We start from the raw sequence: 72,089 nt of genomic DNA on the forward strand, positions 1-72,089 counted from the left end.
GCAGCAGGAAGAGGAGCGCTGGTGAACGCAGAGGGGGAGCGAGGAGGTGAGTGGGACGGCATCTCTGCCTGGCAGGGGGCAGAGACGCCGATGCTACAGCATTTGGAAGGTTTTGGTGTGAAGTAAACATGCGGTCAAAGGAGCTCTCCATGCAGGTGAAACAAGCCATCCTTAAGCTGCAAAAACAGAAAAAACCCACCCGAGAACTTGCTACAATATTAGGAGTGGCAAAATCTACAGTTTGGTACTTCCTGAGAAAGAAAGAAAGCACTGGTGAACTCATCAATGCAAAAAGACCTGGGCGCCCATGGAAGACAACAGTGGTGGATGATCGCAGAATAATCTCCATGGTGAAGAGAAACCCCTTCACAACAGCCAACCAAGTGAACAACACTCTTCAGGAGGTAGGCGTATCAATATCCAAATCTACCATAAAGAGAAGACTGCATGAAAGTAAATACAGAGGGTTCACTGCACGGTGCAAGCCACTCATAAGCATCAAGAATAAAAAGGCTAGACTGGACTTTGCTAAAAAACATCTAAAAAAGCCAGCACAGTTCTGGAAGAACATTCTTTGGACAGATGAAACCAAGATCAACCTCTACCAGAATGATGGAAAGAGAAAAGTATGGCGAAGGCGTGGTACAGCTCATGATCCAAAGCATACCACATCATCTGTAAAACACGGCGGAGGCAGTGTGATGGCTTAGGCATGCATGGCTGCCAGTGGCACAGGGTCACTAGTGTTTATTGATGATGTGACACAGGACAGAAGCAGCCGAATGAATTCTGATGTATTCAGAGCCATACTGTGTGCTCAGATCCAGCCAAATGCAGCCAAACTGATTGGTCGTCGTTTCATACTACAGATGGACAATGACCCAAAACATAAAGCCAAACAACCCAGGAGTTTATTAAAGCAAAGAAGTGGAATATTCTTGAATGGCCAAGTCAGTCACCTGATCTCAACCCAATTGAGCATGCATTTCACTTGTTAAAGACTAAACTTCAGACAGAAAGGCCCACAAACAAACAGCAACTGAAAACCACCGCAGTGAAGGCCTGGCAGAGCATTAAAAAGGAGGAAACACAGCGTCTGGTGATGTCCATGAGTTCAAGACTTCAGGCAGTCATTGCCAACAAAGGGTTTTCAACCAAGTACTAGAAATGAACATTTTATTTACAATTATTTAATCTGTCCAATTACTTTTGGTTCCTTTAAAAACAGGGTGGCACATGTTAAGGAGCTGAAACTCCTAAACCCTTCATCAAATTTTAATGTGGATACCCTCAAATGAAATCTGAAAGTCTGAACTTCAACTGCATCTGAATTATTTTGTTTAAAATTCATTGTGGTAATGTCTAGAACCAAAATTAGAAAAATGTTGTCTTTGTCCAAATATATATGGACTTAACTGTATGTGGAACCTCTTGAGCCCTCTCCTCTACCACCGTCTTCAGTAATGGTTGATGGTAATCTGGAGTTCCAGATTTCGAGGATTGTAGATTCTCCTCTCCAACATTGTTTTCTATAATACTTGGTGCACTGGAAGGGTTATGGTCCAGAGGAAAGGATTTGGGTTTCAGCATCAGAGGTGAACACTCCCAGGTTGGTTCGTTCATTCCAGACCTTTTATCCTGAGAAACCTGGTCCTGAGTGTCCAGATGCCACTCGTAGAGGAGAGGGTACTGTTACGGGTGTGTCACAAGTGACAGACAGTCGCCCTGCAGTTGGTTGCTGGAGATCTCTACGTTTGGCATTGCAGACACCTTCTTAGAGGCTGTCTCTTTAGGACCCAGTGGCTACCTTCCTCTGGCTAATTAACACCCTAGCCTAGGTGTATAAATACCTGCTGTCTGCAAGAGGGAGATGACGGCGATACTCACATTACCCTTTGTGAAGGCTCGGAGCAAGTCCATTACTTCATCCTCTCTGGAGCTATGACGATGGGTGTTCATCTCTCTGAAGTCGACTAAAAGCTAAGCTATCTTCCCTTGTTTGTTCCCCCTTGTTGTCTTTAGTGGTCACTGGGAATCGACTAGCGCTCATTCCCCTCCCTTCCCTAGCCAGGGGCCTACTCCAGGGAAAGACAGGGCGAGGTTCACATGCGGCGATTGGTGAAGAGCCAGCATAGGGTCGTTAGTGGAGACAGGGTGATATTAGATCAGCCTAGGTGATCTCCACTCCCCCCTTTCCATAGAGTCTGAGCTCCCATTATCTCTTCCCTTTGTGTTGCACTAAGTCTTTCCCATACCTTGTGTGGCGCCCCTGAGGGTTCGGTCGCCACAGAGGTATTGCATCTCACCCAGAGGTGTGGTATCTCACTCTCAGGTAAGGAAGGAGTATGGCTCAGGACCCTAACACTACATCCACTACACCACATTTCCGGGGGACAGGGCGAGATTGCTCCTACGGGAGAGCACAGTCCCTGATCCCTGGCTGGAGTGGGGAGGAACCACTTAGAGAGGGGGAACTATGTAGTGGATGGGAGGAGGATGTAGATCCTGGGAGCACATTAGTAGGAAGTATATTAGTAAGGAACCATCCTAGATTAGTTAGTCAGTGGGAGAGTTCCAGTCAGACAGACTGAGGTGCAGGCAGGGGGCAGAGGCTCTGTAGGAGCTCAGCTCCACAGGCAGGCCCTGCCAAGAGGCCTGAGCCTGGAAAGGAGAGGGAGCAGGATGGCTCCAGGATGAGGAGAGAAGGGACCCCAAGGGTACGGGCCATGCAGCAAGCCACCCGTACGCCCGCCGTTACTAGAAGAGTAAGGGGGTCAGGCCAGAGAAGGGGAACCGGGTCCCCCAACCAGTAGAGACTACAGGGCTCAACTGGGAACCGGAGGCTGCAGCACTTCAAGTACCGCAGGCCGTCCACACCAGCCACCAGGAAAGTAGCCACATAGGGCCAGGGGACGGAACACACGTCGCCCGCCAAGACCCGAGGACACTGGACAGAGGTGCCGCTAGGTGTGAGGTACAAGGAGAGAGGCCAGAGAGGACACACAGAAGGGGGTCCTGTTAAGTGCTTCAGAGCTCCCTGGGAGTCAACTGAGCCCCTCACTCGGTGAACACAGGACGACGCGGGAAGTTATAAACCTGCAGTGATAACTTGGAGTGAAAGAACTGTGAGTAATCACTACTGATTCCCTGCACCATCACCGCCATCATCCACTCACGCTGCCCTGAAGCTACACTCCACCTGTGGGGAGTTACATCACCCTGCTGCGCACACCACCGGCTTCAGCGGACTGCCCCGCAGCGGCGGTCACCAATGACCGCAATCCACAGGTGGCGTAGTCGGACTATTTAAACCAAATACACATAGACTACCCTGGTTTGACCGCCCTGGGTCACGGACCGGGTCACCGCCACGGTGACTACTACCCCCAATGTCTAGAAGGCCCGGCTCCAGGTATCCCCCACGGCCCAGGGGGCGCGTCACTTGCGTGACAGTTAATGGGGGATTACGGGGCTCAGTATCTCTTTAACCTCTTATTAATGACCGTATGAATGAAAATTTCATTATTTGATGATATTAAACCCTACAAAATACAGAAGGGGGTGATATGATCATACAGGAGTATTTGGAAAAACTGAAGGTTTGGGCAGAGAAATGGAAAGTAAGGGTTAATGTGGATACATTTAAGGTTATGCATTTGTTCAAGAAAACAACAATTTTCAACTATGTATTTTATGTTAAAACAACAAATAAAAGATATTGATGGAGAGTAAATTCAACTTGTGCAATTAGTGCCAGGCAGCTGCTGCCAAAGCACATAAAATAATCAGATGCCAAGGCAAATAAAGACATTGGGTGCATCAAAATGGGCATAAATGCACAAAGCAGAATGGAAGTTTTGCTTCTCTACAAATCACTAGTCAGATCGCACTTGGATACCATGTACAATTTCAGGCAACAATTTATAGGAAGGTAATAAAGGAGATGCGGAAGAGCCAAAGTTATTAAAGGAATCAGTGGATTGTGGGGCCAAGAAAGGTTAACAAACCTGGAGGTGTTCAGTTTGGAAAAAAAGATGACCTAGGAATGATCTAAAACATCATACTAATATTACAGTATAATTGGGCTGTTCAATAATATTTCTATTTTTTTTACACCTAAACAAGAAAAATTGACACCGGGCATCCTCTATGTCTAGGTTAAGAATGGTTTTACCATCATCACAGATGAGGATTCTTTACTGTAAGAACAGCATTTTCCAATTTTGTGCTTGGTAGGATTTGAGCTGAAGATCCCAGTGCTGCAAGACAACAGTAATGGCTACTGAGCTGCCCCCAAAAATGCTACAGAAGCTTCCAGGAAAGAACTAGCCATCTCTTTCACACTGATGGGGACAGCTGTGTATAGAGGTGTTACCTGACATTGTACAGGAGGAGGAGGCAAGCTGTGACATCACCTATTGTGAATGGTGGATCCTGTATTATCTACTGTATATAGAGGTGTTATCAGTCATTGTACAGGAGGAGGAGGAGGTGAGCTGTGACATCACCTATTGTGAATGGTGGATTCTGTGTTATCTACTGTATATAGAGAAGTTATCAGTCATTGTACAGGAGGAGGAGGAGGTGAGCTGTGATATCACCTATTGTGAATGGTGGATCCTGTGTTATCTACTGTATATAGAGGTGTTATCAGTCATTGTACAGGAGGAGGAGGCAAGCTGTGACATCACCTATTGTGAATGGTGGATCCTGTGTTATCTACTGTATATAGAGGAGTTATCAGTCATTGTACAGGAGGAGGAGGTGAGCTGTGACATCACCAATTGAGAATGCTGGATCCTATGTTATCTACTGTATATAGAGGTGTTATCAGTCATTGTACAGGAGGAGGAGGTGAACTGTGATATCACCTATTGAGAATGGTGGATCCTGTGTTATCAGCTGTATATAGAGGTGTTATCAGTCATTGTACAGGAGGGGGAGGTGAGCTGTGACATCACCTATTGTGAATGGTAGATCCTGTGTTATCTACTGTATATAGAGGTGTTATCAGTCATTGCACAGGAGGGGGAGGAGAGCTGTGACATCACCTGTTGTGAATGGTGGATCCTGTGTTATCTACTGTATATAGAGGTGTTATCAGTCATTGTACAGGAGGAGGAGGTGAGCTGTGATATCACCTATTGTGAATGGGGGATCCTTTGTTATCTATGGTAGATAGGGGTGTTATCAGTCATTGTACAAGAGGAGAAGGTGAACTGTGATATCACCTATTGAGAATGGTGGATCCTGTGTTACCTACTGTATATAGAGGCGTTATCAGTCATTATACAGGAGGAGGAGGCGAGTTGTGACATCACATGTTGTGAATGGTGGATCCTGTGTTATCTACTGTATATAGAGGTGTTATCAGTCATTGTACAGGAGGAGGTGAGCTGTGACATCACCTATTGTGAATATTGGATCCTGTGTTATCTACTGTATATAGAGGTGTTATCAGTCATTGCACAGGAGGAGGAGGTGAGCTGTGACTTCCCCTATTGTGAATGGTGGATCCTGTATTATCTACTGTATATAGAGGTGTTATCAGTCATTGTACAGGAGGAGGAGGTGAGCTGTGACATCACCTATTGAGAATGGTGGATCCTGTGTTATCTACTGTATATAGAGGTGTTATCAGTCATTGTACAGGAGGAGGTGAACTATTACATCACCGATTGCAAATGTTGGATCCTGTGTTACCTACTGTATATAGCTGTGTTATCAGTCATTGTACAGGAGGAGGAGGAGGTTAACTGTGATATCACCTATTGAGAATGGTGGATCCTATGTTATCTACTCTATATAGAGGTGTTATCAGTCATTGTACAGGAGGAGGAGGAGGTGAGCTGTGATATCACCTATTGTGAATGGGGGATCCTTTGTTATCTACGGTATATAGGGGTGTTATCAGTCATTGTACAAGAGGAGGAGGTGAACTGTGATATCACCTATTGAGAATGGTGGATCCTGTGTTACCTACTGTATATAGAGGCGTTATCAGTCATTGTACAGGAGGAGGAGGAGGTGAGCTGTGACATCACCTATTGTGAATGGTGGATCCTGTGTTATCTACTGTATATAGAGGTGTTATCAGTCATTGTACAGGAGGAGGAGGTGAGCTGTGACATCACATATTGTGAATGCAGGATCCTGTGTTATCTACTGTATATAGAGGTGTTATCAGTCATTGTACAGGAGGAGGTGAGCTGTGACATCACCTATTGTGAATATTGGATCCTGTGTTATCTACTGTATATAGAGGTGTTATCAGTCATTGTACAGGAGGAGGAGGTGAACTGTGATATCAGCTATTGAGAATGATGGATCCTGTGTTATCTACTGTATATAGAGGTGTTATCAGTCATTGTACAGAAGGAGGTGAGCTGTGACATCACCTATTGTGAATGGTGAATCCTGTGTTATCTGATATATATAGAGGTATTGTCAGTCATTGTACTGGAGGAGGAGGTGAGCTGTGACATCACCTATTGGAAATGGTGGATCCTGTGTTATCTACTGTATATAGAGGTGTTATTAGTCATTGTACAGGAAGAGGTGAACTATGACATCACCTATTGCAAATGGTGGATCCTGTGTTACCTACTGTATATAGCTGTGTTATCAGTCATTGTACAGGAGGAGGAGGAGGTGAACTGTGATATCACCTATTGAGAATGGTGGATCCTATGCTATCTACTGTATATAGAGGTGATATCAGTAATTGTACAGGAGGAGGAGGAGGTGAGCTGTGATATCACCTATTGTGAATGGGGGATCCTTTGTTATCTACGGTATATAGGGGTGTTATCAGTCATTGTACAAGAGGAGGAGGTGAACTGTGATATCACCTATTGTGAATGGTGGATCCTTTGTTACCTACTGTATATAGAGGTGTTATCAGTCATTGTACAGGAGGAGGAGGAGGTGAGCTGTGACATCACCTATTGTGAATGGTTAATCCTGTGTTATCTACGGTATATGGAGGTTTTATCAGTCATTGTACAGGAGGAGGAGGAGATGAGCTGTGCCATCACCTATTGTAAATGGTGGATCCTGTGTTATCTACTGTATATAGAGGTGTTATCAGTCATTGTACAGGAGGAGGTGAACTGTGACATCACCTATTGAGAATGGTGGATTCTGTGTTACCTACTGTATATAGAGGTGTTATCAGTCATTGTACAGGAGGAGGAGGAGGTGAGCTGTGCCATCACCTATTGTGAATGGGGGATCCTTTGTTATCTACTCTATACAGAGGTGTTTTCAGTCATTGTAAAGGAGGAGGAGGTGCACTGTGATATCACCTATTGAGAATGGTAGATCCTGTGTTATCTACTGTATATAAAGGTGTTATCAGTTATTGTACAGGAGGGGGAGGAGGTGAACTGTGACATCACCTATTGTGAATGGTGGATCCTGTGTTATCTACTGTATATAGAGGTGTTATCAGTTATTGTGCAGGAGGGGGAGGAGGTGAGCTGTGACATCACCTATTGTGAATGGTGGAGCCTGTGTTATCTACTGTATATAGAGGTGTTATCAGTCATTGTACAGGAGGAGAAGGAGGTGAGCTGTGACATCACCTATTGTGAATGGTGGATCCTGTGTTATCTACTGTATATAGAGGTGTTATCAGTCTTTGTACAGGAGGAGGAGGTGAGCTGTGACATCACCTATTGTGAATGGTGAATCCTGTGTTATCTACGGTATATGGAGGTTTTATCAGTCATTGTACAGGAGGAGGAGGAGATGAGCTGTGACATCACCTATTGTGAATGGTGGATCCTGTGTTGTCTACTGTATATAGAGGTGTTATCAGTCATTGTACAGGAGGAGGAGGTGAGCTGTGACATCACCTATGATGAATGGTGGATCATGTGTTATCTACGGTATATGGAGGTTTTATCAGTCATTGTACAGGAGGAGGTGAGCTGTGACATCACCTATTGTGAATGGTGGATCCTGTGTTATCTATTGTATATGGAGGTGTTATCAGTTATTGTACAGGAGGGAGAGGAGGTAAATTGTGACATCACCTCTTGTGAATGGTGGATCCTGTGTTATCTACTGTATATAGAGGTGTTATCAGTTATTGTACAGGAGGAGGAGGAGGTGAGCTGTGACATCACCTATTTTGAATGGTGGATCCTGTGTTATCAGCTGTATATAGAGGTGTTATCAGTCATTGTACAGGAGAAGGAGGTGAGCTGTGACATCACCTATTGTGAATGGTGGACCCTGTGTTATCAGCTGTATATAGAGGTGCTATCAGTCATTGTACAGGAGGTGGAGGTGAGCTGTGACATCACCTATGGTGAATGGTGGATCATGTGTCATCCACTGTATATAGAGGTGTTATCAGTGATTGTGCAGGAGGGGGAGGAGGTGAGCTGTGACATCACCTATTGTGAATGGTGGAGCCTGTGTTATCTACTGTATATAGAGGTGTTATCAGTCATTGTACAGGAGGAGAAGGAGGTGAGCTGTGACATCACCTATTGTGAATGGTGGATCCTGTGTTATCTACTGTATATAGAGGTGTTATCAGTCTTTGTACAGGAGGAGGAGGTGAGCTGTGACATCACCTATTGTGAATGGTGAATCCTGTGTTATCTACGGTATATGGAGGTTTTATCAGTCATTGTACAGGAGGAGGAGGAGATGAGCTGTGACATCACCTATTGTGAATGGTGGATCCTGTGTTGTCTACTGTATATAGAGGTGTTATCAGTCATTGTACAGGAGGAGGAGGTGAGCTGTGACATCACCTATGATGAATGGTGGATCATGTGTTATCTACGGTATATGGAGGTTTTATCAGTCATTGTACAGGAGGAGGTGAGCTGTGACATCACCTATTGTGAATGGTGGATCCTGTGTTATCTATTGTATATGGAGGTGTTATCAGTTATTGTACAGGAGGGAGAGGAGGTAAATTGTGACATCACCTCTTGTGAATGGTGGATCCTGTGTTATCTACTGTATATAGAGGTGTTATCAGTTATTGTACAGGAGGAGGAGGAGGTGAGCTGTGACATCACCTATTTTGAATGGTGGATCCTGTGTTATCAGCTGTATATAGAGGTGTTATCAGTCATTGTACAGGAGAAGGAGGTGAGCTGTGACATCACCTATTGTGAATGGTGGACCCTGTGTTATCAGCTGTATATAGAGGTGCTATCAGTCATTGTACAGGAGGTGGAGGTGAGCTGTGACATCACCTATGGTGAATGGTGGATCATGTGTCATCCACTGTATATAGAGGTGTTATCAGTGATTGTGATCCTGCCTCTGATGATAATGAAACTGTTGAAAACTCTTCCTGTAAGGACAGGTAGTATGAGTCTATAATTCCCCTAGCGGCTAATGTGAGTATTGCAAGATTTCAAATTTTTATTTACAATGTAATTGAAAATAAAATAGATATAACACAAAAACCTGATTTAAATATAATCAGTCATTTTCCTATGACACATACTTGTACCATTTAAATATTCCCATTCCTTGTTCTGGAAGCACTAAATTCAAAGCAAGAATGGAAACATTATTCAACTCTGTAGAGGTTTTTAACTGAGCACTTTGGAATATTACAAGAGCAGCATTAAATGAAGAAAAATTCCAATTCCAATTTCTGGGGGAAGATTCAAGGCGAGTTCGAACCAATTTGCTCATTTCCAAGAAATGGCAAAAAAAATAAAAAGTTTGGAGTATAAAAATATTTACAGAAGCAAAGTCACTCACTTTTGCATTGGAAGGTGAGCGGCGCTGCTGCTGTAAGTAATGGGCCCATCATGAGTTATTTCCATCTTCCGTATGTACAATGCAGAATATTTTGGGAGCCTCCTTAGTGTAATATATTTATATAACAAAAAAATTGACAGTTTATGTGATAATTATGCAAACCTTTGAAATTATATTTTTTCATTCATGTAAATATAAAAAAAAAGAAATACGGCAAACGTCTGTCTCCAAATGCTTGATTACAACACGGGAGTATAGAAAAGGCATGATCGCCATCTTGTGAGGGATTGGGATACTAGCGCTGAGCACTTTTTTTGTTATTTAATAGTGGAGATTCACTGACATCAAGTGGTAAATCTGAAAACTTCAATGACAACTAAAACTAGGCGGTGTAGGAATGCTCAAAATAAACTAATAGTCTGTGTTATGCCTAGTGGAGGGTGAACAAATTATCTATATAGTGTTTATAAATCCTTAAATTATGTACCATAACCTTATGGCTGTGTTCACATTAAGTTTTGTTTTTTTTCGGTGTTTAAAAACATCAAGTTTTGCAAAGCAAAAACCGCTTCAGGAAATGTTCCTTTCTTGGAAAGTTTTTGGAGGAGTTTTTCTTTTCCTTAAAAGTGTTGGAAAAGTTTTTTTTTTTTTTTCAAATTTGGTGAAGTTTTCTTCAAAAAAAGTGGCATAAACTTTTTTTTCACCAGGTGTTATACAAAACCTCTTATAAATAAACAACTATAAAAAAAATTCCTCATATAAACAGCAAAGTGGGGTTTGCCATAGACTGAATAGGAAGGGTTTTCCCAAGCGTTTTAAAAGCAGGTTTTGGAGGAGGATTTTAGAAAGGATCTGGTTCAAAAAATCCTGGAAAAAAAAATTCAAGCACGTCAGGGAGATTGTAAAAAGTGAGCAAAATATTTCACCTTATGCCCAACTCATTTTAACTCGGTACACCTTCAAATTTCAGAATTTCACAAAAGTATTAAGTTCACCTTTATTGCACCCCAAAATAAATAAAGTCGCAGCCAGATTGTATATAGCCCATAATACCATTAAGTTATGAGAAAATCCAGCCCTTTTATAAATACTGATACAGTATCTGTCTCTTGTGGTCGGCATTCCGCAGTCTGACTGCTCGAACTGTAAAGAACCCTTTCCTATTTAGATGCGGGAATGACCCCTGATGCTTTGTAAGGTCTTTGGAAAGAATAAGTCATGTTCCAGTGCTTTGTATTGACACATAATGTATTTATTCATATACATGAGTGTCAGGAATCCCACCGCTGCCACCAATTTGTCAGGAACTCCCAACCACACACAGTCATGAACAACACCGGGGAGATCGCGCAATATCTCACCGTGCCGTCACGCTGTCCGTATTTTGTCCGGAGTCGCGAGCACGCGATCCAGACTACTCTCTACATAGGTATCGGAAAGTGACCAGTGAGAGTATGGCGTAACACCCTGGGTTCCACAGCCTGGAATCCGTGTTTAACACCCTCCGTACGGTCACTGTCAGCTTCACGATAGCCCAATTATTAATACTCTCTGCCACCACCGGCCGAGTTTGAAATATAATACAGGCCTGGCCGGACGCCTGCGTTTTGGTAGCATATATGGCTTCGGGGAAGGGAACGATTACAGAGCAAAAGAAACAGAACTATTAAATTTGATATTTAATCTAAAAGGGAGGCAGTGTTTAGGAAAAATATATACAAGGATGTTACAAGGGAGACATTAAAATACATAGGCAGTTACATTAAATAAAACAGGATAAAAAAGTGAAACTCACACTATAAAGTTCGCTGCGACGACTCAATATAGGTGGAGGAGGGGCGCCCCGGTTGGAATATGCTGTTATTGAACAGGACCCGTTGCTTATAATTATTATTCCTCCCTGGCAATGAGTGCTCCTGTCTTCTCCATAGATTCTCTTATACCTAAGGGGAGATCTGGCCACACGCCCCTTGTGGTGACATGATGTGGGCTGGTCTCCAGCCTGTACATTTTTATTAAAAACGCTGACTTCTGCGATAACTCATCGCTCGTTGATCGCAGAAACGTGCAAGCTACGCCATTTTTTCCCTTAGGATTTTATCTTTATTTAGATATCACACATCACATAACTGCAGTCTGCTATTCTGGTGTTTTTGCGCTACAGCTCCCTGATTTTGGTTACAGCCCTGGAAAACTACCTATATATTCCTGGGCTGATTTGGTCACTACACATATGGGTCCCGTTACTGTCGGACCTATGGAACTCACAAGATTTCATATTTCATATCGGAGTCAGTGCGTCTAGAAATTTTCCTTTGAGGCTTGGGAAGCAGCTTCAACAGTTACACGCAAATTAGTGCAAGCCTGCGTTTTAATTACCTCCTGTGTCTTTCAGAGACAAGATGCTTGCTTCCTAACAAAGTTATAACACTCCTTGGCTGGCCTGGTTTGCGTAAACTATTTCCCAGGCGTGTGCTAATTGGGGCTTTTGTGCTGAGCAGAAGGGAAATAAGGGAGGGGGGTGAACATCTATGTCAGGCAGATATGGACGAACATTTCCCTGATATTAATATTTTATAATATTCCTGACAATGAGGTCATCTCTGTAGCCAACTACATTATTGTATCAATCTGAAAAGACGGACACTGCCGGTAAGGAGTTGAAATGGAGACCAAAGTTACCATAAAATAATTCAAGTGTTGTAATATTAATAAGCTCCAAAATAATTGAGGATGTCCAAATCTGGCTATTTGTGAAGACTTGTGAAAACATGACTGGAGATAAACGGCGACGTGCGACAGCAATTCTCAGACAAGTCACACAATCAAAGGTCGCAATGAGACACCATAGGAAATCATTAGATGCAATGTTGCAATGTGACACTGCAATTTTAGTGTCACGCGACACATCGTCATGTCGCCCTAGCACTAGGGCTAACAGGCCGCGTCGCCGAGGTCCTCTTTGTGCCGCTGCTTCATCGCAGTGTAATGCAGGTCAACGATGTCACATTGAGACCCCTAGGGTACCATGACTATGACAAGTAAGTCACAAAGAGTCAGTTTATTTGCAACTCACTTGTTGCATTGGGATACCCTACGGGTCTGCATTGCACTTTGATTTAGCAGCAGCATATAGCGATTTTTGGACATGCGCCATATGTTCCACCTAAAGTCTCAGCGGTGCAGCCTCAGCATTAAAGAAGAGTCACACGGCCGTATAACTCGGACGAGGATCATAACGCAAAGCTTGGACTGGCCGTCGGCTCTCCAAACCCAAGCGTAATGGCTGCATAGAAATACATGCTGTCGAGAGAGTTGGCGGCCAGTCCCAGCATTGCGTTGCGATCCTCGTCCGAGTTATACAGCCATCTGACTCTTCCCTTATACTTACAATTTGATTAGGTCACTTAGGCAATAAGAAGTACCGAGAGAGCTCATGTGACTCATCCAGCAAGATAAAGGTCAGTCGGGAAATGCTTCTATTGACACATATAATAATATACATAAAATAATAAAAATATACAAATAAAAAAATCTGGATGTTCCATTTATTTTATTCTTTTTGGACCTAACAAAGGAAAAGACCACATTGTACAATGTTTATCACAGCGGAAATGTCCATCATTGCACTAACATTTCTACCACCTGAGCATTCACCATGGAATGTTTCAGTTCCAGACAGCGCACCGTGAGGTTAGACCTGGTATTACAACGCTTGATGGATTTAATAGGTTTCATGAAAAGGGACCGCAAACACATTAGGACGTCAGGGATTCAGTGCGGGGATAAGAAGATGCGATGAGAATTGGACAGTTGAGAGCGAAGGGGCAGGAGACATAAGAGGCAAGGTGAGTATAAGTATTTTTTTAACATTTTTATTATGATCTGAGAATGGAGCAGCAGTGAGGAGCCATTCTGTTTGTTATTTTAGGTACTTTGTAGCATTTGGGGTCCACTTTCCAGAAAGTTGAAACCCTTTTTTAAGTTGTGACATTATCGAGATTAATGTCTACGACATAATCCCAACCAGCTGAGAAATTGAAGTTTTCTCTATCTATATATAAATAAACATAACTGTAAAGGGTTGTTCCCAACAAAAAAATTATCACCAATGTAAAGGATGGGTAATAACTAGGGATGAGTGGACCCGTGGAAGTTCAGGTTCTGGTACCCGACCCAAACTTTATTCAAAAGTTCAATTCGGGCATCCAAACTTGAACCAGAACCTGAACCTCATTGAAAACAATGGGGACCCGCATTTTTGAACCGGAAAATCTCTCTCTCTCTCTTCTCCCGGAACTCTGAACATTTCAACGGAATTCCGGGGAAAGTCCATGTTCGGCGTTTAGCACTGGACACCTGTCTGGTACAAGCTCCGAACTTTTAAGTTTGGGTCCGTTCATCCTTAGTAATAACTTACAGTTCAGGAGGGATCGGCAGGGGACCTGCACCAATCTAAATTGCCCCATTGGAATGCAATGGGGGCTGCACATGTGCACCACTGCTCTATTCACTGTTTTGGAGACTGCCGGAAAAAAAGTTTCCGGTAGTCTCAAAGACAATGAATGAGTTGTGCCTCTAATCCGATGGGGCATTTTGGAGCCCCATTCTTGGGATTTTCTATCCTCTGGACTTTTAATGTTGGGAATAACCCTTTAAATTCCTAAATGTGTTTTAAGCAATTTAGCTTTCCTAGGTGCATATGGTAATTGATCACCAAATTTCTGCCTCAATTCTTCCAGATGCCCTAAACTTTTTGGGCAAGCAGGCAGAATACACTTTTGCATTCAAACAGCTCCTTCGGAATGGCTATATCTTTAAATATTTGAAACTCTTCAATTTTGCAGCCGCTCTCAGTCACCGCTTCTCGGACAAAGTCTTCATCAATTGACAAAAGTGAAAACCTTTCCTCTCCAAGCAAGTAATGTGACGCTCCTAAGTAATCAGTCATGACCAGATGTCCTCCTGGTTTGACTAGAGATACAATGTTCTTAAGCCCAATTTTGAAGTCTACTAAAGTTTTGCAAGCGCATATAAGGCAGCTCGCATTTAACACGCAGTCTGACAATGGAAGGGAATTGGGTTGCAGTGGGTTACTCAAGGTGACATCAGACTTCATTAGAGAGACAGTACGTCGTATCTTTTCTTCCTTTCTTTCGGGGGTTGACCTAGAATGGAAAGTTGGAGAATACGTTAGCAGTTGGGTGAATAAACTGTGTATTAATTTATCTAATACAACTTCATCAATAAAAAGTTTATGTTTATTCATTGTACATGGGTTTTTGTCTGGAATTCCAGTCCAATGTGTGCTTATTTTATTGGGGAAAGGGAAACCTGGGCCAATAAGTGGGAAGGAATCTTCATAGTAGTGCTTGTTCTCCATCATTGCCTGTGGAAACATGGCCAGTGATCATCTGATAAATAAGGAATAATTGATTGTCAGGGGATTGTTGTACTGATTGCTTGTCCATATGTCCGGCCCCATTGCCCCCGGTGAATAACATCCAGCTTCAATTCCACCCCACCCAGTATATAACATCCAGACCCTTGGCCCCAGCATATAACGTCTGGCCCTATTGACCCCCAGTGTATGACATCCGGCCCCATTGCCACCAGTGTATAACATCTGGCTCCCCGCCGCCAGTGTATAACATCCGGCCCCATTGCCCCAGCATATAATATCTGGCCCCATTGACCCCTAGTGTATAGCATCTGGCCCTATTACCCCCAGTGTATAACATCTGGCCCCATTGACCCCCAGTGTACAACATTCGGCCCCATTGACCCCAAATGTATAACATCCGGCCCTATTGCCCCCAGTATATAACATCCGGCCCCATTGACCCCCAGTGTATAACATCCGGCCCTATTGCCCCCAGTATATAACATCCGGCCCCATTGACCCCCAGTGTATAACATCTGACCCCATTGACCTCCAGTGTATGACATCCGGCCCTATTGCCCCCGGTGTATAACATTCCGCTTCAATTCCACCCCACCCAGTATATAACATCAAGACCCTTGGCCCCAGCATATAACGTCTGGCCCCATTGACCCCCAGTGTATGACATCCGGCCCCATTGCCGCCAGTGTATAACATCCAGCCCCATTGCCCCAGCGTATAATATCTGGCCCCATTGACCCCCAGTGTATAACATCTGGCCCTATTACCCCCAGTGTATAACATCTGGCCCCATTGACCCCCAATGTATAACTTCCGGTCCCATTGACCCCAAATGTATAACATCTGGCCCTATTGCCCCCAGTATATAACATCTGGCCCCATTGACCCCCAGTGTATAACATCCGGCCCTATTGCCCCCAGTATATAACATCCGGCCCCATTGACCCCCAGTGTATAACATCTGGCCCCATTGACCTCCAGTGTATGACAACTGGCCCTATTGCCCCCAGTGTATAACATCTGGCTCCCTGCCCCCAGTGTATAACATCCGGCCCCATTGCCCCCAGTGTATAATATCTGGCCCCATTGACCCCCAGTGTATAACATCCGGCCCTACTGCCCCCAGTGTATATCATCTGGCCCCATTGACCCCCAGTGTATAACATCTGGCCCCATTGACCCCCAGTGTATGACATTTGGCCCTATTGCCCCCAGTGTATAACATCTGGCTCCCCGCCCCCAGTGTATAACATCCGGCCCCATTGCCCCCAGTGTATAACATCCGGCCCTATTGCCCCCAGTGTATAATATCCAGCCCCATTGACCCCCAGTGTATAACATCCGACCCTATTGCCCCCATTGTAAAATTTCCGGTCCCAGTGTATAACATCCGGCCCTATTGCCCCCAGTGTATAACATCTGGCCCCATCGACCCCCAGTGTATAAAATCTGGCCCCATTGACTCCCAGTGTATATTATCTGGCCTCATTGACCCCCAGTGTATACCATCCGGCCCCATTGACCCCCAGTGTATAACATCCGGCCCTATTACCCCCAGTGTATAACATCTGGCCCCATTGACCCCCAGTGTATAACATCCGGCCCCATTGACGCCAAATGTATAACATCTGGCCCTATTACCCCCAGTATATAATATCCGGCCCCATTGACCCCCAGTGTATAACATCCGGCCCTATTGCCCCCAGTATATAACATCCGGCCCCATTGACCCCCAGTGTATAACATCTGGCCCCATTGACCTCCAGTGTATGACATCCGGCCCTATTGCCCCCAGTGTATAACATCTGGCTCCCAGCCCCCAGTGTATAACATCCGGCCCCATTGCCCCAGTGTATAATATCTGGCCCCATTGACCCCCAGTGTATAACATCCAGCCCTATTGCCCCCAGTGTATAACATCCAGCCCCATTGACCCCCAGTGTATAACATCCGGCCCTACTGCCCCCAGTTTATATCATCTGGCCCCATTGACCCCCAGTGTATAACATCTGGCCCCATTGACCCCCAGTGTATGACATTGGGCCCTATTGCCCCCAGTGTATAACATCCGGCCCTATTGCCCCCAGTGTATAATATCCAGCCCCATTGACCCCCAGTGTATAACATCTGGCCCTATTGCCCCCAGTGTATAATTTCCGGCCCCATTGACCCCCAGTGTATAACAGCCGGCCCTATTGCCCCCAGTGTATAACATCTGGCCCCATCGACCCCCAGTGTATAACATCTGGCCCCATTGACTCCCAGTGTATATTATCTGGCCTCATTGACCCCCAGTGTATACCATCCGGCCCCATTGACCCCCAGTGTATAACATCCGGCCCCCCGACTCCACAACTGCAGAGTCCAGACCTCCTCTGGTATTAACATCAGCACCAACACTGCACCTCCATCAGGAGCTTCATGGCTGTGCAAGAGTGGTGGACTATGTTGCTGTGTTCCTGTGGCACCCGTGAGGGTTTAGTCGCCACAGAGGTACTGCATCTCACCCAGAGGTGTGGTATCTCACTCTCAGGTAAGGATAGAGTGCTGCCCAGGACCCTAACACCTGCATCCAACACGACCTCTTCAGTAGGGCAGGGCGAGATTGCTCCTAAGGGAGAGCACAGTCCCTGGTCCCTGGCTGGAGTGGAGGGGAACAAAGTGAGGAGGAACCATGTAGTGGGTGTGGGTGGAGGACGTAGATTAGGGGAGCACTTGTTAGGAAGATATAAATGGGGAAGCCATCTTAGAAAGACCAGCCAGTCAGAGAGTGCAGTCTGAGAGGAGGAGTGGAGGGAGCAGGGGCTCTGCAGGAGCTCTGTTCTGGGGGCGGGCCTAGCAGAGAGGCCCAAGACGGAGAGAGGAGCAGCAAGGAAGGCTCCAGGAGGAATGAGGGGATCCTAGGAGTACGGGCAGTGCTGGAGGCCACCCGTACGCCCGAATCTACCTGGTGTGGAAGGATCAAGCCACAGAGGGGACAGGCCCCTAAACTAGTGGAGAACTACAAAGCTCAGCTAGAAACCGGAGGCTGCTGTACTTGCAAGGTGCGGTGGCCACAGCCACAATTACATCACCGAAAAGGTGGCCACAGAGGGTCCATGGGACTGCAGGTCGCCCGACAAGACCCGAGGCTACCGGATTGGGACACTGATTGTGAGGCGCAGGGCAGGAGGGCGAGAGCCAGCGCAGGAAGACGACTGAGGATGGCACATAGAAAGGGGTCCTGTCAGGCACTCTTGAACTACCTGAGGGATTGCTGAACCCCTGCCTGGTGAACGCAGCGCGACGTGGGAATTTACACCGGTACCTGTAACTTGGATTGCAACAACTGTGAGTAAACTCTGAAGACTGCACCCCACTGCCTCTGTGAATTACTGCTGCACCATCACTCCCTGCACTACACTGCACTACAATGCCCAGCATCATCTACAACATCTCTATACTGCCATGGAGCTAAGCTCTACCTGTGGAGAGCTAAACCAACTCTGCTGCGTCAACAACAGCTCCAGCGGATCTGCACCGCAGCGGCGGCTCCACATAGCCGCATACCACAGGTGGCTTCACGAACATTTCATAAAAACTATAAATCCCCTGTAAATATTCCCCTTTTTATTGACCATCCTGGGTCACGGACCGAGTCACCGCCACTGTGACATCTCCCCAAGCAACGACCGGCCCGGCACCGAGTACCCCACGGCCTAGGTGGCGCGTCATCGCGTCATTCCCACCCCTGAAGACACCAATCGTATCAATATTGTGTAATGTGAACAGTGTCATGCGTTTCTATGCATCTAGTGTGTAATGTGATATAAGTACTGCTAAAATAGTAATGTGCATAGTGTGTGAAAATGTTATAGGAAATGTTGGTAATGTATAATGTTGATAGTGTACAGTATAAAGATAAGGACAATAGGCTTAGTACAGACTGTTATAGGATAGTAACTGTACTTAGCTGAAGGCACAAGGTAAGATACAGTTAATGTTTGGGGCTAGCCCACAGTGGATGTGGGTTAATGCTAGTTAAAAATAGGCACTTCATGGTAGCCAAAAAGAAGGGGGTATCCAGCTCCAGCAAGATTAAAATACAACTTTATTTCTTTCCAAAAAGATTCATTAAAATGTATCCAGGAATGGAAAACATGATCAATTCATGTGCAATGTTAGTCCATGTAGAAAAAACTAGGACATCCAGCGACTCGCTTCAAATGCTACAAAGGCGTTCTTTGTCAAAGATGCTGTGGCGATGTTAAACCAACATTTAAATACCATCCTGATGAATAGCAGGTGAGAAGCAAACTCCATGTGACCAATATTAAAATCGCCGTAATTACAATGAAGATATGCCAAAACGTGAACAAATTCATCATTAAAAACAAAATACAAAAGTATAAAGGCATACTTATTAATAACAGCATGGAAAACTAGTAGAAATTCAGCAGTAATGATACATGATCTCCTCCTATAATTGGAAATGAAACATCTAGACGCATGTGAAACGCTGCGATTGTCTGAATTGGAGCTGATGATATCAGTAATATTCTCACATATGCGTTCTTTCAATTTTCTTGTTGTAAGCAGTGCAGGTAATAGCATATACTACATTTTTAGTGTTGCCGTTTATAAAGTGTTTAATAGGATAACTGCAGGATTGATCATAATTAAAAAAATCTTTAGTAGGCAATGCATGTGTGCATGTACTCCAGTTTCTACCTCCACATCTATAGAACCCCTTGCACGATAACCATGTATCCGTAAGTTTTTTGGGACTAAAAAAACTTGGAGATACTATATAGTAGCAACTTTTTAGCCACTACCGCACATCCCGATTCCAGAATGGAGGCCAATGTTGGGTCCTCATATAGAATAGTGATACATTTAAGAGTTATATTCTTCATGGAGTTAAATTGTAACTACAGCTCTGGCAAAAATTAAGAGACCACTGCAACATTTATTTTCATTTTCTCAGATTTTTCTCTTTATAGGTATATTTTTGAGTAAAATGTACATTGTTGTTTTATTCTATAAACTACTGACAACATGTCTCCGAAATTCAAAGCTAAACATGTTGTATTTATTTGCAGCAAATGGGAAATCGTCAAAATAATAAAAAAGAAACAGTGCTTTCAGACCTCAAATAATGCAAAGAAAACAAGTTCTTATCCATTTACAAACAACAATACTTATGTCTTAACTCAGGAATAGTGATGAGTGAGAACTAAAATGCTCGGGTGCTCGTTGCTCGGGTCGAGCAAATTGGAATACTCGGGTGCTCGACCCGAGCAATGAGCCCAATGTAAGTCTATGGGAAACTCGAGCATTTTTCAGGCAGCTCCCCCCAGCTGTCTGCAGAGGGCCTAAAAATTGCCCAAATCGATGGGAACAGTGCTCAAATGACATGGGAACAGCATGGGGAAGACCCCTGGAAGCATTTCTGACTCCCAGGTCACTGCTGTCAACAACTTTGTCAGAGTATTACGCCACTTTTACGGACTCACAATAAAACATACAAAAACGAAACCAAAATGGATTTTTCTGGGAAATATACTAAGGAACATCCTTTCCAGGGTAATGACTTGTATAGAAGGCAAAATAAATAACCAAAAACAAAAATACTCCTCCACACCTTGGGCTATGTTCAAATGTCACGTTTTTGCACTTTTGCATTGCTTTCAACAAAGACAAATGCATTCACTGGGAAATGTCATTTTAACATTTTACAACCTTATCTGGCCATGTGGTGTGTGACACATCATCAGACACAGGCATACAGTGCTGAAAAGACATGGGAACAGCATGGGGAAGACCTCTGGAAGCATCTCTGACTCCCAGGTCACTGCCTAAAAGTGTGCCCATCATAAGTGATCCTTGGCGCATGCGAAGATGCCTCCCGCCATGAACCTGTCATTGCAGACTTGCAACAATCACCGTCCATGTCCTTGTCCCAGTGCAGCATTCAGTTTTCCCTACCCCATTCCTTGGAGTGCAAGCGTAAGTATGCAGTCAGCCACCCACCAACCCACAGGCCGCAACACTAAACTGCCAGATTTCTGGGCAGCTGCTTGCACTTGAAATATGGCCTTTTAGGCTCGTGGAGGCGGAAGCTTTTCACAACCTCATGCCGGCGGCGGCCGGGTGTCCATACTCGGTCCCCAGCCGCCACTATTTCTCCCGGTATCGTCTCCGCCTCCCACAAGCACGGGTCCCACAACATTACCCGTGCCCTTCTCAGTGCACTTACTGGGAAGGACCACCTAACCACAAACACGTGGACAGGTGAATGTGGCCAGGGATGGTACGGAGCCAGTCCACAGCTCGGTGAAAGGACTGGCATAGAGGGAAACCGTATCTACCCTGGGTGTCATTTCTCCCAGGAAGTCCTCTAATGTAGCTTGTTGCAGTAGCAATGGTAGCCCGTCCAACATCAACTCGCACTTGTCGGTGGTGCTGTGACACACAAACATCTTTCTTTGTGCATTTAATTTTATGAATACAGAGTTGGACAATGGCCTGATCTGCAATGCAGTTTAAGAAATAACATGCATATGCATGTCCGATTCACATTAAAAAAGGAGCCATAGAGTGTCCGGGAACCTTCCCCCACACTTTTCTTAGCCAGGGCTGCTTCTCGGCAGTTTTTTGTTACTTGGAATGCAAGTGCAAGTATGCAGCCAGCCACACACCCACAGGCAGCAACACTAAACTGCCAGATTTCTGGGCAGCTGCTTACACTTGAAATATGGCCTTTTAGGCTCGTGGAGGCAGAAGCTGTCCACAATCTTATGGCGGTGGCGATCGGGTATCCATACTCGGTCCCCAGCCGCCATTATTTTTCCCATGCCCTCCCCAGTGCACTTACTGTGAAGGACCGCCTATCCACAAACACGTGGACAGGTGAATGTGGCCAGAGACGGTACGGAGCTAGTCCACAGCTTTTTTTTCTGAGAGCTGTATTTAGCTCGGCACTGGCATAGAGGGAAACCGTATCTACTCCGGCTATCATTTCTCCGTCACCAGGTTCCGCCCATTGTCACACACGACCATGCCTGGCTGTATGTTCAGCGGTGAGAGCCACAGATCAGGCTGCTGTGTTACAGCTTTCAACAACTTTGCAGCACTGGGCGGTTTGTCAATTAAGCATTAAGCATGTTATTTTCAGCACAGTCTGTTGCCGCTTGGCCAAGGCAGTGCTACAGTGCTGTCAGCTTGTGACTGATGTGGTCATTTCGGAGATGGAGGAGGAGGTGCATGAGCTGAAAAATGTGATTACATTGAGGTTAAATTGGTGACGCTGTTTTTTATACTAAAGAAAGATCCTATTGTTTTGTTTTTTTTACATTATTTTTTTTAAGACAAATGCATTCACCGGGAAATGTCATTTTAACATTTTACAATCTTATCTGGCAATGTGCTGTGTGACACATCATTAGACACATCCTGTTTTATTTATGATGGAAAGACTCTGAAAGTCATAAAGCCTATTTTTATAGGGACATCAGACGGCCCTTACTATTCTTAAAAGGCCAGCAGTCGGCCCTCGCTATTGTTAGAGAGCCATCAGCCGGCTATGATTTGTTGTTCCCATTATTAACAAGTGAGTCTCCTATACTGTTATTGCGTATCCAGTGACTGCAAGGGCTGCCAAAAATTTGGACCCAACCCAATACCCCCTTGAGGAGACATAGAGGAGGGTCTCAGTAAAAAAAATGTTCCCATTATAAAGGAGCGGGTCTCTTATAGTGGTAATCCCCATGCTGTAAGTGCAAGGGCTGCCAAAATTTGGGAAAAACCCCACTAAGAAATTAAAGACATATAGAGCAGGGCCACAGTAACGACAAATTCCATTTAGAAAGGAGAGAGTCTGCTATACAGTTATAGGGTATGCAGTGAGTCCAACGGCTGACCAGTTTTAGGAAAAACCCCACTAAGAATTTAAAGACACACAGGGCCACAGTAACAAGTACGACATGTTCCCATTAGAAAGGAGAAGGTGTAGCGTCGGCGTCCCTGCCTCCTGCTAGGCAGGGACGCTGTTCCCCTCACCTCTCCGCTCCGTGCCCGGCGTCTTCCTCCCGCTCTGCTGGCAGCGTGCGCTGCTTCCCGGCCACTGTGCTTTGGGCGCACGCGCTCCCCCTCTCTTAAAGGGGCCACGCGCGCCGTCCTAAGGAGTCCCCGGCCAATGGCCGGAGGACCTCACCATATATAAGGCACCTCCTCCCAAATGGAGGTGCCCGAGCAATGTTGTTGCATAGCCTATCACTCTGCTTCAGCCCTCAGGTCCCGTTACCAGATACCTGCCAGTTACCTGCCAGAATCCTGCCAGAATCCTGCTTGATACCTGCCTGTTACTTGTCTATCTACTTGCATTCCTGCGGTCCGACAGTCTGCCTACCAGCCCTGCCAGTCTGTCTATGGATCTGATTGCCCGCTCACCTGGGAGCGCTCATCTTCTACCTGCCTGCTAGCCTACCTGGAGGCTCTGCCGTCACGTGCTGTGACCACCTGCCTGTCCAGAGACTCTTACCCGCTCACCTGGGAGCACTCATCTGCTACCTGCCTGCTAGCCTACCTGGAGGCTCTGCCGTCACGTGCTGTGACCACCTGCCTGTCCAGAGACTCTTACTCGCTCGCCTGGGAGCGTCCGCCTGCTACCTGCCTGCTAGCCTACCTGGAGGCCCTGCTGTCACCTGCTGTGACCACCTGCCTGTCCAGAGACTCTTGCCCGCTCACCTGGGAGCGTCCACCTGCTACCTGCCTGCTAGTCTACCTGGAGGCTTAGCCATCACTTGCTGTGACCACCTGCCTGTCCAGAGACTCTTGCCCGCTCACCTGGGAGCGTCCACCTGCTACCCGCCTGCTAGCCTATCTGGAGGCTTAGTCGTCACTTGCCGTGACCACCCGCCTGTCAGAGACTGTCCCCGACACTTGCCGTGACCTCCTGCCCTTCTACCCAGAGACTGTCCCCGTCACTTGCCGTGACTACCTGCCCACCTACCCTGGGAGCCACCTGCTTCCTTACAAGGACTGCCCCTTTGTATGGTTGCTCAGAGGTTCCACCTCCCAGACCCGTTACAGAGGGTCTGCTATACAGTTATAGGGTATGCAGTGAGTCCAACGGTTGACCAATTTTAGGAAAAACCCCACTAAGAATTTAAAGACACATAGAGCAGGGCCACAGTAACGACAAATTCCCATTAGAAAGGAGAGAGTCTCCTATATTATTGGACTATGCAGTGAATGCAAGGGCTGCCCAAAATTTGGAGGCACTTCAATGCCCCTTGGGCCTCATAAAAAAGGAGGGCCTCATAAAAAAATGTTCCCATTATAAAGGAGCGGGCCTCCTATACTTGTAATGCCCATGCACTAAACATTTACCCCTGGGGGGCATACATGAACATACTGTATAAAAATTTTTTTTTTACGGGCATCATAAACACCCTTTAAAAAATTATGTGGGTGTTGCATCACGGACCACAGTCACCCTGGTGATATGTTGGTGGAGGATGAGGAGAAGGAGGAGGACAAGAGCAAATAGCCAAAATCAGGAAGCGTATACCCATGTGTGGGTGTGAAAAGGTGCATGGGAATACACCTCCCAAGAAAAGACACTGGATTTGAGTTTATGTTACGCTGCTATCATTCGGTGGTGTTGAGAAGTCTGACCCAATCCAGCCCTTGTTCATTTTTATAAGAGTCAGCCTGTCAGTATTTTCAGTTGACAGGCGGATGCGCTTATCAGTCATAATTCCACCAGTGGCGCTAAAAACCTGCTCTGATAAAACGCTGGCGGCAGGGCAGGCCAGGACCTCCAAGGCATAGAGAGCCAGTTCATTCCACGCATCCAGCTTGGATACCCAATAATTATAAAGCACACAGGAATAATGGAGGACGTTGGTACAGTCGACAAGGTACTCCCTCAGCATCTTCCAAAACTTTTCACTCCTTGTGAGAGTACCCCGCGTCTCAGGGCCTGTGCGATGGGAGGGTCTGAGAAAACTCTCCCAGAACTTTGACAGTGTTCCCCTGCCTCTGCTGGATTGAAGTTGTGTCTCTCTCCTGTACTCCTTGGTTGTCCAACGAAGTGTGCCCTCTGCCGCCAGCGTTTTCAGATGGGAATTTTTTTATTAGTTCTGCAACATGGGCCCCATTTTTGTAGACCTGTCCGCCTCAGGAATAAGAGATATAAAGTTCTCCTTGTAGCATGGATCTAGAAGTGTAACCAACCAGTAATGACTGTCACCTAAAATTTTGAGAACGCGAGGGTCATGGGATAGGCAGCGTAACATAAACTCAGCCATGCATGTCAGACTACTAACAGGCAAGACTTCCGTGTCCTCACCAAGAGGATGACTGACCATACTCTCCTCCTTCTCCTCCTCTCTGTCCTCTGGCCATCCACGCTGAACAGACGGTATGACAGCTGTGCAGGTATTACCGTCTATAGTGCATAAAACTAGCTCCTGTCCTTCCTCCTCCTCCTCTTCCTCATTGTCACCCAATCCAAGTTGGGATGAGATGAGGCTTGGCTGTGTATAATCACCCTGTATGGTTCCTTGCTCCATCTCATCGTGCTCCGCCTGCAATGCATCCTCTTTGATTGTGAGCAGAGAGCGTTTAAGAAGACAGAGAAGCAGGATGGTGACGCTAATTATGGCATCATCGCCGCTCACCATCTTGGTGGAGTACTCAAAGTTTTGGAGGATGGTACATATGTCTGACATCCATGTCCACTCCTGAGGTCTTATGTGTGGAGTCTGAACTGAATACCGACGGCCTTGTTGATGCTGGTACTTAACAACTAACCTCTTCTGTTCACAAATCCTTCCCAACATCTGCAGTGTAGAGTTCCAACGCAAGGGGACATCACACACCAGTCTGTGAGCCGGAAGCTGCAAACGCTGCTGAAACACGGCAAAGGCGGCGGAAGCTGTAGCTGACTTGCTAAAATGGGCACACAGGTGGCGTACTTTAACAAGCAGATCCGGAAACTCTGGGTAGGATTTGAGAAACCGCTGAACCACGAGGTTAAGCACATGGGCCAGGCATGGTACGCGTTTGAGCTCGCCTCGCCTCAGAGCTGCCACCAGGTTCCGGCCATTGTCACACACGACCATGCCTGGCTGTAGGTTCAGTGGTGTGAGCCACAGATCTGCCTGTTCTTTCAGAGCTGTCTTCAACTCTTCAGCATTGTGCGGTTAGTCACATAAGCATATTAGCCTCAGCACAGCCTGTTGCCGCTTGGCCGAGGTAGTGCTGCAGTGCTTCCAGCTTGTGACTGATGTGGTCATTTCGGAGATGGAGGCTGAAAAAGAGGCTGAGGAGGATGAGGCGCAGAAGCTGTAGACCGTGGGGGCAATCCTTGGCATCGGGAGGACGTGTTCAGTCCCAAGGTTGGACTGGGTCCCGGCTTCCACTATGTTAACTCAGTGTGCCGTCAGCGAGATGTACCATCCCTGCCCACAAGCACTTGTCCACGTGTCCGTGGTTAGGTGGACTTTCCTGGTAACTGCGTTGTTGAGGGCACGGCTAATGTTTTGGGACACGTGCTTGTGTAATGCGAGGACGGCACATCAGAAATAATGGCGGCTGGGGACCGAGTGCCAAGGGATGGCCGCCGCCATCAGGTTGCGCAATGCTTCCATCTCCACGAGCCTAAAAGGCAACATTTCGAGCGCAAGCAGTCGTGAAATGTGTGAATTTAGTACTGTGGCCTGTGGGGCGTTGGCTGCATATTTGCACTTGCGTTCCATGGACTGGGGTATGGACAACTGAACACTGCGCTGGGACAAGGACATGGAAGTGCTTTCTGATGCTGCTACTTGAGAGTGCGCAACGACAGGTGCAGGGCAGGAGGCATCTTTGCATGCACCATGGACAGGGGATTGGCTTGCATGCACAACAGCGGAAGAAGCAATGGTGCCACCTGCAGACACTGTTCCTGGACCCTGGGGTTCGGCCCACAAAGTCAGGTACTTTGCTACCATGTGCCTGATCATGCTGGTCGTTTTACCACCCCTGCTGATGCTGGCCTGGCAGGTGGTACAAATGGCCTTTTTGAGGTTATCGGCACAGTCTTTAAAAAACAGCCAGACTCAGGAAGACCTAACAGTTGTACTGGCAACTTCCTTCGTGTTGGTGTTACGGGGAACGGTTGCCTGTTGGGGTGCTCTGCCTCCCTCCCCCTGTGTGCTGCTGTCCTCACTCTGCATGTCCTCCATCCAGGTTGGGTCAATTACTATATCATCCACTACCTCGTCTTCCACTTCCGCACCCTGGTCCTCCTCCTGACTTTCTGGCAATTGTTTCTCATCATCGTCCACCTCTTATGACACTTTCCCACCTTCGCCTTCGTGTGACCGTGGCTGCTCAAATATTTGGGCATCGCTACACGTGATCTCCTCTTGCCCCGCTTCTAATGGACCGGGCGAGAGGCCCGAATCTATAAATGGAAGAGTGAACAGCTCTTCAAAGTGTCCAAGTGTGGGATCAGTTGTCTCTGGTGGGAGTAAGGAGGATCAGGGTGAGGAATATGCGGTCCAGACTCACGGCTACTGAGACTTGACCGTGTGGAAGACAGGGTGGTGGTGGCTAAGTGACTGGAAGCATTATCCGCTATCCAACCAACAACCTTTTGACACTGCTCTGGGTTCAATAGTGGTGTGCTGCGGTCCCCTAGAAATTGGGACAGGAAGGTCAGGCGAGAAGATGTGGGTGTTTATTGTGGCACAATTTCAGCTTGCCCACGGCCTTGTCCTCTGCATCTGCATGCACCATTACCATCACATCCAGTTCCCCGTCCCTTGCCACGTGCCTTGCCCATTTTAAATGGAGGACAGTATCTTCCACGCTCACTACAAATGACTGAGTTTGGAGCGAACTTATATGTGATCCGTGTAACAGAGAAAACAGAGTTTTAAATACCTGGCCTGTAGGTAAGTAGTTTGAACAGCAAACTGCTATGAATTGCTTCACTGACACACTGAAAGAAATTTTTAATGGAGGCCAGAAATGTCAGTATTTTCTGACAACGTATATGTGGTCAGTGTGACGGAGAAAACACAGTTTTAAATAGCTGGATTTCTAGCGCTGTAATATGGAAAGGACCTGGCTGTATTCTGCAGTGGCAACAAGCAAATGGCGCAGAAAAACGGTGTTCTCTGGATTGCTTTCTAAGCAAATAATGAGGATTAAGATCCAAAGAAAAGTATTCCTGGCCCCTGAGACCTGGGCCTTTGTCTAGAAATGTCTAAAGGCAGCAGATGGCAGAATTGGAATTGAGCCTCTTGTGCTATATGCACTGCAGTATACCCTGCCTGCCTGCCTTTATACACTGCCTGCCTGATATCTCTGCACATTGATTAGTTAGTCCTCAGAAGGACTGTTTGTTAAGATGGATATGTGTAATGTACGGTTTTTCTCCCTATACTACTTAATACACAAGCAAATCTCTCCCTGACGCAGCAGCACCTCTCCCTACACTGTCTGATTCCGGAGTGACTGTGACGAACATGGCGGCGCCAGGTCTGATATAGACCTGATGACGCTGTGCGGCCAGCCAATCACTGTAATGCCACAACCAACATGGCTACAGCATTACAGTGAGTGGCAGGTAATCCCTGCATGTTCATTGGCTCTCTAAAGAGCGCCAAACATGCAGGGTGTAGCATCGGTGTCTCTGCCTCCTGCCCGGCAGAGACGCCGTCCCCCTTACCGCCGCGGTCCTGCTCCGGCGTCTTCTGGCCTCCCTGCAGCTGCTGCTGGTGCACGCAGCTTCCCTGGCCCTGTGCTTAGGGCGCGCGCTCTCCCGACCTCTTAAAGGGGCCGCACGCGCCGTCCTAAAAAGTCCCCGGCCAATGGCCGGAGGACTTCCCTATAAAAGGCACCTCCTCCAATATGGAGGTGCCCGTGCATGGTTGAAGATTTGTGTGTGATACTCTGCTTCAACCCTCAGATCCCGCTGCTAGCATGACTACCAGTCCAGCCCGCCAGCCAGACTACAAGTCCAGTCCGCCAGCCAGACTACAAGTCCAGCCCGTCAGCCAGACTACAAGTCCAGCCCGCCAGCCAGACTACAAGTCCAGCCCGCCAGCCAGACTACAAGTCCAGCCCGGCAGCCAGACTACAAGTCCAGTCCGCCACCGGACTACTAGTCCAGTCCGTCTGCTTGTCTACTCTCCAGCCCGACAGTCTGCCTACTGCCAGTCCGCTAGTCTGTCTATGGGCTCTGCCCACCTGCTTACCTGAAAGCACCTGCCTGTTACCTGCCGTGCCTGCCAGCCAGCCTACCTGGAGGCTCCTGCCTGTTACCTGCCGTGCCTGCCAGCCAGCCTACCTGGAGGCTCCTGCCTGTTACCTGCCGTGCCTGCCAGCCTGCTTACCTAGAAGCACCTGCCTGTTACCTGCTGTGCCTACCAGCCAGCCTACCTGGAGGCTCCTGCCTGTTACCTGCCTTGCCTGCCAGTCCGTCTGCCCGGATCACCCGTCAGCCTGCCTGCCATGCTCATCTTCTATACCGGTCAGTCCCTGCCTTCTGACCCGTGGGAGTCACCTGCTCTCATACAAGGTTGGTCCCCAGAGTAGCACCTGGTCCCTCTGCTCGGTCCCTCCCTGGTCACGGAGTCGATTGAGCTGCCGTATGACCTTGGTCGGTCCGAGTTGATACCTAGTTACGCCCCTCTGGTCCCTCCTTGCACCACTGCACAGAGGTTCCACCACCCGGATCCGTAACACAGGGAGGGGACCCGAGCTCCCGCCGAGCAGCCCCGGAAATACTCGGCAAGCGCTGAGCATCTCGAGCAGTGAGATGCTCGGGCGAGCACCGAGCAGTAGCGAGCATGCTCGCTCATCACTACTCAGGAAGAATTCAGAAATCAATATTTGGTGGAATAACCATGATTTTTAATCACAGCTTTCATGCACCTTGGCATTCTTTCCACCAGTCTTCCACACTGCTTTTCGGTGACCTTATGCCTCTCCTGGCACAAAAATGTAAGCAGTTCTTCTTTGTTTGATGGCTTGTGACTCTCCATCTTCCTCTTGATTACATTCCAGAGGTTTTCAATGGGGTTCAGGTCTGGAGATTGGGCTGGCCATGACAGGGTCTTGATGTGGTGCTCCTTCATCCACACATTGATTGACCTAGCTGTGTGGCATGGGGCATTGTCCTGCTGGAAAAAAACAGTCCTCAGAGTTGGGGAACATTGCCTGAGCAGAAGGAAGCAAGTGTTTTTCAAGGATAACCTTGTATGCGGCTTGATTCATACGTCCTTCGCAAACATTAACCTGCCCAATTCCAGCCTTGCTGAAGCATCCCCAGATCATCACCGATCCTCTACCAAATTTCACAGTGGGTTCAAGACACTGTGGCTTGTATGCCTCTCCAGGTTTCCATCTAACCATTAGACGACCAGGTGTTGGGCAAAGCTGAAAATTAGACTCATCAGAGAAGATTACTTTACTCCAGTCCTCTATGGTCCAATCCTTATGGTCTTTGGCAAACTTCAGCCTGGCTCTCCTTTGCTTCTCATTGATGAAAGGCTTTTTTCTAGCTTTACATGACTTGAGGCCTGCCTCTAGGAGCTTGTTAGCAACTGTTCTTGCCGTGCACTTCACCCCAGCTGCCATTTGCCATTCCTTTTGTAGGTAATTTGATGTCATCCTGCGGTTGCTGAGTGACATTCGAATAAGATGACGGTCATCCCGGTCAGTGGAGAGTCGCTTTCATCCTCTGCCGGTCTGTAGCTTTGTTGTTTCCAATGTCTGCTGCTTGACCTTGTTGTAATGGACTGCCATCTTCGAAATTTTAAGGATGGAGGCAACATGACGCTCACTGTATCCCTCTGCTAGTAAAGCCAGAATTGAGCCCTTCTTTTCCTCACTCAAGACTTTTCTTTTCTACTCCTTTGGCGTGGCTAAAAGTTTTTTTTTCATTCAAATTACTTTTGGGGTATTCCTAGCACTTGTTTTGCCATCCAGTTTGTCCTATTGGAAGAGGATTGTGAAGACCTCAGCAGTGTTTTTTTATACTTTCTGTCAGGCAAAATGTATTTTTGTCCTAGTTTGAAAAATGAGAGATGTCTTAAATCTCCACCCCCTGCTCATTTGGAAGAGGCTACATAGAACTCACTCTTGCTTTCCCCAAACAAGGAATTTTTATTACTGCCATAAAACCTCAGCCAGAGCAAGCATACTGGTGTAAACTGGAAATTCCCTCCAAAATCCTATTGTCTAACTGTACAAACTTTTAATGTTGATTTTAATAATGCCCATGACTGTCACAAACACAGGGACCACATTTTTGGAATGTTCACCTTTTTCCGATTATAATAGTATATCTTGCAGAATGGAGAAACCACCGGAAACCCGGGAAATGGGTTCTGAGCTTCTGAGCGTCATAGAGATATCATATTTGATATCCATCTTCATAAATATTGGTGACGGCAAACATGATGTCTCCATCTTGGATGTGGGACCCCCCCCATTCCAAGATATGAAATCTGAAGGATTTTTATGTCTTATGCAGCTGGGTGGGTTCACAAAACCGAGCCCCCGTGTGAGGCAAACAACATGGGTGTCGCTTAGTGTTTTGGCCCCTTACTAAAAACCAGAATGGCCATTTTACTTCATTCTTACCCCGGGACGTCAGACGCATGCTCTCCTCGCTGCGTGGAGGAATCACACCTTATTTCCGGGGGGGCCGTACCCCCACAGAATCTGAGACCATCACCTCGTGGCGCAGGTTTTGCTATTATTTACCCCTTTTATTTTAATAACTGTTTTATGCATATATGTAAATTGTCTCTCTTATAATATCTTGTATATCTTTTGTAAACACTGCCCACTTTCGGGAGTAAATCATTATTATTTACCAGCTTCGTTCTTCTTGTCATATGTCGAGCAAACACGTTCCTCACCCGCTAATTCACGTTACCTAATGGGTACCTGATCCACCTGCTAAGCGATCGGTGGTGGCAGTATACCAGTATTTATGTGATATTGTGGTTTGAGGGTGGCTGGACGGAGGTATATATACGTTCCTGGAAGGAACTGGTGGTATATATATGTACTGTCACATCACGTGCCACAATAGTCGACATAAATTAGAGCAGCTGCGCCCTGTTGCTTATCCTCGGTCAATACTGTGTTTGACCAGCAGGATAAGGGGGGCGCCAGAGGGCTGCAAGGTCTGACCAAGTGTGTTTTCGTGACAATTGGTGGCAAGCGGTGGGATTATAGGACATTAGTGATCTGGTTTGAGCAATCATTCCTCTCACTAAAAACTTGCACGGTTCTTACCTGGACCCTGCACAAAAGTTTTGAAGATCGAACTCAGTGTTTATTAGATCTGAGACAATACTGTATGTGTAGCAGTTACCCCTACCCTTCTTCGTTTTTTCTTTTCTATTTTTATTTTGGTGATCATGGTCATAGTTGGGGAGCTCTGGTACAGCCAGCAGAAAAAGGACACTCTTACTGGAATATGTATAACCAAAGGCATTGACCTCCTCGGCAAAAACAAAGAACAAATGGTTGCTACACTGGCGCAACTGGAGGCAGAGCAAGCCCTTCTCCAGACCTCAGCAGGGCCAGGGTCAGCCGAGATATGGACAGTACTACTGCTGCGGTCCCACCTGTAGACGCACGCCGTGTCAGCGACCAGGGCAGCGTGGACCCCTATCTGCAGATGGCTCTACTGCAACTTCCTGCAGAGAATCATGAAGGACGGCTGAAAGTCATTCAGCAGCACCAGGAGGCCGAGAGGGCCGAGAGAGCCGAGCGAGCCGAGCGAGAGGCCCAAGCCCAGAGGGCCCATGAACTGCAGATGGCCCAACTCGGGATCCCAGCATCCATCTCACGGAACGGTGAGACCAACAATGCGACCCTGTTTAAGCCCCATCCAGAGCATTTTCCTGTGATGGAAAAGGACGGCGACCTCGACACCTTTCTGAGGGGTTTTGAAAAGACTTGCAGACAATACCAGCTGCCTGAGGGCCAGTGGGCCCGATACTTAACTGCAGGGCTGCGAGGCAAAGCTCTGGATGTGTTTGTAGCTTTTCCTCCGAGCCTCGATGGGAACTATGATGCCATTAAGCAGGCCCTAATCCAGAGGTTCCAACTGACTCCTGAGGTGTACCGTAAAAAGTTCCGGAACCTCCAACGTGGACCGCACGACAGTTACAGCGATGTGGTGCATGGGCTCAGAACCAACTTTGAGCAGTGGATCCAAGGACTGTCAGTAACCACCTTTGAGCAGCTAAAGCAGGGGTCTCAAACACGCGGCCTGCGGGCCGCATGCAGCCCCTCCGGCTGCTTCTTGCGGCCAGCAGGCACAGACCCTGTAACTATCGCGGCTCTCTCCAGCAGCTGCCGACATCAGCGCTGTAATGCAGTGTATTGACGCGCAGATACCGGCTCTCTGCACAGCAATACCAGCGTCAGCCGCCGGCCTATCAGAGGCCAGCAGCTGACATTGGCATCCCAGCGCAGCAGAGTATGACGTCACTGATATGCGCAGATGTCAGCTGCTGGCCTCTGATAGGCCGGCGGGTGACGCTGGTATTGCTGTGCAGAGAGACGGTCTCTGCACGGCAATGCACTGAATTACAGCATTGATGTCAGCGGCTGCTGGAGAGAGCCGCGATCGTTATGGGGTCTGTGCCTGCGGGCCACAGGTGCAGAGAGGATGCAGAGGGAACGGAGAACAGGTGAGAATCTTTTTTTTTTTTCTCTGTGATGTGAAATACATCACAGGGGACCTGTGCGCAGTATGGGGGGACGGGGACCCTGAGCGCTGCATGGGGGGGCGGGGACCATGAGCGCTGTATGGGGGGACGGGGACCCTGAGCGCAGTATGGGGGGACAGGGACCCTGAGCGCTGTATGGGGGGGACGGGGACCCTGAGCGCTGTATGGGGGGGCGGGGACCATGAGCGCTGTATGGGGGGACGGGGACCATGAGCGCAGTATGGGGGGACGGGGACCCTGAGCGCAGTATGGGGGGGAAGGGGACCCTGAGCGCAGTATGGGGGGAGACGGGGACCCTGAGCGCAGTATGGGGGGATGGGGACCCTGAGCGCAGTATGGGGGGACGGGGACCCTGAGCGCAGTATGGGGGGACAGAGACCCTGAGCGCAGTATGGGTGGGCGACGGGGACCCTGAGCGCAGTATGGGGGGACGGGGACCATGAGCGCAGTATGGGGGGGGACCCTGAGCACAGTATGGGGGGGTGGTGACCCTGAGCGCAGTATGGGGGGGGACGGGGACCCTGAGCAGTGTATGGGGGGGGCGGGGACCCTGAGCATTGTATGGGGGGGGACGGCGACCCTGAGCGCTGAATGGGGGGGACGGGGACCCTGAGCGCAGTATGGGGGGGATGGGGACCCTGAGCGCAGTATGGGGGGGACAGGGACCCTGAGTGCAGTATGGGGGGGACGGGGACCCTGAGCGCAGTATGGGGGGGACGGGGACCCTGAGTGCAGTATGGGGGGACGGGGACCCTGAGCGCAGTATGGGGGGGATGGGGACCCTGAGTGCAGTATGGGGGGATGGGGACCCTGAGTGCAGTATGGGGGGACGGGGACCCTGAGCGCAGTATGGGGGGGGACGGGGACCCTGAGCGCAGTATGGGGGGCGACGGGGACCCTGAGCGCAGTATGGGGGGGACAGGGACCATGAGCGCAGTATGGGGGGGACCCTGAGCACAGTATGGGGGGGGACGGGGACCCTGAGTGCAGTATGGGGGGGGTGGCGGTGACCCTGAGCGCAGTATGGGGGGGGACGGGGACCCTGAGTGCAGTATGGGGGGGACGGGGACCCTGAGCGCAGTATGGGGGGGACGGGGACCCTGAGTGCAGTATGGAGGGGACGGGGACCCTGAGCGCAGTATGGGGGGGATGGGGACCCTGAGTGCAGTATGGGGGGATGGGGACCCTGAGTGCAGTATGGGGGGACGGGGACCCTGAGCGCAGTATGGGGGGACGGGGACCCTGAGCGCAGTATGGGGGGCGACGGGGACCCTGAGCGCAGTAAGGGGGGGACAGGGACCATGAGCGCAGTATGGGGGGGACCCTGAGCACAGTATGGGGGGGACGGGGACCCTGAGTGCAGTATGGGGGGGGGCGGTGACCCTGAGCACAGTATCGGGGGGATGGGGACCCTGAGCGCTGTATGGACCATGTCTGCAATATGGGGATCATGTCTGCAATATGGGGGACCTGGATGGGAGACCATGTCTGCAATATGGGGGACCTGGATGGGAGACCATGTCTGCAATATGGGGGACCTGGATGGGAGACCATTTCTGCAATATGGGGGACCTGGATGGGAGACCATGCCTGCAAGATGAGGACCAGTTCAAAAGGTGTATAGAAAATAAAATGGTATCACTAAAAATGTCACTTTGTCATGCAAATAATGCGGCCCCCCAAATTAAATGTTTTTCCGTGTGTGGCCCATATGCCCAGCTGAGTTTGAGACCCCTGAGCTAAGGGATCTGATGGTGAAAGACCTGTTTCTGCATCTGTGTCCGACTGAGGTACGGCAGTTCATGATGGATCGGGAGCCACCAGATGCCAATAAAGCAACGCAGATCGCAGACACCTACGAGGCCAACCGGAGACTGGAGGTGCGGAAGCCAGTCATCGCCAGCTGGAAAGGGGATAAGCCATCAACCACCATCCCTGCCCCTGCCAGCCGACCTTCCGGAGGCCTTTTTCCCGTTACCAATGCCCGGCCTGCATCTGATGCCAGCAGGTGTTATTTCTGCAAGCAGACTGGTCATCTCAGCGCAACTTGCCCAGAGAAGCAGAGGAAGAACCCCCCATCCAAGGCCCCAGGGCCTAATGCCTCAGTTCTTTTGGTGGGTGGGCCGGTTGGGAGGGCCTGTGAAAACTTGCAGTCTGTCATGGTGGGGGACATTGTCACTGTAGGCCTCAAGGACACTGGGGCCGAACGAACCCTCATCCGACTCGAACTGGTGTCCGCTGAAGAGCTTATTCCGGGAAAGACCCTGACTGTCACCGAGATTGGGAGCGTCCGATGCCCCTTGCCCATGGCCCAGGTTTTTATTGATTGGGGTGCGGGGAGTGGGGTGAAGGCAGTGGGAGTATCGGAAAATCTGCCTGCAAATGTTTTGTTGGCAACTGATTTGGGGAGGATATTTGCTTATTATGTCCCTGACACCCCTCCCCGATCTGATACGGTTGGTAAGGTTAATGCTGATAATGTGAATGTCAATGCTTTACCTGCTGATAATGATGATGATAATGATGATGTATTGGAAGGTACAGGAGAACTCAGCCATGTCACGCTGCGGGGTGATATTGCTGAGGATCCCCTAGCAGGAGCAAGTGTCAGTGCTAAGGGTAATGGGGAGAGGCACGGGGACCATGAAGCAGGTGATGCTGTGCAAGCGACCAGTGTCACAACAGATGGTGACCTGGCTGAAGGTAGCTGCCCCATACGTAGCACTGTGCCTGAGGTAATGGAGGAGGATGGGGAAGTAGTACTCATATCCGCGCAGGCTGATGGGACGGTGTTATTCCCCGGGGAGACGGCCTATATAGCCGCTGTTACCCGCAGTCAGAGTGCCCAGAACGCAAGTAACGCCCTGCCTTCTGGACCCTCCTCGGACAGAGGAATAACAGAGTCAGGTATGGACCCAGAGCCGGTCCCAGAGGGTCCCAGTGAGGACGTGGCCTTAACCTCACTTCTGGCTTCCTCCAGCCAGGAGTTTCAGGCAGCTCTGGACTCAGATGCTAGCCTAGAGACGTTAAGGAGCCTCACTGAGAAACCCACCTCCGAGTCGGGTAAGGAGAGGGTATTCTGGGACCAAGGGAGGTTGTACCGGGAGACAGTTCCCTGTACACCCCAACAGGAGTGGCTGAGGGAAAGACAGCTGGTCATCCCCTACCAATTCAGGGATGAGTTGCTGCGGATCGCCCATGAGATTCCACTCGCTGGACACTTGGGGGTCAGCAAAACCAAGGACCGGCTGTCTCACCACTTTTATTGGCCCAAAATGGGGACGGATGTGGTGAACTACTGTCGCTCCTGTACCACGTGTCAAAGAGTGGGAAAGTCAGGGCTGGCTCCCAAAGCCCCCCTGATCTCTTTGCCAGTGATAGAGGAGCCTTTCCAGAGCATTGCTGTGGACATTGTGGGACCACTGGCCATACCCAGCAGCTCTGGAAAATGTTTCATCCTTACCGTGGTAGACTATGCTACCCAGTATCCGGAGGCAGTAGCCCTGTCCTCAATTAGGGCGGATAAGGTGGCAGACGCCCTCTTGGCCATCTTTTCGCGAGTAGGCTTTCCCAGGGAGATGCTTACCGACCAGGGGACCCAGTTCATGTCTCGCTTAATGGAGGCCCTATGTAAGAAAATGCAGGTACAGCATCTGTTATCGAGGGCGTATCATCCCCAAACCAATGGTTTGTGTGAGCGATTCAACGGTACCCTCAAACAGATGTTAAAAATGCTGGTTGAGACCCAGGGACGCGACTGGGAGCTTTACCTCCCACACCTGTTATTTGCTTACAGAGAGGTTCCACAGGCCTCGACGGGGTTCTCCCCCTTTGAGCTACTGTGAGGCAAGGGGAATTCTGGGAGGAAGAGCCGAGCTCCCAGGAGTGTCCATCGTGGAGTATGTCATGCGCTTCCGTGACAAGATACAGACCTTGACGCAGTTGGTGCATGACAACATGGCGCAAGCCAAGGCTGACCAGAAGCATTGGTACGACCAGAACGCCCGAGAGCGGACCTATCAGGTGGGTCAGAAGGTGTGGGTGCTAGTCCCCGTACCAAAGGACAAGCTTCAGGCGGCCTGGGAAGGCCCGTACGTCATTCACCAACAGCTCAACCCGGTCACCTACGTGATCACTCTTGACCACGCGCGGGGTAGGCGGAAGGCTTTTCACGTTAATATGATGAAGGCTCATCAAGAACGTGGACCCTGCGTCCTACTGGTCTGCAGCCTGCCCGAGGATGGGGAGGACGACCCCCTCTTGGACATGCTGGCCCAAGCGAAGGCCAGCGGGTCCCTAGAGGATGTAGAGATAAGCATCTTGCTATCTGAAGACCAGAGGTCTCAGATGCGAGCAGTGCTGAAACCCTTCCAAGCAGTGTTCACCAACCTGCCTGGCAGGACTGAAGTGGCGGTCCATGAAGTGGACACCGGGAATCATGCCCCACTCCGGCGGACAGCCTATCGAATCTCCGACGAGGTGCAGCATGTCATGCGCCAGGAGGTCGAGGAGATGCTGAAGTTGGGGGTGATTAAGCGGTCCAAGAGCGCGTGGGCCTCACCTGTAGTCCTGGTGCCAAAGAAGGACCGGACCACCCGGTTCTGTGGGGACTACAGGGGGCTCAACGCTATCACAGCCTCTGACGCACAACCAATGCCACGCATTGAGGAGCTGCTGGAGCGGTTAGCCAGCGCGAGCTATCACTCCATTATGGATCTGAGTCGGGAATATTGGCAGATTCCCTTGAGCCCCGGGGCCCAGGAAAAGTCCGCCTTTATCACCCCCTTCGGATTGTATGAATCCACGGTCATGTCTTTTGGCATTAAAAATTCCCCTGCCACTTTCCAGCGAATGGTCAACAATCTGCTCCAGGGACTGAAGAGGTATGCAGTAGCGTACCTGGATGACAGTGCCGTCTTCAGTCCCACCTGAGAGGATCACCTCGAGCATCTGCAGCAGGTGTTCGGGCGCATTCACCAGGCGGGCTTGACCATCAAGCCAGAAAAGTGCCAGATGGGCATGAACGAGGTCCACTACCTGGGGCACCGGGTAGGTGGGGGTACTCTGAAGCCAGAGCCTGGGAAGGTGGACGCTATCGTGTCCTGGCCCACCCCCAAGACCAAGAAGCAGGTGCAGTCCTTCTTGGGCACCGCAGGGTACTATAGACGCTTTGTACAAGACTATAGTAGCCTTGCGAAGCCCTTGACAGACCTCACCAGGAGGAGCCTACCCCATTCAGTCAAATGGACAGAGGAATGCGAGGTGGCCTTTCGTGCTTTGAAGACTGCCCTGAGCAGCTCTCCTGTACTAAAGGCGGTCGACGGCACACAGCCACTCTTCGTACAGACCGACGCCAGTGAGTTTGGCCTCGGTGCTGTCCTCAGCCAGGTCGACTCGGGGAACCAAGAACACCCCGCGTTGTACCTAAGCCGGAAACTGCTGACGAGGGAAGTGGCCTATTCCACCATAGAGAAGGAGTGCCTGGCCATTGTATGGGCCCTGCACCGCTTACAGCCTTACTTGTACGGGCACCCCTTCACTGTCGTGACTGACCACAACCCCCTGAGTTGGCTGCACACCATGTCCGGTGCCAACGGAAGGTTGTTACGCTGGAGCCTCACCCTCCAGCAGTACGACTTTACCGTTCAACACCGCAAAGGCAGCGAGCATGGCAATGCCGATGGGTTGTCCTGGCGAGGGGAGCCTCCAGAGATACGCCTAGAGGAGTACCAGAAGGTCTTACCTCCATAGCGCAGTCTAAAAAGGGGGAGGTGTCAGGCAAAATGTATTTTTGTCCTAGTTTTAAAAATGAGAGATGTCTTAAATCTCCACCCCCTGCTCATTTGGAAGAGGCATTATAGAACTCACTCTTGCTTTCCCCAAACAAGGAATTTTTATTACTGCCATAAAACCTCAGCCAGAACAACCATACTGGTGTAAACTGGAAATTCCCTCCAAAATCCTATTGTCTAACTGTACAAACTATTAATGTCGATTTAAATAATGCCCATGACTGTCACAAACACAGGGACCACATTTTTGGAATGTTCACCTTTTTCCGATTATAATAGTATATCTTGCATAATGGAGAAACCACCGTAAACCCGGGAAATGGGTTCTGATCTTCTGAGCGTCATAGAGATATCATATTTGATATCCATCTTCATGAATATTGGTGACGGCAAACATGATGTCTCCATCTTGGATGTGAGACCGCCCCCCATACCAAGATATGAAATCTGAAGGATTTTTATGTCTTATGCAGCTGGGTGGGTTCACAAAACCGAGCCCCCGTGTGAGGTAAACAACATGGGTGTCTCTTAGTGTTTTGGCCCCTTACTAAAAACCAGAACGGCCATTTTACTTCATTCTTACCCCGGGACGTCAGACGCATGCACTCCTCGCTGTGTGGAGGAATCACACCTTATTTCCGGGGAGCCGTACCCCCACAGAATCTGAGACCATCACCTCGTGGCGCAGGTTTTGCTATTATTTACCCCTTTTATTTTAATAACTGTTTTATGCATATATGTAAATTGTCTCTCTTATAATATCTTGTATATCTTTTGTAAACACTGCCCACTTTCGGGAGTAAATTATTATTATTTACCAGCTTCGTTCTTCTTGTCCTATGTCGAGCAAGCACGTTCCTCACCCACTAATTCACGTTACCTAACGGGTACCCGATCCACCTGTTAAGCGATCGGTGGTGGCAGTATACCAGTATTTATGTGATATTGTGGTTTGAGGGTGGCTGGACGGAGGTATATATACGTTCCTGGAAGGAACTGGTGGTATATATACATCCTGTCACATCACGTGCCACAATAGTCGACATAAATTAGAGCATCTGCGCCCTGTTGCTTATCCTCGGTCAATACCGTGTTTGACCAGCAGGATAAGGGGGGCGCCAGAGGGCTGCAAGGTCTGACCAAGTGTGTTTTCGTGACACTTTCCCTCGTTACATATGAGTTGGTTCAGGTGATCACCTAATCAGAAGCACATTAAGTAGAATGAGGTGTACTTTGGTTGGAATTCAACTGACACCGGAATGGAATGGCTGTTAGACATGTAGAGATGGTGATTTTTAGAAAACTGTGCAGTGGTCTCTTAATTTTTGCCAGAACTGTATAATTAATTGAAAGAACAGGTTTGGAGAACTGTGGAGGAGATAACTATTAGATTAGATCCATTCTTGTGATGTACAATCTTTGCAGCTCTGTCAAGTAACTGGGGGGAATAACCTCTTCTGGATAGTCTGACTCTGGATTTCTCAATTTCATTTTTCAAAATATGAACTTTGCTGCAATTGCATTTGATTCTATTGAATTCCTCAACCGGAATGGAACTAATGGTATGTGATGGGTGGCTGCTTTTGGCGTGTAGAATTATGTTACCTGTGATTGGTCTAACAAAAGTTGAAGTGGAAATAGTTTCCCCTGGAGTACCTGACAACAATAGATCCAGGAATGGTATCTCGTTATATTGCGAACTGAGCGTGAACCTCAAATTAAAATCAATTTTGTTGATATAATCCATAAACAGTGGTATGGCAGATACACCCCCCCCCCAAATGAAAAGGAGGTCGTCTATGTATCTGCCATACCACTGGACACAGGGTTTAATAAAGAATACAAATACTCTGACTCTTAGAAGGACATAACGAGATTTGCAAGGAAGGGAGAATATTTAGCGCCCATCGGGATTCCCTTACATTGTAGGTAATAAGACTGATCAAAAAAAATTGTGAAAAAATTGCTAGTCATGAGAAAATATGTAACTTGAAGGATATAATTATACAAGTCAGATGAAAAAGTACTGTGTCGGGTCATGTGAAATTCTAAAGCTCTGATAGCAATATGGTGAGGTATGGATGTATATGTGGCACCCCAGGGGTCTGGTTGCCACAGTAATAGAAATATTATGTCTGAGAGCAAGTGGGAGGTTTCTCTGGTCAGGAGCCCTAAGCATGCAACACTGCCCGCCCAGACCTGGGAGGGGAGGAATCTGCCCTTATAAACTTGGTCTGGGGCGGGATTAGGAGAGTCAGAGCTTGGAGAGGGAAAGATACAGCAGGAGCTCTGTAGGAGCAGGAGTGAGAGCCAGACGCTGGAAGCTAGATAGCTCGCCTTGGCTGAAGACACTAAACCCGGACACGGAATCCGAGGCTGTGGGGACATCCAGGTCCAGCAGCAGAATCCAACCGGCAGGGGATTCCAGGTCCTCTGGCCTTAGAAGCCCGGAGGCATGGTCACAAGCAAGGGACCAGCACCGCCGTCGTGGAGCGGAGGCTAACAGAAGGCCCCAAGTCACCGGCCATACGGGTGAGCACCACACGGTATACTCAGGGACGTGGGCTACTTCTACCCGCATAGAGCAAGGTAGCCAGGAAAGAGTGCAGATAGACGGGGAGGCCTACAACTCCACCTGGCCAGGGGGAGATCCTGCTTGCTCACAGACTGACCAGGCCTCTACTGCTAACCGGTACTCCCGGGAGGGTCTGCTTTATACCATCAGTAAAGACCCTGAACTGCACCACACGTCTCTGTGTTTCATCGCCGCACCGGCACCATTGGTACTGTGACGCTCACACCATCACTCCCATCATCCACACTAGCTGCCCTGAGGCAATACTTCTCCCATGGGGAGTTATCCCATACTCGGCTGCGCAAACATCATCAGCCTCAGCCGTCTGCAGCGCAGCGGCGGTCCCCACTGACCGCAATCCACGGGTGGCGTAGTTGGACATTTGTTATTACACTAAGACTGCCACTGGTTTGACCACCCTGAGCCACGGACCGGGTCGCCGCCACACTGAGACTACCACCCCCAGCATCCCACCAGAGGCCCGGTTCCGGGTTCCCCACGCGGCCCAGGGGGCGAGTCATATATAAGGAGGTTACATCGCAGGTAAGCCACGAGAAATGTGAATTCCATATTTTGTTTGAGAAATGTCTGAGAATGTCGCATGAATCTCTTAGAAACCCCAGAGCACATTGTGCCAAAGGTTGTAATATGGCATCGAGCCACTCACTAAGATGTTCTGTAGTGACAAGAAATATCTGGGGCTGACGGAGCCATTGGGCGTAGGGATAGTTCAGGAGGAACGGATGGTAGGGCTGTGTTGTGCTAAGGAAATAAGGAAGAAGAAGTGTTGTGCCCTATCCCACATGTTACAATCTGATAAACTTGAACTGTGCAGTAAACTTCTGTTTGTTGAAATGAACTTGGTGTCCCTGGAGTTGTGGTCTACAAGTGATTGTGATTCACCCCACAACTGACAGCACACCGGGACTGGGACATGGTTTTCCTGTAAAGTGCCAGGAGGCTAGGGAGCAACAGCTCGGCCATGGCTACTGCAGGCGGTCACTTTACAGCCAAGCAGCTGCATGCAGCCAAACATCACCAAGTACAATGCCGAGCGTCGGATGGAGTGGTGTAAAGCAGCCACCACTGGACTCTGGAGGAGACGTGTTCTGTGCAGTGATGGATCGCACTTCTCTATCTGCATCTGATGGAGGAGTCTGGGTTTGGGGATTCCTGGAGGACGTTACCCCCTGACTGCATTGTGCCGCTGTACAGATGGTGGAGGAGGATAATGCTATGGGCTGTTATCAGGGGGCGGCCTCGGCCTCTTAGTTCCAATGAAGGGAAATCTTAATCTTCAGCACAAGACATTGTGGACCATTGTAGCTTCTGCCTTGTGGGAACAGTTTGGGATTCGCCCTTTTCTGTTCCCCATGACTGTGACCAGTACACAAGCTCCATACAGACATGGAGGGGAGAACATGAGCGGCCGAGCAGAGCCCGGACCTCAGCCCTATCCTATAATGGAGATTGTGAGCCTGGCCTCCCCGCAACATCAGGGTCTGACCCCACAAATGTTCAGGATGAAGGGGCAAAAATTCCCACAGACTCCACCACAATCTTGTACAAATCCTTCCCAGAAGAGCGGGAGCTAATATATCTGCAGAAGGGGAACCAACTCATTATTAATAACTACAGATTTAGATAGGAATGTAATAAAAGCTGTAGGTATAATATGGAGGTGTCCTAATACATTGTACCAAAGTTAGAAGTAGGTACATACAGGCATGTGTTTGGACTCCATTATAGTTGGGATATCTCTACATGTCAGCAGAAAATACAGGGGGAAACAAGCTTTTCTTTTGACACTTTACCATTGTGCATTACTTACCCGTTGTTTTCAAGGTCACATACAAATCGTATGTAAGGAGACCAATCAAAAGCATCATTTTCACTATTCAGCCATTTCTTAGTTTCATCTAGGTTCCCTTGGAAATAATCAGTCAAATAGATCTTTTCAAAGATTTCACATGCAGAAATGGTGTAACATATACAGGGACCGGCACCGATCTCGATGAGGCTTTGTCCTTTAACAAGACCTGATGAAAAAATAAAGATTTAATTTATGAAAGAAAAATGTTTGAAAGCGCACCTTGCGCAGATCATACTAAAAACGACACAGATCTCAATATCAAAAGGTTCTCATCTGAATGTGTTGTGCAGAGAGGAATTCAGAGGAAAAAATGGTGGTTTAATTCAACGCTGCCACGGAGAAGAGGTAAAAAAAATGCTTGAATGCTGTGACGACACAGATTTTAGGGTATATGCACACGATGCGGATTTGAAGCAGATTTTTCCTGAGCGTTTTTGCCTCTCCCTGACAGAAAAAAATGCATGCGGATTTACATGCGTTTTTGACTCGTTTTTACATGCGTTTTTTGAAGCATTTTTTTAAGCGTTTTTTTTACATCAATGAATGCTTTTTTGAGCTAAATAAAGTTATTTGGTGGGACATTGCTTAAACACTTGGATTACCATAGAACTGGGGTGAGTATATTGGTTCATTTAAATTATTAAAGAATGTGTTTGCTGTAATTCAAATAAAGTGTTTACACTGTGTCTGTGTGTTTATTTAACTCTTTACTTTACTTTAATTAAGTTTGGTCATGAAAAAGTCTGATTGACACCTTGACACAACCAAACAAAAGAGCTGGGTGTCAGCTAGTCCCATTCACCCAATCTTCATTAGCACTTCTATTCATGTAATTCATATGACTACTGTGAGCTGTTAATTTTAGCCTGGGAAGGTGCCATTAAGCAAACATTTTCCCTGGCCATAATTAACATTTCACAGCTGGTTCATTAGCCACTACGTCCCCTGATCAGCACTCAGCAGTGCTTTGGACACAACGTATTTATGTTGCATCCAAAACGCGGTGTTCTAATGCTGCACTTTTGTTGTCAGTACATGTGAATCCACCGCATGTAATGACACTTCAATTGGTCAAAATCTGCAGCAGAGACTAGCTTGTCCGCTACAGAAATTGACATGTCCACTATGCATGCATCAGAGGCTGCGAATCACCCATGGACACTGACATGCAGCGCTCTTTTCAGGATTGCAGCATGTCAAATTCTCTTGTGCAGTCGCTAGTCTGCGCAACAGAAATTTGACCACTAGAAAGTATTGAATGCGGTAAATACGCATGGTTCAGTGAACACATCTGGATTTACCTGTGTTCAATAGAATGCAACATTTTGGACGCAGAAAAAAATTGCGTCCAAAGCGCTGCGTTGTCCGAATGATGGGCACAGAGCCCAAAATTAAAAAAAAAATGGCGTAGGCTCCCGCGTCATTTTTATAACCAGCAGAGGGAAATCCGGTCACTGAGGGCTGATATTAGTAGCCGCGGAAGGGGCGATTAGCCAAAAATGTTCCCTGGATTTTAATATCAGCCCACAGCTGTTTGTTTAGCCTTTACAGGCAAGATTACAGGGGGACCCCAGAAAAAATTGACTTGGGGCCCCCCTATAAAATCTAACCAGCAAAGGCTAAACTAGACAGCTACGGGCTGATATTAATAGCCAGGGAAGGGGCCATGGATAAAAGCCCTCTCTGCAGCTATTAATATCACCCCTCAGCAGTTCCAGAAATGGTGCATCCATAAGATGCGCCAAATCTGGCACTTAGCCTCGCTCTTCCCACTGCCCTGTAGAGGTGGCAGTGTGGTAATGGGGTTGGGGTTCACATCAGCCTTGTATTGGCGGCTGACTTGAAGCCCAGGTTAGTAATGGAGGGCGTCTATAAGACACCCCCATAACTAACCATGTAGTAAAATAGTCGCCGCCTTTTCAATAAAAGACACGGCCAGAATAAAGTATTTTAATGAAATAAAACATACGTTTCTACAACTTTTTTTATTACACGCCTATGCGAAGCCCTAGATCTTTAAAAAATTAAAAAACTAACAAGCATATCCCTCACCTGTCCGCCATCAACGACACAGTCCACGTACCGCTAAGTGTCCAACGGCGATCTGGGTCACTTCTACAGCAGTGACATCAGCCATCACTGTTGTCACTGCTGTAGAAGACAGCAATGTACACTGACAGGGATGTAAAATCACCCCCTGTCAGTGTACATTGCTGCAAGAGGTCACTGGGTTTGATCAGCTGAAGATCAGCTGATCAGCCCCAGTGAGCTAACCACCATGGGAATATTCTTGTGAATCACGTCACGTGACCATCAGCTGATAGCTGCCGACACTTATCAGCTGATGGTCACGTGACCATCAGCTGATTCGTAATGTCACTGCAGGTCCTGGCAGCTCAGTGTACTGCTGGCCACCGGAGAGACAACATCACCGCCGTGGACACCGGGGGCTGACAGGACAGGTGAGTATAAAGGTTTATTTTTTCATTTTTTACTTTTTTATTCTTTTTTTTACTACCTCGGGCACGTGGGCTGGGAAGAGCAGACTGCTGCTCCTCCCAGCCACACTACTCTTGCTGTTATCAGTCAGAGCAGTGGTCAGATGAGAGGAGTAGCAGCCTCCTCTCCCGACCCGGGTACAATCTGAAGTGTGATTCTGCGGCGATTTTGATATTGATTTTCATTGAAATGCAGCAATTCCTCAGGTATAGATATTCTACCTGCGGGTTTGCTGTCATTCAATGCAAGTCAATGGGCACGAATTTGCTGCGTAATCGCGTTAGAAATGGTAATACTGCAGATTTTACCGCAATGGTAATCCGGAGCGGAAATTTCCGCATCATGTGCACAGCACATGCGGATTACCATTGCTATACATGACAGACCTATTAGCATGCAGTTTTAATGCATTTCCGCGGTAGAAAAAACGCCGCAGAAACGCATGAAAACTGCATCGAGTGCACATACCCTTGATCTTAATTATCCAGACGTCTAAATTAAGTAGGCCAGGAGAAATACACTATTATTTTTATGTTCACTTTTGAATTTATGTGTTTAATTTTTCGGGTGGGACAAGAAACATGGACTTTTGTTATAAGTCTGAATGTTAACTTCTCTTGTAGGTTGAGTTGATATTTGTTAATTGATGAATAGCTGTTATTTACATCTTATATCAGCTCCTACAGTTTATTGTACAGGGTCTTTGAACAATGAATGTTTGCTAAATATGTTGATTAACCATTGTGTGGGCCCTGTGGCTTGTTGACTCGCAGAGCGAAGGAGTATAAGCTATGCAGATCGATTAAATGCTCAAACAATGGAGAGTTAAACTCATCTCACCACCCCCCTGACCTGTTGAAAATGTCTTGAAGGACAGTTGTGAACTATATAAGGGGGTTATGCCTCTGTATCAGTAGTCTTTTACAAAACCTCAGACAGGAACACTCTAAGTGACAACTCTACAGTACAGCATGGCTCCATCCAGAGGGATACAAATCTGCTGCATTAACTATCATACAACCCATGGATATATTCGGGAGAAAACTAGGTTGGGAGCCATCGGTCACCTGGTTCCATGGAGATGTTTGGGGTAGCCAGGTTGGGACCCACCGGTCACATGGAACCCATGGATATGCTCAGAGAAAGCCAGGTTGGAACCAACCAGTCATATAGTTCCATAGATATGTTTGGAGAAAGCCAGGTTGGGACCCACCGGTCACCTAGTTCCATGGATATGTCCGGAGAAGCCAGAATGGGACCCTCGGGTCTCCTGGTCACGTACCTTAATGGACTGTCAGCTTCCTAAGCTTGCCGCTACCTCCTCTCTGTGGGCATCCACCCAAAGCGGGGTTCCACTAGTTGAGGTAGTTGGCCCTGGAAGTCCCAAAGTCACAGCTGCGCTATTCCAGGCGGGCCAGCAAAAGGGTGAGACTGTGCAATTTCGCACTATCTTGGGTATTTGCCACACTGTTTTACCCTTACCCTGTATTGTCTGAGTATTATTATGCCCACAGAAGACCCCGGGTCTACACAAATACTATTTAAAAAAAACTTTTATTTGTATGCTACGCGTTTCGGAGCTGGTCTAGCTGCTTCATCAGGCAGATATACATATACAATGATTGCAAATAGTCTTATCTACTCATAAAAGAGGATGTTTTTTATAGGTGTATAAGACTATGTGCAATCATTGTAGATATATATCTGCCTGATGAAGGAGCTAGACCAGCTCCAAAACACGTAACATTCAAATTAAAGTTTTTTTAAATAGCACACAAGCGGGTCTTTTCCCTCTTCTCCGTGGCAGCGCTGAATTAAACCACCATTTTTTCCCGTCCTCCAAAAGATCTAATTTAAGGAGTTGCAAATTGAATCACTATAAATGATCCAGCAAACATTTCATAGATAATGGAGTATCTATCAAGAGGAAATGCCATGTTTCAAAAAGATCAAAGCCCCCTATCCTCCTGGAACCCCCATCTTTCTTGAGAATTGGGTCCCAGAAGTCATGAACGGAGAATAAGCTGTGAAATCTGAAAGTTATAGAGGTGCATTGTAAGAAACTGTAGAACATTTCGTATAAAAAAATATAAATTTCTTTCTAACCTTTGTGTCCTGCTCAAAGACTGAGCTGAATACAGATAATGTATAAAAACTCTTTGATAATTACTAATTGGTCTTATCAGAATCCTTTCCCTATTCATCTCATCTAGAGTTGTCCTGTGATCACTGTTAAAGGGTTAATCCTACACAAGACCCTAACCCCTTTATAGCCTCCATTGCCTTTATCCTTCCAGTGGGGGAGCAGAGGATGAGAGAAAAAATCACATGTAGGTATATTAGATATAGTAAAGATTTATTGCTTAACCTGAGCCCCAACTACTGTAATTCTAATAAATCTTCTCTGTTGGAAATGTTTATAGCCAAATACTTATAGTAAAAGGAGTAATAATAAGGGTTTATAGTCTGACTGTCCATCAGCTGATGAAGCCTACAGTCGCAGAATACATGGTACAGTAATACACATAGTAGTGATATAATGTACACTTAGAAAACATAATAGTAAAATAATGCACCCTTAGTACTCATAGTAGTAATGTAATGTGCACTTATTACACATAGCAATAATGCAATAAACACTTAGTATACATAGTAGTAATGTAATGTACACATAGTACTGTACATAGTAGTAATGTAATGTACACTTAGTATATATAGTAGTAATGTAATGTATACATAGTACTGTACATAGTAGTAATGTAATGTACACTTAGTATATATAGTAGTAATGTAATGTACACATAGTATTGTATAAAGTAGTAATGTAATGTACACTTAGTATATATAGTAGTAATGTAATGTACACATAGTACTGTACATAGTAGTAATGTAATGTACACTTAGTATATATAGTAGTAATGTAATGTATACATAGTACTGTACATAGTAGTAATGTAATGTATACATAGTACTGTACATAGTAATGTAATGTACACATAGTACTGTACATAGTAGTAATGTAATGTACACTTAGTATATATAGTAGTAATGTAATGTATATGTAGCACCCCGAGGACTCGGCTGCTACAGGGGTATTGCACCTCGAACCAGAGGTGTGGTATTCCACTCCCGGGTAAGGATGGAGTGTGGAACAGAGCTCAGTTAGCTGCATGCACCACATACACCCCATTTCCGGGGGACAGAACAACGGTACTCCCACCAGATAGTTGTGCAGGTACGACAGCGTCTGTCCTTGGCTGGAGTGGGGGGGGGGAAGGAACATCCCAGTGGTGTAGGAGCAGACAGGGGAGGGACTCTGGGCATAGGAAAGAGCCCATTGGTTGCATTGTCACCAGGGCTCGGGTGTCAGAGGGAGTATAAAAGGTGGGCACCATCTAGGATCAGGGTCTGTTCAGAGAGAGAGTTCAGCCGGAGAGGGCTGACAGGGAGCTGTGGCTCCGGCTGGGCCCAGCTCCAGGGCCAGGCCTGAAGCAGAGAGAAGGAGGCAGAAAGGCCCAGAGACGCAAGGAGAGAGGGAACCCTGAGATCCCACAGGAGAATGAAAAGGGTGAAGGGTTGGCAGAGAAGGGTACCGGATCACAAACTGGTAGAGGCTAATCATCCTCAGCCAGGAACCGGAGGTCGTGGTCAAGCTTTGGCACGACCCTCACCACATCCACCAGGAAGGCATACCACGCATAGGGCCAGGGAAGCCAGGAAAGGTTTCACCACCAAGAGGCCCGAGGGAGCTGGACATAGGTGGGTCCCTGGTGAGAACGGCCAGTAGGAAGGAAGAGAGGGGAGCTCTGGACCACGCTCTGGAACTACCTGGGAGTTGGCCGAGTCCCTGACCTGGTGGATGCAGCACGGCTCGGGTGGTCCTACTGTGCACAAGGATCTGATAAAGAACTGTGAGTAAAGCTTGTGAAACTGCACTTCCCGCCTCTGTGTTCCTGTCGTCACACCTGCACCCTCGGCACTGGGACACCCGCACCATCACTCCCCTCATCCAACTCACAAAAGCTGCCCTGAGGCCATACCCCTCCCGTTGGGGGTTATACCATCCACGCTGCACAATCCTACCACCGGCCTCAGCGGTCTGCCCTGCAGCGGCAGCTCCATAGCTGCATTCAACGGGTGGCGTAGTCGAACATTCTAACATCTACTGCTAAATACTGCCACTCAGTTTGACTCCCTGGGCACGGACCGGGTCACCGCCACGAGACTACTACCCCTATCGGATCCAGCTCCGGGTAAGCCCCCGTGCGCGCGATGCCGCACGACACAGCAGGCCCAGGGGCGCGTCAACTTTGGCGTAGTCGGCAGGATCACGTGCCCGCAATCACCGGGTACTGCGTGCCTGAAGAAAAATTCACATTTACCGTAAAAAGGAGTCTCCCGCCAATTCCAGAGGGTCCCCACCATCGGACGCCATCTCGGATCGTTTCCCGCCGTTTGCCCGCCATCTGCAGCCTTTTCCCGCCATCCACGGAGTTTCCCGCCATAGGGAGAAGATTCCCGCCATCTGAGACGATTTCCCGCCCTGGCAGAGCGGACGCCATTATGGGCGTGCCAGAGGGTGGCAAGAGACGACCTCCCATCGTGGGCCTGGTCCCAGAAGAGCGCCAAAAGCAAAGACCGCCCCCACCAGCAGAGACTGCAATGATAGAAATGTCCATCAGCGTGGGGGGACTGCCCCTGGAACTCACAATCACCAAGTTGCCCCGGGACCACCCTGGGTATGGGCGGATCAAGAACAAAAGAGAGAGGATGGGTGCGGCCTGGAGGAGTCTGGAGAGATCGCACCCGGAGATGGAGGGAGAGTCAGGCAGCACCGACCGCGTGGTCAGGAGCCTGTTGCAGGCTGCCATCCCAGAAGGCCTGGTGGAGATCCTGGCACAGCTCCCCAGAGAAAGGGAGCATGCACAGACCGCGCTGGAGGCCTTGGCCCGGAGGATGGCCCGGGTGCAGCAAGAAACACTGGCCGAGTGGAGCAGGGAGATGGCCCAACAGGCTGGAACCCGCCAGCAGAGGACGCCACCCGCAACGAGGAGCATGCCTGCCCCTGAAGATGGTGCAGGAGGGACGAAGGCCGGAGACGACGCCGTGGAGGGAGCCACAGAGATGGAAGCAGGTAAAGGGGACGTCACCACCCCGTGCCCCGTGGCTGTAAGCCTGTCCCAGCTCCCCGTCGCAGAGCCTGAAGTTCTACTCACCGTGCCCGTTGCTGCACCGCCACTGCTCCCAGCTAGGCCTCAAGCGGCAGGAGCCGCAGCCATGCCCCCTTCCGCGCCACGCTCCTTGACTCTGAGTGCGGCGAAGCAGGAGATACCACCGGCCTGGTCGCAGGGCCGAGTACCCCCGGGCGCTGCCGTCTCTAAAGTGCCCTTCACCTTCAGAGTGCCACCGGCCTGGTCACAAGGCCTGGTGAATCCGGGCGCCGATGCCCCCACCGCGCCCTCGACCTCCACAGTGCTGCCCCTGGGTGAAGATCTGTTTGCGCAGCATACCTGCCCGGATGGGCAGCCCTTTGTGTGGCCCCCGGAGTACATTAACCCCCGACTCCGGAGGGAACGGCCCCTGTGTGAGCCCCTGATCCCGGCTCCGGCGCCCGCCAAAATCGTTCCGCTCCCGTTGGAGGAGGCTCAGTTCGCATGGGACCCCACCGGTGAAAATCTCATGGGGTTCACCCAGGAGACCCGGGCGGCCGCAGCCCAGCGTGCGGAGTGCTGCCGACAACAACTGGAGGTCTTCAACAGAGAACGGCGAGAGAGGCGGGTCCGCGAGGAGCGGCTGCAGGTTCAAAGCGCGGAGCAGAAACGCCGGACCCGACGAAACCCCCGTGCGGCCCACGGTCCCCGCGCCACCGGGACCGTAGTAAAGTTTCAACTGGAGCACGGTTGGGGCTTTATCCGGGATCACAGAACCCCCGGCGACGTCTTTGTCACCCGCAGGGATGTCGAGAGCCATCTGCCGGAGGGACACCGCGGATGTGACCTTTACCCGGGTGACGAGGTCACCTTCACCCGGCATCAGTGTGCCAAAGGACCGTACGCCCTTCACGTGCACCGGTTGACGGAGGAAGAGCTGCGGTATGAGGGAGATCAAGAGGACCCGGATGGGTTTGAAGCCTACCCTCAGGAAGGAGCAGGAGGGCATCGTCACCAATAAGAGGTGAACAGGACTGTACAAAGTTACCCGTCGGGGTATGAGAACTGTTGTAAATTAAGAGTATGGTCCCCGTTGGGACTAGTGAACTGTTACCTGTGTGTCCCTATCCCTAACCAGGCTGAGGACTGTGAGCAGCCACTTCCTTATCCCCACTGGCCGAGGACTGAGAGCGGCCACACCCTGTAAATAGTTGCGCTTCTTAAGGCGCCCCCTTCTGGTTTTATAAGGAACTGTTTTACTACTAGTGACTGTTGCACTTTACCTGGTCTCAAGTTGCACCGTGGCCAGAAGATCAAGAATGTGTTGGTCAAGAATGTTTTATATGAAAAGTTTTATATTGAAAGTTACATATGCTGCTAACAGAGTTTATAGTATTTTATAAGTGTGAAGAAAGTTTAATAATGTTTCCGTAATGTTTATACCTGTAATGTTAAAAGAAGAACAGAGTACCTCCCATAAAGGGATGAGTTCATAGTTAATATGTCTTATATGTTAGTGTGTACTTTAAAAAATTTTTGTATGTTTTATAATGTTATGCTCTTTTCCAGCCCGAGGACGTGCTGTGATTTACCAGGGGGGAATGTAGCACCCCGAGGACTCGTCTGCTACAGGGGTATTGCACCTCGAACCAGAGGTGTGGTATTCCACTCCCGGGTAAGGATGGAGTGTGGAACAGAGCTCAGTTAGCTGCATGCACCACATACACCCCATTTCCGGGGGACAGAACAACGGTACTCCCACCAGATAGTTGTGCAGGTACGACAGCGTCTGTCCCTGGCTGGAGTGGGGGGGGGGGGAGGAACATCCCAGTGGTGTAGGAGCAGACAGGGGAGGGACTCTGGGCATAGGAAGGAGCCCATTGGTTGCATTGTCACCAGGGCTCGGGTGTCAGAGGGAGTATAAAAGGTGGGCACCATCTAGGATCAGGGTCTGTTCAGAGAGAGAGTTCAGCCGGAGAGGGCTGACAGGGAGCTGTGGCTCCGGCTGGGCCCAGCTCCAGGGCCAGGCCTGAAGCAGAGAGAAGGAGGCAGAAAGGCCCAGAGACGCAAGGAGAGAGGGAACCCTGAGATCCCACAGGAGAACGAAAAGGGTGAAGGGTTGGCAGAGAAGGGTACCGGATCCCAAACTGGTAGAGGCTAATCATCCTCAGCCAGGAACCGGAGGTTGTGGTCAAGCTTTGGCACGACCCTCACCACATCCACCAGGAAGGCATACCACGCATAGGGCCAGGGAAGCCAGGAAAGGTTTCACCACCAAGAGGCCCGAGGGAGCTGGACATAGGTGGGACCCTGGTGAGAACGGCCAGTAGGAAGGAAGAGAGGGGAGCTCTGGACCACGCTCTGGAACTACCTGGGAGTTGGCCGAGTCCCTGACCTGGTGGATGCAGCACGGCTCGGGTGGTCCTACTGTGCACAAGGATCTGATAAAGAACTGTGAGTAAAGCTTGTGAAACTGCACTTCCCGCCTCTGTGTTCCTGTCGTCACACCTGCACCCTCGGCACTGGGACACCCGCACCATCACTCCCCTCATCCAACTCACAAAAGCTGCCCTGAGGCCATACCCCTCCCGTTGGGGGTTATACCATCCACGCTGCACAATCCTACCACCGGCCTCAGCGGTCTGCCCTGCAGCGGCAGCTCCATAGCTGCATTCAACGGGTGGCGTAGTCGAACATTCTAACATCTACTGCTAAATACTGCCACTCAGTTTGACTCCCTGGGCACGGACCGGGTCACCGCCACGAGACTACTACCCCTATCGGATCCGGCTCCGGGTAAGCCCCCGTGCGCGCGATGCCGCACGACACAGCAGGCCCAGGGGCGCGCCATATACATAGTACTGTACATAGTAGTAATGTAATGTATACATAGTACTGTACATAGTAATGTAATGTATACATAGTACTGTACATAGTAGTAATGTAATGTACACTTAGTATATATAGTAGTAATGTAATGTATACATAGTACTGTACATAGTAGTAATGTAATGTATACATAGTACTGTATATAGTAATGTAATGTACACATAGTACTGTACATAGTAGTAATGTAATGTACACTTAGTATATATAGTAGTAATGTAATGTATACATAGTACTGTACATATTAATGTAATGTACACATAGTACTGTACATAGTAGTAATGTAATGTACACTTAGTATATATAGTAGTAATGTAATGTATACATAGTACTGTACATAGTAATGTAATGTACACATAGTACTGTACATAGTAGTAATGTAATGTACACTTAGTATATATAGTAGTAATGTAATGTACACATAGTACTGTACATAGTAGTAATGTAATGTACACTTAGTATATATAGTAGTAATGTAATGTACACATAGTACTGTACATAGTAGTAATGTAATGTACACTTAGTATATATAGTAGTAATGTAATGTACACATAGTATTGTATAAAGTAGTAATGTAATGTACACTTAGTATATATAGTAGTAATGTAATGTATACATAGTACTGTACATAGTAATGTAATGTACACATAGTACTGTACATAGTAGTAATGTAATGTACACTTAGTATATATAGTAGTAATGTAATGTATACATAGTATTGTATAAAGTAGTAATGTAATGTACACTTAGTATATATAGTAGTAATGTAATGTACACATAGTATTGTATAAAGTAGTAATGTAATGTACACTTAGTATATATAGTAGTAATGTAATGTACACATAGTACTGTACATAGTAGTAATGTAATGTACACTTAGTATATATAGTAGTAATGTAATGTACACATAGTATTGTATAAAGTAGTAATGTAATGTACACTTAGTATATATAGTAGTAATGTAATGTACACTTAGTATATATAGTAGTAATGTAATGTACACTTTGTACACATAGTAATATAATGTGCACTTATTACACATAGTAATAATATAATGTACACTTAGTTTACACAGTAGTAATGTAATGTGCACTTAGTACATATATTAGTAATAGTGTATATTTAATACATGATATACATATAATCCTATGCAGCATAATCTATACTGCAGGATGAGACTCCAGCTAGGTAAAAACAATGAATTTTATTAAATACAAAAAAACATATAAAAAGGGAAACAAGAAACAGGATGGGACAAAAAACCTCCAATGGAGAGAGGTGATACTTGAAGCTAGGTTATATCAGAAAACATCAGAAATGCTGCTGGGCAAAAGGCAGCAATGGGGCATAATAACAGCACATCCAATTCAAATAATTACTGCGCACCTGAATAAACAGTCGAATAAAGTGCCAAGTGCGAACACAGTACAAATGTGCTTAGATTGGCCATATACATCAGCTTAACAAAAGCAGCCTACAATACCTGTAGTATAAAGTGTTAAGTGCCTATGTCATCAAACAACCAAGTAATAGGATGCAATTGTCTCTCTGGTCATACAGCCATGTGGCCACTTGGCACTTTATTCGACTGTTTATTCAGGTGCGCAGAAATTATTTGAATTGGATGTGCTGTTATTATGCCCCATTGCTGCCTTTTGCCCAGCAACATTTCTAATGTTTTCTGATGTAACCTAGCTTCAAGTATCACCTCTCTCGCCATTGGAGGTTTTTTGTCCCACCCTGTTTCTTGTTTCCCTTTTTATATGTTTTTTTGTATTTAATAAAATTGATTGTTTTTACCTAGCTGGAGTCTCTTTCATCCGGCAGTATAAAATATGCTGCATAGGATTATATGTATATCATAGTCATTGAAATGTCTAGCGTGCTTTCTTATTCTTTGGACATTTATGATGAATTATATATAGTACATGTAACAATTGAATGTTTCCTAATATAGATTTAGTGTTAACTTATGACTCATGTTTCTTTAGTTCTGATGCTAATTTCAGGATATGAAGATGTCTAACACTTATATATGTTCACTATAGCTAACAATGATGCCATCTCTCTACTGAAATAACCGGTTGGGCACGATCAGGTCTTTCGAAGTCCTATCCAATACAAAGTGAAGATTTATGTCCATATCCTAACATGTGTAGCATTTCACAAGCCCATTTTCCAGGCTGATACAACACTCTAAACTTTCTACAGTTAGAAACCCCTTGAACCTTGACATTATATCCTGAGGACATCTGATCAGCTCATTGGATTCTTACATACCTGAAGAGAAAACATTATTGAGAAACGTCAGCAAAAATGTTGACTCTTTGTCGATTTCCTGGGTTTCGGGGTCCACTGCATAGAAGATATCCAGATATTTCTTTGCATTAAACTTATTGTCATAAACATTGTTATACGACGTGGACACAACCTCCATCCTTTGTTACAAACCTGTTGGTGAATGGTGAGAAGATCCATTTACTGCATCTTATTACATGACACCGTACTGTACAGACTATGTTGAACCTCAACTACTACACAGATCCCACGATGGATCCTGGACCAGAAATACAGCTATGTCTTCCTAAGTAACATGTATCTAAGAATATTACCTTCATCTACAAGTATAATTTTCTTTACACACAGTGTATAAGGGATGAGATGACCTCCTTACCTTCAGCAGATCCTCCGCTTGTGAAAACTAAACAGGCTTTACCTTGCAACCTGATCTACATTTGTAAGAACCCTCCTTCCTTACAGAGCTGTAATAAGAAACTGGCCAGCCCACTCCAGAAAAACCTGCTTCATCATCATCACCAAGTTATACTATGTTTTATTTCTTTTTCAATTTTTTTCTGCTGTTCATCTTGTTTTGCAATTATTTAATACCTTTATTCTACAGGTCAATAAGATCTTTCTGGTACCATTTTTAGACCTTTTTTTACTACTTTTGTACAATTTAAACATTTAAAATTAATAATATTTTTGTGTTGCCATAATGTGAAAGTCATAACTTTTTCATTTTTTTTTCGTCGGTGTAGCTGTTAGGGGGTGAAAGAGGTAGCCTACTCCTTCTAGCTAACCACTTGGATACCACATATAACAATGACCACTGCATCTAAGGTGCTAAATGACAAGGATCTACATTTTCTCTGATTTAGGCCATAGAAGTTGGGTGATGGCTCTTTGGTGCTTTGCAACAGTCAGCACCTGCAAGTGATTGTTAGAAGTGGAATCTGTTACATTTCATGCTCATTCAGACATCTGTTTATCTCTTACGAGTGTTCTCTGTTTTTTACAGATGATCCATCTACTGCAGTGTTCCCCAACTACAGTCTTCAAGACCCACCAACAGGTCATGTTTTCCTTAATATTGCACAGGTGATGGAAGTATTGCCTGTGCAGGTCATACAATTCTTTCTCACCTGTGCAATACTAAGGAAATCCTGAAAACATGATCTGTTGGTGGCTCTTGAGGACTGGAGTTAGGGAATACTGGTCTATGAAGTAGTTCATATGTCCAATTTTTCCTTGGACCAAGTGGTCTGCACAAAAGCATTGGAGACTTTTGATCCAAGTGTCAGATCAAACTCTATGGGAAGGTCAATAAATTGGACATAACTAAGATGCCATCCGTGAGCGCTGTCCGATTTGACTTTCCTGTTGCTTAGAGATGTCTGGGAGATCCCCTACTACCACTACCAGGAAATTGGCTGGAAGTGGTTACTGGTTTTGTATGCCTCCCTGGGGCACAGAAACATTGCCATGCCCTCAGTAGATGTGGAGCCTATGATATCACTGGTGAAGGGTCATCCCAAACTTTGGGATAACTGGTGTCAGGGCTACCATCTTTCGACATTAATTGATATCAATCAATTTCAAAGGAGTTTTTTCCTTGCGATTGGGATGACGCAGTAGTAGCAACGACATTAGTTGCATCCTTATGTGTTCTTTTTGGGGTTTTTTTCCCTGTTGTTCCTTGTGTGTCTGTATTTTTGGCATCTTTTCATTTTTACTTTCAAATATTTTGGGTGTCATTTGGCATCTGCTGTTGTTTTTTGTCTCTTGAGTTTTCTGTTATCTACCTTTTATTTTTTTAAGATGTTTAATTATTTTTTGTTGTGTGTTTTTATTGATTTGTAGACAGGATTGAGTCATGTGAAAGGTTTATTTTGCCCCCATTGTTGGATGCACTCTATGTTTATTTAACTGCGCTCATGTCTAGAAATATCAGCCAGATTGTGAGAATGTATGAGTGCGCGTTGCTTACTTTTGGCTTATGATTGTGATACAAAAAGTTCTCATATTTGCAATATTGACACACAGTTTGTATGTTTTGTAAAACTGCACTGGAGGAGCTGTGGGGACCAATCCTGGGGAGATCAACACCCCCAGCGGAGTGGCTCTGGTGCAAAGTAGAGGCAGTATACGTTCTCCTGCCAATTATTATTTCAAATCTTGTAAGTATGCTGTATTTAATAGGTATTGTGAGATATGCTTGTAGGAAAATTTTCAGCTTTTAGATTTATTTATGTTACTCACTTACATAGCGCCATTAATTCCACAGCGCTTTACAGACAACACAGCACTTGTGCAGCTATGTGTATAAAATGGACTTTGCATCAGTCTTATGTAGAATCACAAATAAGGAATGTTTTAGTACTATAGAAACACTTTTATTGTAGACTACTAGCGATGAGCGAGCATGCTCGCTACTGCTCAGTGCTTGCCCGAGCATCTCACTGCTCGAGATGCTCGCCCAGTATTTCCGGGGTTGCTCGGCGGGAGCTCGGGTCTCCTCCCTGCATGTTTGGCCCTCTTTAGAGCACCAATCAACATGCAGGGATTGCCTGCCACTTACTGTAATGCCGCAGCCATGGTGGTTGTGGCATTACAGTGGTTGGATGGCCGCACAGCATCATCAGGTCTATATCAGACCTGGCGCCGCCATGCTCATCACATATCCATCTTAACAAACAGTCCTTTTGAGGACTAATCCATCTGCAGAGATATTAGGCAGGCAGGGTATACAGGCAGGCAGTGTATATAGCAGACTGCAGTGCATATAGCACAAGAGGCTCCATTCCAATTCTGCCTTCTGCTGCTGTTAGATATTTCTATACAAAGGTCCAGGTCTCAGGGGCCAGGAATACTTTTCTTTGAATCTTAATCCTCATTATTTCCTTGAAAAGAAATCCAGAGAGCACTGTTTTTCTGCGCCATTTGCTTGTTGGCACTGCAGAATACAGCCAGGTCCTTTCTATATTACAGCGCTAGAAATCCAGCTATTTAAAAATGTGTTTTCTCCGTCACACGGATCACAGATACGTTTTCAGAAAATACTGCCATTTTTGGCCTCCATTAAAAGTTTCTTTCAGTGTGTCAGTGAAGCAATTCACACCAGTTTGCTGTTGAAACTAGTTACTTACAGGCCAGGTATTTAAAACTCTGTTTTCTCCGTCACACGGATCACATATAAATTTGCGCCAAACTCAGTCATTTGTAGTGAGCTTGGAAGATACTGTCCTCCATTTAAAATGGGCAAGGCACGTGGCAAGGGACGGGGAACTGGACGTGATGGTAATGGTGCATGCAGAGGCCGAGGACAAGGCCGTGGGCAAGCTGAAATTTTGCCACAACAAACACCCACATCTCCTCGCCTGACCTTCCTGTCCCAATTTCTAGGGGACCGCAGCACACCACTAGTGAACCCAGAGCAGTGTCAAAAGGTTGTTGGTTGGATAGCTTATAATGCTTCCAGTCACTTAGCCACCACCACCACCCTGTCTTCCACACAGTCAAGTCTCAGTAGCCATGAGTCTGGATCGCATATTCCTCACCCTGATCCTCCTTCCTCCCACCATGCCAAGTGCACGGAGACAACTGATCCCACACTTGGACACTCTGAAGAGCTGTTCACTTTTCCATTTATAGATTCGGGCCTCTCGCCCGGTCCACTTGAAGCAAGGCAAGAGGAGATCGCGTGTAGCAATGCCCAAATATTTGAGCAGCCACGGTCACATGAAGGCGACGGTGGGAAAGTGTCATAAGAGGTGGACAATGATGAGACACAATTGCCAGAAAGTCAGGAGGAGGACCAGGGTGCGGAAGTGGAAGACGAGGTGGTGGATGATATAGTAACTGACCCAACCTGGCAGGAGGACATGCAGAGTGAGGACAGCAGCACATAGGGGGAGGGAGGCAGAGCACCCCAACAGGCAGGCAGAAGCAGTGTGGTGGCAGCAGACAGAAGACAGGCAACCGTTCCCCGTAACACCAATAGGAAGGAAGTTGCCAGTACAACTGTTAGGTCTTCCCGAGTCTGGTTGTTTTTTAAAGACTCTGCCAATAACCCCAAAAAGGCCATTTGCACCACCTGCCAGGCCAGCATCAGCAGGGGTGGCAAAACTACCAGCCTGACCACCACCAGCATGATCAGGCACATGGCAGCAAAGCACCCAACTTTGTGGGCCGAACCCCAGGGTTCAGGAACAGCGTCTGCAGATGGCATCATTACTTCTTCCGCTGTTGTGCATGCAAGCCAATCCCCTGTCCATGGTGCATGCAAAGATGCCTCCTGCCCTGCACCTGTTGCTGCACACTCTCAAGTAGCAGCATCAGGAAGCACATCCATGTCCTTGTCCCAGTGCAGCGTTCAGTTGTCCATACCCCAGTCCTTGGAACGCAAGCGCAAATATGCAGCCAACGCCCCACAGGCCACACTACTGAATTCTCACATTTCACGACTGTTTGCACTCGAAATGTTGCCTTTTAAGCTCGTGGAGATGGAAGCATTCCACAACCTGATGGCGACAGCACTCTCGGTACTCGGTCCCCAGCCGCCACTATTTCTCCCAGTGTGCCATCCCCGCATTACACAAGTACGTGTCCCAAAACATTAGCCGTGCCCTCAACAGCGCAGTTACCGGGAAAGTCCACCTAACCACGGACACGTGGACAAGTACTTGTGGGCAGGGACGGTACATCTCGCTGACGGCACACTGGGTTAACATCGTGGAAGCCGGGACCCAGTCGGACCTTGGGACGGAACACGTCCTCCCGACGCCAAGGATTGCGGGCCCTAGGTAAATCAGGGTTGCCCCCACGGTCTACAGCTTCTGCACCTCTTCCTCCTCAGCCTCCTCCTCCTCTTCAGCCTCCATCTCTGAAATGACAACATCAGTCACAAGTTGGAAGCACTGCAGCTGTGCCTTGGCCAAGCAGCAACAGGCTGTGCTGAAACTAATATGCTTAGGTGACAAACCGCACAATTCTGAAGAGTTGTGGACAGCTCTGAAAGAGCAGGCAGTTCTGTGGCTCACACCGCTGAACCTACAGCCAGGCATGGTCGTGTGTTACAATGGTCGGAACCTGGTTGCGGCTCTGAGGCGAGGCGAGCTCAGAAACTTACCATGCCTGGCCCATGTGCTTAACCTCCTGGTTCAGCAGTTTCTCAAATCCTACCTGAAACTGCCAGATATGCTTGTTAAAGTACGCCACCTGTGTGCCATAATTAGGGTCACCAACCCGCTTCTCTGCCTTCTGAAATGCTCTCTGCTCACAATCAAAGAGGATGCATTACAGGCGGAGCACGATGAGATGGTGCAAGGAACCATACAGGGTGATTACACACAGCCCAGCCTCATGTCATCTAGTGATGAGCGAGCACTAAAATGCTCAGGTGCTCGAAGCTCGGGTCGAGCACATTGGAATACTCGGGTGCTCAACCCGAGCAACGAGTCCAATGTAAGTCTATGGGAAACTCGAGCATTTTTCTGGTGGTCTGCAGAAGGTCAAAAATTGCCCAAATCAATGGGAACAGTGCTCAATTAAACATCAGGCAGGCAGAATACAGTATATAGGTAGACAGGCAGGCAGGCATCGTATATAGGAGGGTGCATGAAAAACATAGCAGGGCACTTGGAACACACTAGTGCCCTCCGATTTTCATGCACCCGTCTCTTTAAAAAAGTCGGCCGGCAATTCATCAACGGCATACACCGGTACCCGACAATTTAGAACAGAAAGAATAGAGCATCACACATAGATTAGATAGATAGAAACATGTCAGTCACATATATAATAAGTACAGTGACAGTGTTGGTTACTGTACTAGTTATTTAGTGTTAATATAAAGAATTTATTAAAAAAAAAATAATAGTGTTTTCTTGCACCCGTCTCTTTAAAAAAGCCGGCCGGCAATTCATCAGCGATTGAGCAGGAGAATTCTCCCTCGCTGGGACGGCATTGAGATGGCAGGCTGGATGGTAGCATCCTAAATTGTCGGGTACCGATGTATGCCGCTGATGAATTGCCGGCCGGCTTTTTTAAAGAGACTTCTCCACAAGAGGCCCTCACACATTCACACACCTCCACCCTACCACCTGAGACCAGTAGAGGGAGCCCGTTAGGGACATATATAGGGAGGGTGGAGCCAGGCAGCTCAGTGAGTTGTTAGTTAGAAGTGAGTTCAGACAGACTGAGAGAGAGTCTGAGAGCGTGCTGATGCTCAGAGAGCAGCGAAGAGGCAGCACGCTGGCTGCTGTGCTTAGGCGAGCCAAGGCCTACAGCACGTATGAAGGCCTAGTGAGGGGCTTGAGTGGGCCGAAGGCGAGAGGAGAAGGAAGAAGTAGCAAGGGGGCAGAGGAGCATACCAGGCTCATCCCGAGATATATACCGGACACCGGGTCCACGCCTACAGAGACTCTTTACACCCAGTAGGGACTACCGGAACCCTTAGAGGACTACAGGTCCCAGGTTTGCCAAACGCTGACTACAGTACCATGGCTAGGAGTCACGGAGGCCCCAGTGTCCAGGGAGAGTGATCTCCAAAGAGAAGGCCCTACCACCAGGTCAGCAGGTGCAGAGAGAGACAGTAACCAAGCTAGGCCTAGCTCCAGGCAGGCCAGAAACTTAACAAGAAAAGCCACGGATCAGGAGGCCCTATACGCGCTCACTGGGGAGAGTCCAAAAGTGCACCCTTCGCCCTGAGTACCCTGGACAGTGCCTGCACCATCACCAGTAAAGGTACTGAAGCTTACCCCCGTGTGAGTGTCCGTCTTTCCTCCGGGACCGTCCTGCTGTCTCTCCCCAGCATCTTCCATTACACCCCACGCTGCCCTGGAGCTAGCTCTACCTTTGGAGAGCCACACCATCCCTGCTGCCGTAACACCAGCTCCAGAGGACTGCTCCGCAGCGGCGGCACCCCTTTTTCCGCATTCCACAGGTGGTGTCACGAACTTTCCAAATCTCCTATAAATATTCCCCTTTTTACTGACAGCCCTGGATCACGGACCGGGCCAGCCACCGTGATATCCCCCACTGGCATACGCAGAGGCTCGGCTGCCGAGTACTCCCATGGCCCAGGGGGCGCGTCATGTTTTGGCATCACGAACAAGATTGCGTGCCTGTTGCCACCGGGTACTGTGCGCCTTAAAAGACTGTGATACTCACTGTGGTGAAGGTTTCCCGCCATTCCCGAGATTTCCCGCCATTGTCCGCCATTTTCCTGTCGCTGCGCGGGAAGAAGAGGGGCGTAACCGCGGGAATCGGAGAGGCCTAACCGCTGGAAGCGCGTGAAGTCCAGGACAAGCCCCGCCCCTGACGTCAAACCAGGAAGCGTCAGGTCCTGGAAGGAGCCCAGAGGACGCTCTGACGTCAGAACTTTCCAAATCCCCTATAAATATTCCCCTTTTTATTGACCGCCCTGGGTCACGGACCGGGCCAGCCACCGTGATATCCCCCACCGGCATACGCAGAGGCCCGGCTGCCGAGTACTCCCATGGCCCAGGGGGCGCGTCAGTTACCTGGAAGGGTACAACCCTGCCAGTTTAAAAAGTTTAATTGTGTGCCTTTAAAGTTTTATAGTTACCCGTTTAAAAAGACTATCAGGTTATGGACGGTGAATGACCAAAGAACTCTCATCTGTAAATAGTTGCACTTCTTAAAGTGCCCCTTATTGGTTTTATATATACAAAGCTGACCTCAGAACAAAAACCTGTTTGGCGTGGCCGAAGACATGGTCCAACACCTGGATCATCCATGCCCTGCAGCCACGCCCAGGGCCTACGTTGAGGGTTTTCGGGCGGGTCCCTCAGGTTCACTGAATAGCACCTTGTTAAAGAGAATGGACACCCGGTTGCAGATCGTGCTGTAACCTGTTGAAAAATGTTTTATGAGAAAAATATTTTATAAGTGTAAAGAAAAATGTTCTTTAAAAAGTCTTATAATGTTTTGATAAAAACGTAACCAGTAACGTTCAAGAAAATGTGCCTCCCATAAAGGGAAGAAATGTTATGTTTATGATCTTATATGTGATGCATCTAAAAATAGCATGTGTGTAAAATACCCTGTTTTTACTCTGTTCCAGCCTGCGGACGTGCTGTGTTTTACCAGGGGGGTATGTGGCACCCCTAAGGGTTCGGTTGCCACAGAGGTACTGCATCTCACCCAGAGGTGTGGTGTCTCACTCTCAGGTAAGGAGGGAGTACAGCTCGGGACCGTAACACCTGCATCCAACACATACCAGCAGTGGGGGCAGGGCGAGATTGCTCCTAAGGGAGAGCACAGTCCCGGGTCCCTAGCTGATGGGAGGAGCTATGTAGTGTGTGTAGGTGGAGGAAGTAGCTTAGGGGAGCACATGAAAAGAAAGCATAAATAGAGAAGCCATCTTGTTCAGTCAGAGTAGAGAGTAGAGAGCAGTGAGAGGGAACAGTCTGCAGAGAGAGGAGTTGGGAGCAGGAGCTCTGTAGGAGCTCTGCTCAGGTGGAGGGCCTGAGGAGAGGCCTAGGACTGAAGGAGAAGGAGAGAGGAGCAGGAGGGACTCCAGGAATGAAGAAGGGACCCCAGGGGTATGGGCAGTGCTGGAGGCCACCCGTACGCCCGAATCTACTAGGAGGTGGAGGGGTCAGGCCGCACAAAAGTGACCGGTCCCTCAAATAGCGGAAGACTGTACGTCTCAACTAGAAACTGGAGGCTGCAGTATTCCAAGTCCTGCAGCCAACAGTCCATACCAGTCTCACCAAGAAGGTAGCTATAGAGGACCCAGGGGACGGAACAGACGTCGCCCGACAAGGCCCGCGGGTATCGGATTGGGACACTTGGTATGAGGTGCAGGGAGACGGCCAGAGAGAGCATACACAGAAGGGGGTCCCACTAAGTACTCCGGAGATATCTGAGGGTGGACTGAACCCCTCCCTTAGTAAGCGCAGCACGACGAGGGAAGTTACACTGGTACCTGTAACTTGGACTGCAACAACCGTGAGTAAAGACCCTGAGGACTGCACCCCACTGTCTCTGTGATTATTATCTGCGCCATCACCCCTGCACTACAACGACCAGCATCATCTACTTCACTACAGCATCTACACTGCCCTGGAGCTAAGCTCTACATGTGGAAAGCTGAACCAACCTGGCTGCACTAACACCAGCTCCAGAGGACCTGTGCTGCAGCGGCGGCTACCTATGGCCGCATACCACAGGTGGCATCACGAACTATATCTATACATAAAACTATAAACTCCCCTGTAAATAATTCCCCTTTGGATTGACCGCCCTGGGTCACGGACCGGGTCACTGCCACTGTGACATCTCCTCTAGCAACGACTGGCCCGGCACCAAGTACCCCACGGCCCAGGGGGCGCGTCACATACCCTATAATTATGTAGCAGACTTTCTACTTTCTAATGGGAATTTGTCATTACTGTGGCCCTGCTCTATGTGTCTTTAATTGCTTAGTGGGGTTTTTACTAAATTTGGTCAGCCGTTGGACTCACTGCATACCCTATAACTGTATAGCAGACTCTCTCCTTTCTAATGGGAACATGTCGTACTCGTTACTGTGGCCCTGCTCTACGTGTCTTTCAGAGTCCCTCCATCATCAATGAAACAGGATGTGTCTGATGATGTGTCTCACACCACATTGCCAGATAAGGTTGTAAAATGTTAAAATGACATTTCCCAGTGAATGCATTTGCCTTAAAAAATAACGTAAAAAAAACAAACAGTAGGATCTTTCTTTAGTATAAAAACAGAGTCGCCAATGTACCCTCAATGTAATTACATTGTTCAGCTCCTGCACCTCCTCCTCCATTTCCGAAATGACCACATCAGTCACAAGCTGAAGGCACTGCAGCACTGCCTTGGCCAACGGCAACAGGCTGTGCTGAAGATAACATGCTTCTGGCTGCGTGCCCACGTTGCGTATTACAAGCATTTTTGATGCGGAATTTCCGCAGCGGAAACGCTTGTAAAACGCTTGGTAAGCCGCACCCCATGGTCCCCAATGAGAATCCGCAAGTTCTATGCCCATGCTGCGGATTTTTCCACAGCGTTTATGCTGCGTTCAAAAATCTGCAGCATGTTCATTAATTTTGCGTTTCCGCATGTGGAATTGCCTTATTTAATGCATGAAAAAACGCAAGGCAATTCCGCATGTCAAAAACGCGTGAAAAACGCGTGATAAACGCATGCGGAATTCCGCATGCGTTTTTCCGGGAGAGGACATGCGGAAATGAAGCAGAAATTTTCTGCTTCATTTCCGCAACGTGGGCACATAGCCTAATGCTTAGGTGACAAACCGCCACGCGCTGCAGAGTTGTTGAAAGCTGTAACACAGCAGCCTGATCTGTGGCTCTCATCGCTGTACATACAGCCAGGCATGGTCGTGTGTGACAATGGGCGGAACCTGGTGACGGAGAAATGACAGCCGGGGTAGATACGGTTTGTCTCTATGCCAGTTCTTTCACCGAGCTAAAGAATATGGCTGTTGTGAAATACAACTCCCACTGAGAAGCTGTTTCAGATTGAAAAACATTGTGCCCACCAGAGGATTTGATTCTGAGGGCTCACATTTCTCCCCCGCTCAAGAGCCCCATAGTAGCTGCAAAGTTAGTGCTGTCATGATCTCTCCTGATGTAGAAGCCAGGGCACACCAGAGAATTCTCTGGTGGGATCGTCCAACCCTGCCGAGAAGCAGTCCTGGCTAAGAAAAGTGTGTGGGAAGGTTCCCTGACATTCTATGGCTGCTTTTTTACTGAGGTGGAAACCCACACAAATATGGGGAGAACATACAAAGTCCTTGGAGATGTTGTCCTTGCTGGGATTTGAACCCAGGATCCCAGTGCTGCAAGGCTTCAGTGCTAACCACTGATCCAATGTGCTGCCATTCACTCTCTAATATCTAACAGGCTGGAGAAACTTGCACCTACTGCCACTATATCTTCAGCTCCTTTGTGAGAAACTAATGTATTTGGGCAGCCACTCAGTCTACCAAATAAAATTCCTGAGAAGGAAATTGGGGATGGCTTCGCTACTGTTACTGGGGGCAGTGCTAATACCATGGCGTCGTACCATAATTTACTGGAAATATTCCAGGCTGGTAGGAGGCAAGCAAATTCCCACAGAAAAGTACCAGCAGTAATGTTCAGGAACCCGAGCTTGTAGAAGGTGGAGACAACACAGGGAGAAATAGTGACGACTGAGGACCGAGTATGGACACGAGGCATGAGGTGTCATAACCTCATGCCGGTGGCGGCCGAGTGTCCATACTCGGCCCCCAGCCGCCACTGTTTCATTACATTACCCGTGCCCTCCCCAGTGCACTTACTGGGAAGGACCGCCTAAACACAAACACGTGGACAAGTGAATGTGGCCAGGGACTGTACGGAGCCAGTCCATAGCTTTTTTTGCTGAGTTGTATTTCACCACAGCCATATTCTTTAGCTTGGTGAAAGGACTTGGGAAAGCATATCTACCCAGCTGTCATTTCTCCCAGGAAGTTCTCTAAAGATGCTTTCACTTGAAATGTGGCCTTTTAGGCTCGTGGAGGCGGAAGCTTTTCATAACCTCATGCCGGCGGCGGCCGAGTGTCAATACTCGGTTCCCAGCCGCAACTGTTTCTCCCGGTGTCGTCTCCGCCTTTCACAAGCACGGGTCCCACAACATTACCCGTGCCCTCCCCAGTGCACTTACTGGGAAGGACCGCCTAACCACAAACATGTGGACAGGTGAATGTGGCCAGGGACGGTATGGAGCCAGTCCACAGCTTTTTTTGCTGAGTTGTATTTCACCACAGCCATATTCTTTAGCTTGGTGAAATGACTTGGGAAACCATATCTACCCAGCTGTCATTTCTCCCAGGAAGTCCTCTAAAGCTGCTTTCACTTGAAATGTGGCCTTTTAGGCTCATGGAGGCAGAAGCTTTTCATAACCTCATGCAGGTGGCGCCGGGTGTCCATACTTGGTCCACAGCCGCCACTGTTTCTCCCGGTGTCGTCTCCGCCTTCCACAAGCACGGGTCTCACAACATTACCCGTGCCTTCCCCAGTGCACTTACTGGGAAGTGCCGCCTAACCACAAACACTTGGACAGGTGAATGTGGCCAGGGACAGTACGGAGCCAGTCCACAACTTTTTTGCTGAGTTGTATTTCACCACAGCAATATTCTTTAGCTTGGTGAAAGGACTTGGGAAAGCATATCTACCCAGCTGTCATTTCTCCCAGGAAGTCCTCTAAAGCTGCTTTCACTTGAAATGTGGCCTTTTAGGCTCGTGGAGGCGGAAGCTTTTCATAACCTCATGCCGGCAGTGGCTGGGTGTCCATACTCGGTCCCCAGCTGCCGCTGTTTCTCCCGGTATCGTCTCCGCCTTTCACAAGCACGGGTCCCACAACATTACCCGTGCCCTCCCCAGTGCACTTACTGAGAAGGACCGCCTAACCCAGGGGCGGACACAGACTGTAGTGGGCCCCTGTGCAAGAATTTTTTGGGGGCCCCCCCCTGCCCTTCATAGGGGGCATGAAGGGCCTCCCCCCCCGTGCATCTCTCATCCCCCCGTGCATCTCTGATTCCCCCCACTCCTAGTTAATTAATTGTATTTAAAAAAAATAAAAGTTGTTATACTTACCCCCAGGGCCGGCTCCAGGTTTTTGTGGGCCCTGGGCGACAGAGTTTCAGTGGGCCCCTTTACCACATACCATGATTCATGATGCACAGATACCACAGAGAAATATATATATATATATATATATATATATATATATATATATATATATATAGTACCAGGCCAAAGATTTCACTTACTACATTACATGAGCGTTATCTACTGTAAATTCTACAATAGCTCAGAAACCGGCGAATCCTCACAGCGCACAGTGCAGACCGGACAGTATAGTCCTCCATACAGTATTATGGGCACCATGTAATGCTCCATACAGGATACTGACCCCCTTATAATGCTCCATACAGGATACTGGTCCCCATATAACGCTCCATACAGGATACTGGTCCCCATATAACACTGCATACAGAATACTTGCCCCCATAAATTGCTCCATACAGAGTACTGACCCCCATATAACGCTCCATACAAATACTGACCCCCATATAACGCTCCATACAGAATACTGACCCCCATATAACGCTCCATACAGACTATTGTCCCCCATATAACGCTCCATACAGAATACTGACCCCCATATAACGCTCCATACAGAATATTGGCCCCCATGTAACGCTCTATGCAGGCTGTTCCCCCCCTTATAATGCCTCATGCAGGATGACATCCCCCTTTTAATGCCCTATGCAGGTTGTCACCTCTCCCCCCCATATAATGCCCCTTGCAGGATGTCACTTCCCCCCTTTTCAATGCCCCATGCAGTATGTCAGACCACCCCCTCCCTTATAATGCCCCATGCAGGAGGTCACACCCCCCCTCCTTATAATGCCCCATGCAGTATGTCACACACCCACCCTCCTTATAATGCCCCATGCAGGATGTCAATTCCCCCCTCCCCCTCTTACAATGCCCCATGCAGGATGTCACACCCCCTCCCTTATAATGCCCCATGCAGGATGTCACACCCCCTCCCTTATAATGCCCCATGCAGGATGTCACTTCCCCCCTTCCCCTCTTATAATGCCCCATGCAGGATGTCACTTCCCCCCTTCCCCTCTTAAAATGCCCCATGCAGGATGTCACACACACACCCCCACCTCCATATAATGCCCCCATGCAGGATGTCAATTCCCCCTCCCCCTCCCCCATATAATGCCCCATGTAGGATGTCACTTCCCCCCTTCCCCTCTTATAATGCCCCATGCAGGATGTCACTTCCCCCCTTCCCCTCTTATAATGCCCCATGCAGGATGTTACACTCCCTCCCACCCCCATATAATGCCCCATGCAGGATGTCACTTCCCCCCTCCCCCTCTTATAATGCCCCATGCAGGATGTCACACCCCCCCTACCTTATAATGCCCCATGCAGGATGTCACTTCCCCCCTTATAATGCCCCATGCAGGATGTCACTTCCCCCTTCCCCTCTTATAATGCCCCGTGCAGGATGTAACCCCCCCTCCCTTATAATGCCCCATGCAGGATGTCACTTCCCCCCTTCCCCTCTAATAATGCCCCATGCAGGATGTCACTTCCCCCCTTCCCCTCTTAAAATGCCCCATGCAGGATGTCACACACACACCGCCACCTCCATATAATGCCCCCATGCAGGATGTCAATTCCCCCCTCCCCCTCCCCCATATAATGCTCCATGCAGGATGTCACTTCCCCCCTTCCCCTCTTATAATGCCCCATGCAGGATGTCACTTCCCCCCTTCCCCTCTTATAATGCCCCATGCAGGATGTCACACTCCCCCCACCCCCATATAATGCCCCATGCAGGATGTCACTTCCCCCCTCCCCCTCTTATAATGCCCCATGCAGGATGTCACCCCCCCTCCCTTATAATGCCCCATGCAGGGTGTCACTTCCCCCCTTATAATGCTCCATGCAGGATGTCACTTCCCCCCTTCCCCTCTTATAATGCCCCATGCAGGATGTCACCCCCCCTCCCTTATAATGCCCCATGCAGGATATCACTTCCCCCCTTCCCCTCTTATAATGTCCCATGCAGGATGTCACTTCCCCCCTTCCCCTCTTAAAATGCTCCATGCAGGATGTCACACACACACCCCCACCTCCATATAATGCCCCCATGCAGGATGTCAATTCCCCCCTCCCCCATATAATGCTCCATGCAGGATGTCAATTCCCGCCTCCCCCTCTTTTAATGCCCTATGCAGTATGTCACCCCCCCATATAATGCCCCATGCAGGATGTTACACCCTCCTCCCTTATAATGCCCCATGCAGTATGTCACACTCCCCCCCCATATAATGCCCCATGCAGGATGTCACACCCCCCTCCCTTATAATGCCCCAGGCAGGATGTCACCTCTCCCCCCATATAATGCCCCATGCAGGATGTCACCCCCCCATATAATGCCGCATGCAGGATGTCAGCCCCCCATATAATGCCCCATGCAGGATGTCACCCCCCCATATAATGCCCCATGCAGGATGTCACCCCCCCGATATAATGCCCCATGCAGGATGTCACCCCCCCATATAATGCCCCATGCAGGATGTCACA

General features: G+C 48.1%; 1 protein-coding gene across 1 annotated transcript; it reads right to left on the reverse strand.

The window, feature by feature from the left end:
- Positions 1-13,314: 13,314 nt before the first annotated feature.
- LOC141171603 (nicotinamide N-methyltransferase-like) lies at positions 13,315-57,434 on the reverse strand. Its single transcript, XM_073655275.1, has 4 exons — positions 57,338-57,434; positions 56,944-57,114; positions 44,087-44,294; positions 13,315-14,912 (listed from the first exon to the last, which is right to left on the reverse strand). Exons 2-4 carry the CDS (start codon positions 57,098-57,100, stop codon positions 14,492-14,494), a joined length of 786 nt encoding a protein of 261 aa, XP_073511376.1. The 5' UTR covers positions 57,101-57,114; positions 57,338-57,434; the 3' UTR covers positions 13,315-14,491.
- Between the last annotated feature and the right edge of the window lie 14,655 nt (positions 57,435-72,089).

The sequence above is a fragment of the Phyllobates terribilis genome, unplaced genomic scaffold (genome assembly GCF_046119375.1).
Source record: "Phyllobates terribilis strain yellow unplaced genomic scaffold, ASM4611937v1 Scaffold_12__6_contigs__length_324123572, whole genome shotgun sequence".
In the NCBI taxonomy this organism is placed as follows: domain Eukaryota; kingdom Metazoa; phylum Chordata; class Amphibia; order Anura; family Dendrobatidae; genus Phyllobates; species Phyllobates terribilis.

Coding starts and splice junctions, on each gene's coding strand:
- LOC141171603 (XM_073655275.1), bottom strand. CDS start 57,100: ATGGAGGTTGTGTCCACGTCGTATAACAATGTTTATGACAATAAGTTT. Junction 44,295..56,943: donor CAATAATGTTTTCTCTTCAG/GTATGTAAGAAT, acceptor TTTTTTCATCAG/GTCTTGTTAAAGGACAAAGC. Junction 14,913..44,086: donor TGTGACCTTGAAAACAACGG/GTAAGTAATGCA, acceptor TTTCCATTCTAG/GTCAACCCCCGAAAGAAAGG.